The sequence below is a fragment of the Chenopodium album genome, chromosome 13 (assembly GCF_948465745.1).
Source record: "Chenopodium album chromosome 13, dcCheAlbu1.1, whole genome shotgun sequence".
NCBI lineage: Eukaryota > Viridiplantae > Streptophyta > Magnoliopsida > Caryophyllales > Amaranthaceae > Chenopodium > Chenopodium album.
This window is the reverse complement of record NC_137846.1, coordinates 44,213,503-44,273,094: the sequence shown is the minus strand read 5'-3', so window position 1 is coordinate 44,273,094 and position 59,592 is coordinate 44,213,503. Positions and strand designations below refer to the sequence as shown.

Sequence of the window (59,592 nt, the reverse complement as noted above, 5' to 3'; positions counted from 1 at the left end):
CATTGCACCAATTAAATTTGTCAAAATAAAATGTTCATTGCACCAATTAATCCCTTTTCATGTATTTTCTATCCAACGATGACTACTAAGCTTTTAGCTAGTCATTGGAGCAAAAAGTAGCTAAAATAATAATTAACTCAAAAGCTTACGTGACATGACAAGCTAATTGAAATTGCTCTAAGGGCGTCCACCAGTAATACGAGTACTTCTTCCGGCTGCCACCTGAAGAAAGCTAGGAAGTCTAAAAAGAGGAGAGAGAGTCGTACTCTCTTTAACAATTCCAGCCATACCCAAAAAAACAAAAGAAAGAAAAAAAAAAAAAAAAAAACTAAAAACTTTCTGTTTCCAAAATTGAACTTACGACTTCAATACTTCAGATAGTACAAAAAATGGCGGTATCTTACTGGTTCACGTCATCACCTCTCCAAAAATTTCCGCCATTTTCATCATCATTCCAAACTCAAACTCCATCTCTTCAACTTCATCATCATCATCATCGTAGTCGTAGCAATTCTACAAGTTTCGTCGCCGAATCAATTCATCGTAGAAATCATATTTGTTGCAAGCAACAGTTTCTCCGCCATAACCGTGACCTTCGTGTTCGCTGCAATCCTGAAACTCCTAATAATCTTAGTGGAATCACTGATTCTACTTCTATCCAAGTTTACCGCGATTTTGAGAGGTATACTATTCTTTTTACTTTATAATTGCTATAACTGTTATTTATTATTATCATTGTTTTCAATTTAATTTGATTGAGGTTGCACTTTGGTTCAATTTTATATTCTGAATTTGGAAGTTAAATTTTTATTGTAAGAGTTTGTGTTAATTTGCTGATTTTGATTTCATTGTTTGTCTGTCTTTGTGCATGTTTTGTTTGGATGGTCAATTTCAGAATTAGTTGAGGTTTTGGTTGACATAAAAAAAAAAAAAAAAAAAAAGAAAAAGGAAGTTGAATTCCTAGGAATTGTAATTGTTTGTGATGTTTGGTCGACAAATTCATAAGAAGTAGAAATTCCTAGAAAATTTCAAGTCTTACAAAATGGACCCAACTTAATTCCTAGGTAAGTAGAACTAACCATGGAATTTTCACATCCAATGTTAAACAAACAATATTAAGCATTTCCTAAGAAACACAATAACACATGAAGATAGATTTCTTAACAATTTGCACCTCCTATATTCATCCAAACAAGCACTAAATTAAGTAGTAATCCCTATGATGATTTATCAAAGGAATAACAATATAATTTCCTTTCTGTTCTGCCTGAGAAATATGGTAGGAGGGGGTGGGCAATTCCACTCAACTATCTAGATGCAAGACGAACAAAGTTAACTTAAATAGAACGCCCAAATTTCCCTTTTGGTTGTCCCTTTGAGTTTGTCTCATAACATTTTTGGTATGTTGTCTCTGTGTGTCTCTCCACTATTTTCTAATAATAGTAGAAAAAGACAACCCACTTGCATCTATTTTTCCCTACTCTTAAAGTGGTTAATAAAAAATAAAGCATTCTGGGCAATCTAAAAGGGACAGAGGGAGTATCAATAAGCTCTTTGGGAATAAAGAAGATATCAAGATATGTCTTAATACTTCACTTATGGAATAGTACATGAACCACGGGTTACTCGCTTGGTAAGGTTTTGTTTCTTTGAGAGAAGGTTGGTGCTTATGTTACATGTTGCTTCACGTTTAGATGGTGGAGATTATAACTTTGGGGAGTGATGAACTATATTTGTGCAGTAGGCTGTTTGCTTGAGACGTAATGCGTTCAGTCTTGATGTATATTTTTGACTCGCTTGTACATATGATATATATTTTCTTCCTATTATAATGAAAGGAAGTTATTGTGGATTTTTTTCTTTAACCTAGTGAAACTTTGTTTGGCTCTTTTTAGTCACGTTAGTTTTGTGCTAATTTCGCTTATTTTATCACAAGATTGGTATAGTACTCTAGAAGGATCCTAGAGCCTTGTAATTCCTTATGAAGCAAAATGGAGAGGAGCACACCTTGACAGAGTAACTGTTTATTTGTTTTCACTTTTTAGTCAAAAGGTCAACTACAATTACATATATCCCTCATTATTTTGCACTCTTAGACTTCTACATGGAGATTAAGAATAATGGATTGAGAGAGATTATGTTATTTATCGAGACAACCAATAAACTAACGTGTACCTAATGGTATGGATTCTATGGAATGGAGTATAAAATATACTGTAGTTTCTTGAGAATTTATAATACGCATTGAAATGTCACATATTATAAAAATTTGACATCCATATGCTATTTTTTTGAACTTTTACAAAAACGAGAGGAGGAGATTTACCTTTTGTGCTAAATCACCTTCACCTCAAGGGAACCTACAAGTGATTTCTCTTGCACCCTATTGCCCCCACCAGACACCCACAGTTCTTAATGTCCTCGAGTTTTTAAGATGGCTAATTTACTTTCACATGGCTTTATTTGTTCATTGAAAGAGACGTGAGGCATCAAAATCTGTAGTTTCTTTTATAAGATTGTTGATTTTTATAAGAAAAAAACTTCTGTTGTCGGATTCGATTATAAGGGTAGTGATTTCATGTGTCTACATGCTACTTTTCCTATGATTGCTCATTATCTTATTAGAAACTTAGCATGTAACATAATATGTCAATGCCACTCATCAAAGTGAAATCTTGAATTAAATAGACCAACAGATCTTTTTCCCCCTTGCAGATTAATTACAGAAACAGTAAAACAATCACAAGATGCCTGGGGTGGAGCTAGCAACTGGAGTGAAGTTGAGGTGCCGTCACATTATTTTGTGCAATTTGAAATAGTAAATGGTCATAGGTTTTATGTTTGACAATTGAGATTTGAGATGCATCCTTTATGAGATTTTCATAAGTTCTAGAATCTTAGTTATTCCAAAAATTAGCGGTTATTTATCTTTTTCAATTAGTGGTTGGTGAAGTAACAACGAGGCTCGTTGTGAATGTCAAGATGGAATTCACATGTAATTCATACACTTTAATAGACCAAGAACTCCCCCTGTCCCTTTTATTTGCCCTTAAACCTTGTGTTAAAGTTATAATGCAAGTACCAAAAAAAAAAAAAAAGGGTATGTGAATGTGGGATCGAACTCAGAACTCAAAGTAGAGAGGAGTAGAAAAAATTTGCTGATGCAGTCATGAGTGCTGTAACAATAATCCGATTGAGGCAGAAAGGACTTTATAAATAACTCTATTAATTGATAAAAATATTTTGGTCAACCTAAAATAAGAACGAATGTAACGGGTGAAAAAATTTGTTCTAGCACAAAGTACTATGAGTCACAGCTTTGTAACAGACAATGCGGGGAGAAAGACGTGCTTTCTGTTGCTGTGCTAAATTAATGGGATTTTGCAGAACTGAAAATCCAAAATATGTAACAGGCGGAACGACTGGGTTTTGCAAAGCAGCAATACCAAATTCCTATACAAGATGGCCATTCTGGAATGGCCGAGTTTTACTTTTGTGATTGGGACATCAAATTAAGGAAATATTGGGCGGGGGGGGGGGGGGAGTAATTAAGGATGAAGGAAGCAATATTAACATGACATGGGTTGATTAAAGTAGGAATATGTGATTTGTATTAATTCTTACAACGTTATTACTTCAAAGCTCATATAATGATATAATTAAATATTTAAATTCTTAATACTATAAGCTTTTTTAAATTTTCAAAATAATCTTTCTTATAGCTTTATCATCTAGATGTCTCATTGAAATTTTTTGGTCGGAACTTCAATAAGCTAACTTAATTATATAAATACCTAACAGTATTCTATTTTTATAAAATCGATAAATTCTTAGGGTATGGCTCACATGTCTTCCTTTCCCTTTTTATCCTTAACCCCTTTATGGCTTTTTTTTTCCTCCTTGCTTGACTTATAGTTAATAAGATGCAACCTTCTTTATCATTGCTTTGTTCTCTTGGTTCACTTGGCTTGATATTCCAGCTAGTAATTCTATTCATTTATAGGGGTATAATGTATGGTAATTTGTCGGCTGTTAGTTTTTTTTTTTTTAAAAAAGTGATCAAGATTTCCATGTTTTGGCTGGAAAAGCACCTCTCTTCTTTTATGCTCAAGTCAATATTCAGTTGATTTGAATTTAATTTACCAATCATTTTATTTGTTTTTTTGACACGCTCAGCACATTAACAAGCTAAATGGAAAATTGCCAAACCAATAAGGCCGAGATTCTTTGATTAATGGTTGAAGTAAAAATGTAAGGAGGTTTCCTTGTGTTATTGGAAATCTAAGTCTATACGTGATCTTAAATTGTTGTCAAGTATTTGGACTTTTGGAGTGTTATAAGGTGAAGAGTGAATCTATGCTGTGATCTGGCTTGATATCAATGTAAAAATATCAACTTCTGCAGTCCAATTTCCTAAACCTTCTAAAACACCATTCTGTTAAAGGTGCTCAGTCCTGAAGTGTAGTGTTTCATTCAGAATGAAAATCAATGGGATTTTACCTTTCCATAGAACTCTAATGAGTAAGAAATCGATTTGATTCATGTATTTCTTCGTTTATTTTTGTAAGTACTTATGGAACTAATTTTAAATTGGGGTTGATCTAATGGTGATGACTGATTGTTTCAGTTGTATTGCGAGAAATCTCTGAGCTTGTGCTGTTGTTCTTTTATGGAAGAGGAACCATTGTCTCTTTTAATGCTATTTAAGACTTTTAGACACCTTGCTGAACTCATTGATACTTACATTGGCTTGCTGAAGCTCTTGCTAAGAAGTTGTATCTTTAATGGCAGAAAGTCTTTGAATTATGTGGTTGATTAGCAGTTCATCTTGTAATTGTGTATAGAACATTTCGAGTTTGGATTGCTGTGTGCTCATTGAATTGGATGCAGATAATTTTTTGTTTATCATTATTAAAATATATTTAAGGTGTTTTCTTCTGTAATATATATGCATTTATGACTTGCTGCTGGATGTACATATGTTTTATTTATCTGATTACAAATACTCTTGCAAGTTTGGTTAATCTTTAGTTTTTCAGGGTGCTTGGGTGCTGGGACCAAAACACTCAAAACCATGGTCAGTTGTACATTTTATTGGTGGTATATTTGTTGGAGCTGCTCCACAGCTTGCCTATCATTATTTTCTTGAACGCCTCTGTGAAAAGTAAGGTTACTTTTATTGTAAGACTGATAGAATTTATCATCTTGTAAAAATATTAATTCTGTTTATATATGCATGTATAATTTAGGGCATGACAGAACATTTTCAATGTCACAGGGGTATATTGGTGATTGCAACACCATATGCTAGTGGATTTGATCATTTTTCCATTGCAGATGAAGTGCAATTTAAGTTCGACCATTGTCGTCGATCTCTACAGGAAACAGTGAGTTTTCAATGTTATTGTGTTTCTCTTGTTGGCTTGTTGCTATGTAATTTTGCTAGTACATTTATATATTTTTTTTGTGTAGGCTGATGAACTTCCTACTTTTGGCATTGGGCATTCACTGGGCTCTGTCCTCCACCTATTAATTGGTATTTCACTATGTATATCTAACCACTATCTCTAATTATTTTCCATCTTTTAACTGTTTTATGAGATTGATGTGGTTCTCAGGGTCAAGGTATGCTGTGCAGCGAAATGGGAATGTATTGATGGCATTCAACAACAAGGTACCTTTCTCCTTTTGGCCATGAGAATCTGTGACTTAATGTCTATATATTACATCGGACACAGATGAAATGCTTGTATGCATCTAGAGATCTAGTGTTGACAGTCGGTTTTCAAGTAGCTCAAATTCTTTAAGGTTTTCACTCTTTTTCTGTAAAACCTCCCCCCCCCCCCCCCCCCCCCCCCCCCCCCCCCCGGGGTGGGGGTTTTGAAGGCTTTGAAAGTCCGAGGGACTGCAAATTTGCTTTTGGCTACATGCTATATTAACTTGTTGATGGGTGATTGTCAATAATGTATTAATATGTGCTTTGGGTTTCAGGAAGGAGTATATCAGTGCATGGCCTTCCCCCTAACCATCAACCAGTTTAAATTCGCTTAGTAACTGGTTTCAAAATTGACTACTTTTTTGAACTAGTAATAGAAAAGCAGATGCAACTACTTTGAAATTGGAAAAACTCTACAAGTCTGATAGGATTGATAAGACACCAATAGCATCAATAAGTTTCTTGGATGATTATACATAACCTATGTATGCAGCAGCTAATATCTTACTTATCTTGTTTGATTCCTTATGTATTAGTATTAGTAATTTAGTAGTATGTGGGGGTTCTATTTTTATAGAAATTAATTAATAATATAGTAAGTTTTCACAATTTTGTAATATGTAATAATTCCATTAGCATTAATTGAAAATTCTCGCATAACTTGTTTTAATTTGATATGAAGCCAAAAGTCTAACAAGGCCTCAGGAGGCATCACTAAGCTCTTAGTTGACAAAAGGTTCCAATTATTGACATAATTACTAGGGGTTCCTTATGTATTAATTTGTGGGAATTCAATCAGAAAATCTAACCATATAATATCTTTTGAGTTTTAAGTATCATATACTCATTTTATGGTTTCATTTTGTTGGTATATGTTAATGGGACTAAGTATGTAGGTTAAATATGCCAAAAGAATTTTGCTACAACGATTTTTTGGATCAAGCTGGAGATAGATTTTTCCATTGTCACCATGTGCTTATGTGGGAATAGGAACTGCTAGTTTGCTTGTTAAATATTTTTGCCAAAATGTTGATAGTAATATGTTACATAGCTAAAAAAGAGTTCTTTTAGTTACCTAGTTGGCCAAATCTTGGATTATTCAATCATGATGTGCGTTGTTGAATGACTTTGCTTTGTCTTATCATTGTGTTGTACCTCAGTAGTTGATCCTCTGTTTTCTTTTAAATGTAACACTTTGACTTTTACTGTTCATATACTCCATTTTGACTTGCTTTTATGATTTATAGTTAAGGAAAAATTATAGTTGTGTGGGATCACTTACATTCGTATCGGCTTATACTTTATTGATGTCAAATTTATATAATTTTTACATGCTAGTAATAATAGATATTAATGATTGAAATGACAGCATGTAATGTGTTGCATTCAAAAGAAAACAAAGGCAATATATATTTTTTTTTATGAGCCTTCAATTTATTTAGCTTTGAATTAAACAAAGATAGGATACCTTGCACATGAATGCCCTATCAAACTCACTAACTTCTTGCATGATGTCGACAGAGCTTCCCAACTTCATAAAGATCTGATATGGCCTTGTTGGTACAATATTGATGCCAAGTAGACCTCTCTGTTGCACAAAACTCCCCACCTCCTCTTTAGGGCTTATGTTCTTAGAATTGATGGTTTTTCTCTCTAACCAAAGATGCCAAATCATACCCAAACCAGAGCCATCCACCCCCTGTGTCTCCCTAGTCCAAAGTCCCAAGTATGACATAATTTACCTGCAAAATGTAAAAGCACTGAAGGCTTAAATTCTAAAATAATCTAGCATCACTCCTTGCTTGGAAGTACATTTATGGGGACCCTACTTCTTAATGCTTGTCTCCAGGAAAGGACATGAATCGTTCTACTTGAAAGTTTCAATTTTATACCACATCAGTCATTTGGTTGGTAAGCCTAATTAAATGTATCATTTTTAAAGATGCTGATTTTGATATGCCATAGAAATTTTAGCTTACAGAAAAAGTGTGTTTTAGACTACTTATTGAAACTGAATTCTATTCTTAGCTTGAGGTCCATTCCAGAGTCTTGTTCATTGTAGGTCTCTTCCTTCCCTCCCCCCTTGGTTGATTTTTTTTATTTTTTTTATTTTTTTTCCACTTCATTTTTATACTGGCAAGTTTTTGTTTTTTTTTTTTTTTGTGTTTTTTTTTAATGTACTCATGTATCTTTTGTTGTCTGCTTTTTACACTGGCTACATCTATGTATTATTTATTAGTTTTCAGGGTTAAATATACATTATGCCAGTCCTTCATTTTATTATTACGTTGGTTGTGTCTGACCAAACCAACATTACACTATAGATAAAATATAAAAGATGTGCTATTTCTATCCTCCCTCTGCTTCTTATCACTGAGAAATATTGTTGCTTGTTGCTGAGCTGACAGGACCCAAGCCAAGCTATTCCACTGTTTTCACCTGTTTTCCTCCCAATGACTCAAAGTATGGGGCCACTTCTATCACAAATAGCATCATCAGAGACAATGCGGCTTGGAGTAAGTAGTACTTCAGAGTTTTTGTAGCAATTGCATGCTTAAATGTATAAATAATTTTCTGTATGCTTGAGGTCTGTTATTCTCTTCTACATCGATCAATTAAATATTTATGTTTATGGAGCATCACTATAGCATATTAGCAGGGTAGCTTGGTTAAAACCCATCTTCAATAAAGAAGATTAGATTTCAAAACTTTTTATACTCCTTTTAGAAACAGAATTATGGTAACAAATTGAAGATGCAGCTAATCTTATCCTAAGAACATAATTTGCTACACATCTATTGCAAGACTGTTAGTGTTACCTATAGCTGTCGATTCAAGGCAGGTCATGTCAGTCTCGGTCATATATGGGTTGGGTCATGTTGGGTCTGGTTAAATTCAGTCAGGTTATATCATTTCAGGCTATTTACTCTTTTGAATGCAAATCGAGTTTAATTCGAGTCAGATTCTGGTCAGGTTCATTTTCAGGATACAGTTGTGTCGAGTTGGGTTTAAGGCTGGTTTTTTGGAAGGTAAATTTAAGGCCGGGTTAGGTTTGGGTTGGATAACTATCGAATTAGATCAATTTCTTAAGCTCTTAAGCTCAGTTTAAGTTTGGGTTGGATCAATATTGGGTATGCTAAAGTTTGGAGGTGGTAGAGATGGAAACATAGCTTTTTGAATGTTTGAATAAAAGCATGAACTTGTTAGATTTTTTTTATTGTACTTCTAATAAGTTCATTTCTAAGAATGATTGTCCAGTGTCAACAATAATTTGACTAGTGATGAACTCAGGCTCTCAGATGGGATAACTAAGCCACCATCACTTGAGAAAGTCTGATTAGTGTGGATTTTATTCCTTGTAGTAGTGTAACACAAGTGACTACGGTTAGAAAATCAACTGTATTCACTTAGCCAATTTTAGCAATACACTAACATTTGCCAGCTCAATTTCTTTTCTCATCCTTTTTTTATTTTTTTTATTTGAGAAAGGGGCAGGTGGTTTATGTGTGTGCTTTTCTTCTATGGAAAGTTTACTCTTCTTGCTATAATTGAATATTTCCAAGATTGACTGCCGAATAACAGGTGTTTTTATATAGGCAGAGACAACTTTGAAGCAGTTGGAGAACCTTAGCCCTCCTATCATGAAGCAGGTTCTTCCCTTGATTGAGCAACTTCCACCCTTGTACATGGACTTGGCTAAAGGAAGAGAAAACTTCAGTCCAAAACCTGAAGAAACTCGACGCCTTGTATGTGGAACCTCCTCTTTTAATTAGTCCATTTCTGCTTTCATCTGATTTGTGTTTCTAAATTACTCTTTCTGTTTGCCCTCCTCCCTCCCCTTCAGCTTGGAGATAATTATGATCCTAAGTAATTTCAAATCTCTGAGCAGTTCTTGAACAGATAACCTCCACTCTGACATTAGTTATCTAGTATTGGGTGTAACTAATAACCTTTTGGAGATATAATGGAATTAATTAAGGTTTTGTTTTACTTCTAAGTGATATAATTAACCTAAAGTATGCCCTTTTTAAATTGCTGAAAATGCTGAAAATGATAACTTGCTGAAAATGCTTGACAGTTCACCTGTCTACTAAATTTTTGTGTGTACTATATTCATACAAATTTACCTGATTTATTCTTCTATTGAGTGTTTCAGATTAAAACGTACTATGGCATAAGAAGGAATCTTTTAATAAAGTTTAAAGATGATATTATAGACGAGACGTCAACACTGGCACAAGTATTGAGTGTTGATTCTGCTATTAGTTCTGAGCTGGATATGTCCATTCGTGCAGTGCCGGGCGACCATGGTACACCTTTGCAGCAGGTGAATTTGTCTAAGCATTAGGCCTAAATTTTCTCATGTACTATGAATTCTATGATTGCTTAAGACTGGTCTTCCTATTGTATCAGTGTACTTTTCAGCGACAAAATATGACTGACTGATTAACCTTTTGTTTGGCAGGCTCTCCCTGATGTTCCTCCTGCAATGGCTGATGCAGTTAATCGTGGAAGTGAGCTTTTGTCAAATTTGATTGCAGGGACTCCATGGGAGACGGTGGCTAAGGATATCAGCACTTCACTGGGAATGGACTCTCAGATTCTTCGTGCAGAAACCTCCAAGGACATGGAGCACCTTATTGATGTGCTCAGTTCTTGGATGGCTTCCAATATTGGCCCAAAGCTTTTGAGGTGACGCCATGTATAGGATGCTAGCGAGTGATGGGCATTAGATGTTATACGAAGGGCCGCAGTTAAGATGTAATTGTTGTAAAGATAAATCTTTTAGTGCATAACATAAGATTGGTACAAGGTTTGAGTACCTTTATATCTGGCTGATTAGTATGTTAATATCTATGTAATTATTTCAAATACTACTTTTAAAAGTTTACAGTGTAGGTGTAAAGTGGGCTCCACTAACGGCAATATGTAACGGAGGATTTATGGCAAGGTTACAGTGTAGTCAATAAATGGACCTTGAGGTTACAGGGTAGAGCTTTTAAAAGGAAGGGGTACAGCGTGGAAAAGTGAATAGTTGAGGGTTTTGTGTAGAATTTTCCAAAAAATTATACTATTTTGCCCCTTCATCTTGTGCTGAATCTAATTTTCCGTGGAAATTAAGGAATTTGGTGATTCCTTAATCCCAATGATTAGAAGTACAAAAGTGCAATTGTGTGTACTTTATTGCATTTTAAAAATAAAAAAAATCAAAAAGTAGATCTTTTAAAAGAATATGACATCTTTTGTTCGATGTGGGAGAAGCAAGCCAAGTTATCAAAATGATTATTGAGGGGTTCATTCTTCAACAAAAAAGAAGGGTATATAATTGTCTAAAAGAATAATCCAATAGTTGAATGAATCTCTAACGGCACAAATTTTTGGGTCACCAAATAAGGAGTTACAGGCATGAGATAAGGGGTTGGGGAGTCGTATATACAAAAAGGGAGGACCTTTTATGTGACCCATATTGTAAGAGAGTAACCATTATACTAAAGTATAGATTTACTTGTAACTAAGACACTGATGTTTAGGCTGAAGCAAATAAGGGACTGAAATAGTCATTAGAGGTAACTTTTCCGATAGTTACTTGTTTGACCGGTTAAATGGATTTTTATAATAAAAAAAAAGTAATTGATGAGGTGTGCCTCGAACCAGGTCGGGGAAAAAAATTGAAGGCATTTTTTTTTTTTTTGAAAAATTAGAAAATACTCAACACAACAAATTTAACAAAAATTGGATTATAACAGCAGAAAATCTCAAACTTTTCACCACAAAAAAAAATCAGAAAAATTTGATTTCACCACCATCTAACGAATTCTTGGATGGAATCCGTTAGTGGGCTCACTGTGGACACGTGTCCTCAGCGATTTGTTTAAAAAAAGATAAATAAAAATAAAAACAAAATTTTTTTAAAAAGGAAAAAAACCGTAAACCCTAACCCAACCCAACCTCACCGCTGGAATCACATGCCCTTGTCGCCGAAAGCCCAAAGTCGGTCGCCGAAAGCCCAAAGTCGGTCGCCGAAAGCCCAAAGCCAGCCACAGGAACCCCCCTGACCCCACCAAAACTGCCAACTCTACCACTTCCTCCCTTCCCCCTCTCCGAAAACCACCCCAGCCCAGCCCCCGCAACCACCTCACACACCGTACCAACGATGAAGAAGACGCCAGATCGCGAATTAAACCTCGTCCATCGGAAATGGAGAGGGGGTTTTGATTTCTAGCGGTGGATTTCGATATCTAGGAGGCGGATTTCGATTTCTAGGCGAAGGTTGGGGTGGTTTTTGCAGTGGTTGAATGGATTGGGTGGTTTCGGGGAGGGGGAAGGGATGGAGTCGCAAGGTTTTGAGGGTGGTGGTTGGGCTGGTTTTGGGTGGGGCAAGCGATGCTGGTGTCTAGGGTTATGCTGCCGTCGGTGGGGGTTAGGGTGGCCAATGGTGGGCTAGTGGCTGGGTTAGGTTTTGATAAGGTTTTTTTTTTTTTTTTTTTTTTTTTTTTATTTTTTTTATAACCAATACCTAATTTACATGTGTCCATAGTGGGTCCTACTAACAGATTCCATCTAAAAATCCTTTAGGAGGTGGTAAAATCTAATTTATGTGTTTTTTTTTGTGTTGTTATAATAAAAGTTTGAAATTTTGTGGTGTTATAATCAAATTTTTGTAATTTTTATGGTATAATTCTCTAATTTTTCCTTTTTATTTTTTATTTTTATTATCTCCTCCTCCTTCCTTACTTTCTCTCTCCTTCCTTACATGGCAGGTAAAATGGTTCCTTCTATCATGAAAATATACCTAAAATCAACCAAAAACTCATGTAATAGAACACCCAATTACCCAAATATACATGATTTTCTCTTCTCTCTCTTCTACCTACTCATGAATTAATTAAACATTAATTCAACCAAAAACCCATCCAAACTTCACCTCTTCCATAGTTACTTCCAAACTTTGTTGCCTTATTTTTTTTATTTTTTTTTTCAGTAATTGTTTCCAAAGGAGAGTGAAAATTAGGGAGATATTTGCCTACAATTCTCACAAGCTCTTGATGATTTTAAATACTTTTATTTTCTTCTTTTCCCCCTTAATTTCTTTTTTGGAAATTCGGTAGCCATCAACTTTTGCTTATTTCCATTGGTAGCCACTTTGTATATGAATTATCTATGGTAGCCTTCAACTTTTAAAATGTTACTTCCGTAACCTTATATGGTTAAAAACGTTAAAATAAAAGTTAACTTTGATTAGAGTCATTTTAATTGTTAATTAATCTTTAAAATTAATAATTAACAAAAAAATCTTTTCTTCTTTCCCCTTGCTCCACCCCCGTACTGTTCCTCTTTCTCTCCTCCCTTTGCTAATTAATTATTTCTCTCTCTTAGAATTCTCCCCCAAATTGTTTGATGAAAGATAAATCTAAGCCTCCTTATAGCTTACTTTTGACTCTCTGAGTTCTCCATCGAAACGGCTTTTGAGCTTTCTGTCTTCCATTGAAATAATTTGTGAGGTAAGATGGTTTTTGTAATCATCAAATAACAATTTCCCTTTGCAGCGTAATCCATGTTCTCCATGGTGGTTCGATTATGGTGAGGGCATGGTGGTGATATTTGATTCGGTTGCTGGGTGGGATTGGTTGGCCTAAAATTGGAGCTTGCGGCGCTGCTCGGTAGTACGGCGGTTTGGCGCTGCTGGCTGCGGGTTGGTGTGACGGTGGTTGGTTGTTCGGCAGCTACTATGTGACGGTTGTGGGGAGTTGCCCGGTCGCTGGCTGGTGTTGCGGGTTTGGTGCGTGAGGGAGCAGGGGAGGCAGCATGAGTAGTAGTGTGGAGGGACGGCTGGGGCTGGGGTGGCAACATGAGTAGTAGTGTGGGGGACGGCTGGGGCTGGGGTGACGGGAATTGGGCGCCGGCGAGAAAGGGTGGGCCGGTGCCGGCAGCGGAGGGGGAAAGGAGAGGGGGTGGCTGGAATGGTAAGGGGAGGGTGTTTTTTTTTTTTTAATTAATCAAAGTATAATATAATTAACCTTAGTTAATTTTTTTTTAATTTTTATAAAACTAACCTCGGTTAAACTTAACAACCAATTAACGGTTTTTAACCATATAAGGTTACGGAAGTAACATTTTAAAAGTTAAAGGCTACTAAAGATAATTAATATACAAAGTGGCTACCAATGAAAATAAGAAAAAGTTGATGGCTACCAATGAGAATTTCCCTTTCTTTTTCTATAATTTATGTTCTTTAATCATCAATTAAATTTTTTTGTACAATTCATACGTTATTTTACCTAATATAAATATAAATATAAATATATATATATATATATATATATATATATATATATATATATATATATATATATATATATATATATATATATATATATATATATTATTTTTTATTTTTAGGTGTGAAGTTTAATTCGGGAAATTTTTTATTTTAGAATTCTAATTGTTTCATTTTCGGCCATTAATTTTTTTAAATTTTTAATTGCTTTTTAATTGTCTTCTTTGATGCTTATTGACAGAAGTGTGATGTCGGACTTCTCATTCGTTAGCAATTTTTTTTTTTAGGGAATTAGCGAAGAGTATATATACATGCACAATTAGGTTTACCTGGGTTTAGGAAAGCAATTTACAAAATAAACAAAATACAAAGAATAATTTACAAACATATATATATATATACATATATATATATATATATATATATATATATATATATATATATATATATATATATATATATATATATATATATATATATATATATATATATATATATATATATATATATATATATATATATATATATTTTAATTTTTTTTTTATTTTTTATGAAGAAGTTGCTTCAATGGAGAGAAAGCTCTCAAACTGCTTTAATGGAAGATAAGTGTACTTGCAATTAAGAAATTTGTGGAAATTATCCAAACTTTAGTACTTTAACAGGGCGTTTGGTATGTGGGATAGAGATAAGAAGGATGAGAGGGTAGGATAAGGATGAAGAATTTTGGGTGGGATAAGGATTAAATAAAGTGTTATCCTTTGTTTGGTATTAGTTAGGGATAAAAGTAGAATAAGTAACAAAGTTACAAAAATACCCTTACTAATCCTATCTTTCTCCTTTATTTTTTTTTCTTCACTAAGGGTATAAATGTCATTTAGTTTTAATCCCTATCCATCATTCTTATTCCAACCCCCTAGGTATAGAAATTGAGGATAAGAGGCGATTTTATCCTTGTTCCATCCCTCTCACTAATCCCAATCCATAGAAACAAACATAGGATTTTAATAGGAAATTTTGTCAGAAAAAACCATTTATAACACCTTTTTTGTTGGGAAAAACCTTATAAAATTTTTTTGGCAAGGAAAAACCAGATTGCAAAATATTTTTGTTGAAGACAACCAAGGGTCATAATCCGGTGTTGACTGGTCCTTTTCCGGCATTGACTCTACATGTGCCGGTCACATGACCTATTTTTTTACTAATCCTACCTAATTTCTTCTAATTCCCCCCTAATTTTCCTCTTAACCTTTCGTTTTAATTTCCCCCTTCTTATAATTGCCCTCCTTCTCTCTCCTCTCTCTTCTTTCTCCTCCTCTATCCTCTCTGCTTGAATTGTCATGGTTTTTTGAATTAATTGCAACAATAGTGTTTGGATAATAAATTCGACCAAGGATACAGTAACAGAGGTGTTTAATTGTTGCCTAGTTCATCATATTTGTAGGTATGTGAAAAATTAGGGGTTTTTTTGCCCCCTTTTTTTTTTTTTTTTTTTAATTTTGCACTAATTGCTCTTATCAATCTCAATAATGCAGCATTCATGGCTCCATTCAAACACAACGCAACTCCAACACTTGCCTCCTTCCTTACTTTGGTCTTCACCAATGTAGAGCAAATAAAAAAAAAATTCAGAAAAAAATTACCCAAAATACGAAACCCACCTCAATTAAATTCAAAGCATTATATTAACTAAACTTGTTGTTTTGTGTGGGTGGAAATTAAACCCATTGATTAATTTCCAGCTTCAAGAGTGACGACACGATATGGTAGAACGTAGCAGCATAGAGGATTAATTACCTCTTTAGATGAGAGAGGAGAGGAGAGGAAAAGGAGGGAAATTAATCAATTATAAGAAAAAGGGGAAAAATTAAAACAAAAGATTAAGAGGCAAATTAGGGGGGGAATTAGAAGAAATTAAGTGGGATTAGTAAAAAAAATAGGTAATGTGACCGGCACATGTAGAGTCAATGCCGGAAAAGGACCAGTCAACGCCGGATTGTGACCCTTGGTTGTCTTCAACAAAAATATTTTATAATCTGGTTTCTCCTTGCCAAAAAATTTTTATAAGGTTTTTTTCAACAAAAAAGTTGTTATAAATGGTTTTTTCTGACAAAATTTCCATTTTAATATCCCTTTTCCCAAATCCTTATCCCTCTTCATTTATCCCCCTAAACAACATGTTGTAAGTTATTTGTGATAGAATTTTAATTTCCTTTATTTATTTATTTATTTATTTATTTATGCTTAGTTTACCGGTTGTACAAGGTCATTTGGGGAGGTAACCACTTTGAGTACCTTGTTTGCTTCACCCCAAACGTTAGTACCTCATCCGCAACTATTTGTAAAGTTCGGTACCTTGTATTTATGTTTACTCTATTGTAAGAATATAACGTTTTTTAAAAAAAAAACTTGGCTAAAGTGGACATTTTATGCATTTTTGATTGTGAAGTGAGACTTTATATTGTATTTCGAGAGTTGACTTCAACCTTTAGGCATTGACCCATATTTAAATAAACACTATCTCTTCCAATTTTTCTCATGTTTTCCTCTAATTCTAACTTCCCTATTTAATTAGTGCCCTTCCCTTCTCTTTCTCTCTCCTCTTTTGACAAACCTTAGAATTTATTTATCCCAAAATTGACATAGTTAGTGGATTCAAAAATCAAATATGGCCCCATTTCAATTAAGGGGGCGTTTGGTAGCTAATTAGTAAATGTAAGGGAATGGAAACAAATTAGGAGGGGAAAGGGTAATATATAGTGTTACTCTTATTAGTTGTTTGACATTACTAAGGAAACGTAAACAATTATAACCAATCCCTTTCCTCTTGTTTGGCATAGATAACTTGGAAACAAATAGCTTTCCTTTTATTTTTTGTTGTCTTGGCTAACTTTTGCTATGCATTATACAATGTAGAGCAACACTAATTACCATAATATACATACATACACACACACACACACACACACACACACACACACACACACATATATATATATATATATTTTTGAACCGATTACCATAATATATCATATGCACATATAGGCAAAGTCACATAAATTATTAATTACAAAAGCATTGAAATTCTAGTATTCTCAAATAAAAAAAAAGCATTCAAAAACCATTGAAACATCAACTCCAATAACAACTTAGGACAAAACTTCTACTTCTTCTTAAGAAGATCAATTGCATATTGTTTCTTCATATTAGTTGGCGCTTGATAGAAGATGCGAAGCTTATGTTCTTCCGCCATGAGAATTCACATCTTCTTCATCACTCTTGACATTCAATGGTTGCTTATCAATCTCTTGATCCATATCTTCTATAGCATCAACAAACGACTCACTTGCATCTCCGGTAGCTTTGTCTTTTGCGTATATCTCCGCAAGAGTTTCATAGTGAATGAATGGAACTCCAAACAACCCCTTAGCTTTCTTATGAGTCTGCCATATAAGAGAATACAACAAGTCAAAACATGTAAAAGTATAACTGCTAGCATAAATATCAAAGAGATAGAACCAACATTCCAAGAATGGTTTTCATACTTCAAAAAGAGTTCAAATCAGCAAGTGAAATTAAAGAGCAACAAACCAGATATGTTCCAAGATGCACCAGCAAAATCAAGTTCTAATTCAAGTCTAAAACATGAAACATTTGTATCTTATAGTTATAGTTCATATATGACTGAAAAATGCATCAAAACAGAATATAAGAACATGATAGGCTTTAGCCTTTTGTGGCCTTAATAACTTTGCTTTAGGGTGAAGGTTTTGACAGTGTAGTAGTGTCATTGTGTAGCACAAGTGCCAAAAGGTACTATATAGTCATACTGATAGCCCTACAAATATATCTATTGTACATTTGTACCACTGTCCTCAAAAAATCACCTTTCTTACAAGCTATCTCCAACCTCCCAATTGCATCTTCATGTATGAACTATGAAGTTTGTGGCACTAATATATTATGTTGCCCTTTAGCCCCTATAGCTCCAATTCAACCATTTATGTTAACTTGTTAATCGTATATTTTTGCATCACTTTTTCATTGTCCTATCATCACAAGGTATTAATATACAGCCATACAGTGATCAAACCATTTTTGGAAGTCAAGGACAAGTATACAAATGATGATATAAAGGTTTTAATATATAAAGTTTTCATTTGCTGCAGTAAAGTATATCTGGTTCAAGCATTTTCATTACTTTGATTTCTGAGTTTCGGTATAAGTACAGCAAATTATCACAATAAATCTTCTATTCTGTTTTCATTTTTAGGTCTCTTGTCAGTCTAATAATTTGATCTTACCAACTCAAGGTATATCTAAATTAATAATGAAACATAAAATAAAACCACAGTTATATGTCCTTTTCCTATATATCTAAATTAACTTACTTCACAGCATCAAAGAGTATGACCATTGCCAACTATATAAATAATTAACAGCATTCCATTAATAGAATGATCATCCCATGCAAATTTGGTTCAAGTATTTCTGTTTACTCTTCTGAGAATCTGTTGAACTACAGCAAATTAACAAAGATTTGCTTGAGTGACACTGGTTTTAAAATAAAGGTTGCAGCATTTCAAGTATTTCTGTTTACTCTTCTGAGAATCTGTTGAACTACAGCAAATTAACAAAGATTTGCTTGAGTGACACTGGTTTTAAAATAAAGGTTGCAGAACATCTCAAGTTCTATCAGATTTTACTATCAAAGAGACCCAAAATAATCTGTTAAGAGCAGTTCATACCTTCACCCAATTGTCAAACACCGCCTTCCCTATGGATCGCAACTCAACTCATGCAAATATCTTATTAGAACTGCATCTTCTTCATACGTCTAATACCTTTTATTTTTACCTCTTCCTCGACTGCTTGCCTCTCCCTTAGCTTGACTAACCTCCATCTGAAAAAATTGCAGATTTAAAGGCATATTAGAACTGAACAGAACAAAATACTTATAATAAAACTAACAGAACATATCATACATTAGACATATATCAACACAAGACATAGCATTAATAAAAGTGCTACTTTGCTACATGACTTTCTGGTCAGATTGTTAGCAATTCTAGCAAAACAAAGCTATCAGAATTGATATCAACCATCTAAGTAATCTGATATCAACCATATAATTTAGATGAAAATCGAAATTTGGGGGAAAACACAAAATAAACAACAAATTACATGCAATAATAGCAATATATACCATCTAATTTAAGCATAAAATCGAAATTGATATCATGTTAGCAATAATGTCATGAAGCAAAAAGCAGGATCGGAGATTCAATTGAGAAAAATAAAACTCAATCAAAACAGAAAAATTAGGACAGAAAACCCTAGAAATTAACACCAAAAATAGCAATCAACAAATAGATAAAAACACAAACAAAAAATATAGATCGCAAATCAAATTAAATAGAAATATTTCGAGATAGAAAAATCAAAACACAATCAGTCAAACAAAATAATTTATAAATTCAACACAAACTCAAAATCTAGGGTTCTTCAACAAAAAAGTGAGAGATAACAAACCTTAAGATTGTGGATTTCTGGAAATTTGAAGTACAAAAATTTAACAACTTCAGCAAAATTTGTGGTTTCGATCGATCAAAGTTGAGGATTTTTTGGAGGAGATCTGTCTTATGAGAGGAGAGAGAAGAGATAGAGGAAAGAAACGGGATTTGTTTCCCCAAGTTTTACACTGGAAACAAAGTGGTGGAATGGGTTAGAGGAAGGAAACGGTTTCTATTACTTAACTCATTAACCAAACATGTTCTAACGGAAACGGTAACCCGATTCCGTTTCCAGCCTTATAAAAGCCCATACCAAACACCCCCTAAGTTGAAGTTGCACTAGGTTACATAACCTAATAACTCTATCTTTTTCCTAATTGTTCGATTTTGCAAGAAGTTTTTAGCAATTTTTTCCTTGATTTCATTATGAATTCTTATTTGTCCAGGATGTATTCCCCTCAGAAGACGAAGTGCGATTGTGGGAATCTTGTGATGCAACCATACAAAAGAAGATTTATTTGTGATTTTTTTGAAAGGATTAACAAGACACTTTGAAATGGCAAAAGGGTGTGACATATGTTTTGGTGTATGAGAAACATAGGTAAGCTACTAATATGAATCTTTTGAGGTCTAGGGTTGCTTGCATTAAACATAAGAAGAAGAGGTTGAATTAGGAGTATAATAGGACGAGGAAAAAAAATTTCAATTGTGGTGGTCAACATAATGATATTGAAATTGACTAGTTGGTGATTGTACTCGTCTTTTGTGCAACTCAGTGCCAAAGTGGTGAAAGTTTGTGGTTGATTTGATTGTAGATGAGTAATTGTATATCTCTTATTTTTAGGAAAATTAATTGTGAATAAGCTTATGTAATATAATAACATTGTAGTTGGTTTATAGAATAAAGAACAGTTTGCAACAAATTCATTTGTGATATATTGTTAAATTCTTAATTTAATATTATATTCATAATTTGTGTGCAAAATTACAATTCTTGGCTTTAGGGAAAACAAAATTGGCATTCACAAGTCAATTCCAAAAGAAGGAAAATGAAACATTGACTTGTTTATGTTACAAACATTGTTCAACAAAACAAGTAAAAGGAATTTAGTTACATCTTTTTTTAGTATCTTGATGCATTAATAGATAAACAAATTTGTTAAGAAGGTTGCGATCCTTAGAGAGCATTAACGGATATTGTCTTTTTCTTTAAAGTTAAAGTAGGTTAATTTGTAGAGTTTGATTTACATGCTATAGTTGGTGCATAGCAACTTGGGTATGGGATGGTGTAACCTATGTTGTAGCATGTGGCATAGGTTGTTGTGAATTGCTAGCTCCCTCTAAGTTTGCTTCTCTTGTTATTAAAAATATGTGGTGGTTTAATTAGTTGGTGTAAAACATTCCTTAGCATTATGTCTTAATCCACCACACCTTTTGTATGTATGCTTCTTCTTTTCCCTTTTTCCACCTCTACTTCTTTCTTAAGGTCTACTAAGCATAACTCTGTAAGGAGGTAGGAGAGGGGTTTTTGCAATTTTGACTTCGTAACACCCCAATAATTCTCTCCTTAAACCTGTGAGTACCCTGAACAATATTCAAGAGAATTACTGGCGTGCTACCGCCACGTGTTCAAACGTTAAGGCTATATCAGAAATTAGCAGTGGAATCAGTTATAAATAAGTTTCATAACCAACAAACAAAACCAAATTAAGTCTTACAACTTGGAACCATTAAGGCCCTTATTCTAAACTCAACCAGTAGAAGTAGTATAAAAAGGAAATCGAGTTTAAATAACTTCAAAAGTAAATAGCAAATAAATTGAGAAAAGCAACCAACACTCCACTCAAGATCCCACCGCCTAGATATGAATGCTGCATGTGTAAGAACCCGTGGTTAATCTGCTCCCCAATATTACAAGTGTAAAAATTGGATCGTCACAGGGTCATTGAAAGGCGAAGGCCATGACCAAAGAAAGACACATAAAGCACGCAATCAGCAAAGCTGAGTACATACAAATTGCGAAACATAACAAGACATCCCTAGCATGCTACTAATAATCAATCATCACACATTATCAAATTATAGACTCAACAAATGACTCAACTATCAGTTTACAAAGACTTCACTATTTAAAAGTAGTTAACTCATCATTTTTATTCATTGGATTAAGCAATAGACAAGGTTTTCCAACCCATGCTCCATTTGGAACATCAATAAAAGAAAAACCCCATGCCTCCTTTTGGAAACATCAATAAAACATCCAACGACCACGGGCGTGACTCCGTGATGGTAGCTAGTATGAGATCTCATCTAACTCCTAGTTTTTGAAAAGTATTTGAAATAAGAGACTCGTAGGTCAGATGGCCTCAAGAAAAGTGCACGGCTAATACCCCGTGTACCCCAACCCTTGATTGTCATTACTCCAGATGTGCACAAATCCAGAGTTTTATTGCTCATCCATCTTGCACTTTACTTGATTTACAAGTTTAGACTTGGTGATGACTCATTTGCAAAACAATACAATCAATCCAATATCAATTCAATCAAGTAAAGCAAACTTCCAATTTCAATTCTTGATTTATTAGTGACAAGAAACATTTATTATTTATTCCTTTAACTACCTCGGTGTATAAACTTCTTGAATGCATAAAGCACCCCACAATCTTAACCTCGTCATATAAGACTTAAATTTCCTCCTTACTCATTCTATCTCCATGATCATGAACGAGTAATAAATGAATCATTTCACCAAATCACATACCTTTGCCTCTAAGCGCATCTTGCATAATTAGAGCATAAACAATACTTGCAATATAGAATAGTGCACAACATACGGAAATCACAATGTATAACCAAACAATTTAACCCAATCTTCTCTATACATGATACTAAGTCCTCGATCCGTCCCTAAACATGCATCTAAAAGCAAGGTTTCGTAACTCGTACGTACCTTGTGTAAACGATTCGGTTGGCCACTTTAGGAACTAGAAGTCGCCTTCTACAAAGTCCTCTCCTAAACCAAACAACAAGAATTAAATCAACACCCAAGCAAATGAATTTACAGCAATACCAAACTACTTTAAAACCTCTTAAACCTTCAAAATATTGCTTTTAAATTACTCCCAATAGTCAAGGTTAATAATTCATTAGTCCACTATAAGTTTATGTGCTAAAATTATAAAAATATAGCTTATAACATAAAATTCCAGCAACTTTAAAGTAAGTGAATAAATCTGAAAATTTGGTTTAAGTGTATAAAATAACCCCATAAACATAATTACTTAAAATAATCATTATATAGTAGGTTAGTGTCTTAAAGACCCAAAAATATACCACTTCAATGCAATTAGAGGCTTCAAAATAAAAAGTATAAAATCTGAAAATTTATTCTTGAGGTTATAATTTAAAGTTCAAAGCTTTTTAATCATGAAATACCCACAATAATTATTTTATAGGATTAGAAGCATAAAAATATGAAATTAACGCAACTTGTTCATAAAAATTGAAACTTTAATAATCTGAAATTTTATACATAATCAAAATAATTATACTTTAATGTAATTTAAACATAATATGATTAGATAACTTGGTTAACACGTTTTCAAGCCCTAAAAACATGAAATATCAATACTTAAACCCTTATTTTCTCAAATAAACAAATCTGAAATTTTATATTGTAAATAAAACATATTAAACTTCATAAATTTATAGTCTTTTATAACCCATGTATAATATCAACCCATAATAATAATAATTAGAATCAAAATTAAACAAGATTGAAACTTTATATCAATTCAATAAAATACAAAAAAAAAAAAAAGTAAAGGAAAGGAGGAAGAAAGGGGGCGACTACTGCAGTTCGGTGGCTGGCTGGAGGTCGACTGGGCGGCGCGACGGTGGTGGTCGGCTGGGCAGCGGCGGAGGAGCTTGGAATTTTTTTTCTGCTGTGTTCGTGAAACAAAAAGAGAGAGTGAGAGTTTTCTTTCCTTTTTTTTTATTTTTTATTTTTTAACGTGAGAGAGAGGAAGAATAATGTGAGGGTTTTATTTGGGTTTTAGTTCTCTAATTTTATTAGGAGTAGGATTTGTGTAATTTGGGCTTGAGTAATCAAACTTTGGGCCACTAAGTTAAGAGAGGCTTATAAACTAAATTAAAACTTAGTAGTTTTAGCTTACTAATAATGAAAATATTATTACTCTTTCATCAAAATAATTCATACTATAAAATTAAAATAAAAAAAATATTTGTATAAATAATAAATAAATATAATTTAATTAGGTTGAAAATATGGGAGATTACAGATTTCTCCCTTAACTTTTGCCTCTTAAAATGTATAGTATGACATTGAAGAAGGGGGGGGGGGGTATGCGGTTTTTTCTTATTATTCATGCCATCTATTAGGGTACGAGATGTCATACTTTCATTTATAATGCGTTTTAACACTTTTCAAGTAGCACATGTTAATTTAATTTACTAGTTTGATTAACACCCAAATTAGGTCCGTCCCTTTATGAACATAGAAGGAATGGAGACCTGTCAAATAGTAAGTTAAGCGAGTTAAGTATTTTGTGAGCAAGTATTGTTGGTTAATGCATATACTTCATATTATTTGTGTATTCTACAGAGTATGTATAATTTTTTTTTAGTGTGTTCATTTTCTATTAGTATGCATGTACTTAGGTTTGCTGATTACGTGCTTTGTTTGTTATGTGGAGCCTCGTCTTTAACTTGGCTCAGCGACAATCATGATGTTATTAGTCCACAATCTTACATGAGTTACATGCTGCAATGCTTAAGTTGATACATTAATTTATTCACATTTAATCAACCAAAATTCATATCTACTTTATATGGTGCAATATCTACAACATCATAATTAATTTTGTATTTCCTAATTCTTCCATTTCCAAATAAAATCATGTTTTACATAAAAAAACATTATCCCTAAGTAAAAGCCATTTTTCACCTTCATCACTTTATGTATTCACTTTTTATCAACAAAATCATATTAGCTTAATATTTTTTTTATTCCCCGTCAAAAAAAAAAAAAAATGTTTTTTTAGTTCACCTAAAGATGGGCATCGTGCCGTGCCGTGCCGTCGCGGGCCGTGCCAAAATTAGGCACACCCCAGCCCACGGCACGACACGGCCCACGTGCCTGCCGGGCCGGACCGTGTCGGGCCGCGGGCCAACCCGTGTTTTTTTTTATTTTTTATTTATAAATATATATGTATAAAATTTAAATAAAAAAAACGATATATATATATATATTTAGTATAACTTAATTTTATATAAATAATGTTATTAATTTATGTTTATGTTAATGTTAATATATATATTTTTTGAACAACTTTATTTTAATTAAGTTTATATAAATAATTTTATTAATTTAGCAAAAAACAACAATGCATATAATAAAAAAAATTACGAGTGCGATAAGCCGAAAACACAAAAAATTGATGAATAACTTATTTTATTATATGCCGGTAGTCGGTACGATAAATCGATTATACAAAAAATTAATGATAATTAAAAACGTACAATAATTGGTGAATAACGTCATTTATTATACGGAATATATACGAGGTTCGATAATACAAAAATTGTACAATAGTGTGTAATGTAAATATGTAATTATTATTCTTCGTCTTCGTCTTCGTGTTCTTGTGGTTCAAGTTTATTGGCCAATTGAGTTGATTGAGAAGTATGAGAACTAAAAGAACCCGACGTTCCTTCATCGTCGTAGTTTTGTGCATAAGTACGATCTTGGGAACGAGTTTCGGCATCCAACCAATCCTTGAAGCAAACACACATTTCAAGTGTTTCGGGTTTCAGTCTTGTTCTTCTATCGTCTAAAACCCGTCCCGACGCACTAAAACCTCTTTCGGAGGCAACGGAGGAGACTTGGATAGCAAAAATATCACGAGCCATTGCCGAAAAAATTGGATGTTTCGTGGTTTGTGATTTCCATCAATCAAGGATGTCGAGGCCGAACTTCTCTTCATCGTCCATGCCTTTCATGAAGTCGTAACTTAAGTACATTTGCTACTCCGAAACATCGCTTTGTGTTCTCCTAGTTGATGATGATTCCGTACCTGAAAACTTAGACATCATGTTAGCAGCTTGTGCAAATAAACCTTTGGCCCTTTTACTTACGTTTTTTGGATGTTTGAGAAGGGGAAAATCGAGACACGGTTCCATATTTACTTTCATAAACTCTATATAAAGAGAAAAAATCATTAGTCACCTTATTTTTAAAAGTTTCAACATCATCTTCAAAATCCATGTTATTATAATAAATATCAATTAACAAAAAAGTGCCATCATACTTTTGCCTTGGATCTAAAATAGAAGCAAAAATATAAATCATAGGAATATTAGTGTAATATTTACGCCATTTTTCCTCCATAGATGGAAGATATCCATGATAATCTTGTTGTGATCGGTGTTCGGCAAAAAGTTGTGCAAGTAAACATGCATTGCTAATAAAAGAATGGGAACAAGGATTATATAAAGAAGAAAAACAATGTGTCATACTATATAGTAATTGTAAAAACTACATATATTTTTCACAATTACCCCAATCATCTTCTAGTAAAGCAAATTGTGGAAATTTTTGATTATAAAAATGTGTTAAATGAACCTTGTACTCGATTGCCCTACTCAACATTTCATAGGTGGAGTTCCACCTAGTTGGACAATCCGGTGTTATTTTTATAGCCTTTACCCTTTGTTGCCTGCAAAACCTTTCCATTCTTGATATCTCAAGTTAGAGCTATTAATAGCCATAATAGCATTCCTAATTTTGTGATAAAATGGACCAATTGCTTGTGTTCCATCCTTCACACACAAGTTAAGAACATGACAAATGCATCTAATATGAAGTGCATCTCCATCTAATACTAAATCGGTCAATTGGGGTTTAACCAAATTCGCACTAAATATCATAGAAGTTGCATTATCAAAAGTCATAGACGTGATTTTATCCCTAAGACTATATGCATCAATAGCTTGCATTAAATGATGAGAAATGTTAAGACCGGTATAAGGGTACTCAAGAATTTTAAAATGAATGATGCGTTTTTGTAATAACCAATCATTATCCAACCAATGACAAGTAACACATAAATAGTGAAGTTCGTAACCACTATCCCATGCATCGGCAGTTAAAGAAACTCTACTAGGAAGATTACCCAATTCATTTTCTAATTTCAATTTATACTCTTGATAATTCTTCATGGCAGCAGATCGAACGGTTTTTCAGGAGATTTTTTTGTGTTTGGGTTGTAGTGCTCGTTTAATGTAATTGTTAAAGGCATCATTTTCAGCGAAAAGAAAAGGTTGTTCAGCATGTACTATCATTCTCCCAAGTTCATCCCTATTTCTCTCATAACTGTAAGTGAAGCCTTGTGGATGGAATTGAGAAATTTTGGGTTGGGTTGGATCACTAGAAGGTTTACTACATTTTTTTGCATGTCTACTAAGGTGTCCCGTCCCTCCCTTGGTTTCGGCCGAGAAAATTTTCCTACAACTCCAACACCAGGCTTTCCGTCCATCTTTACTTAATTGATAATGTGCCCAAACTTCACTCTTTCGGTTGGTTTGGACAAATTCCTCTTCGGTACACCACTCTAATAGGTTTGGAATTTAGGTGTTTGGCATTTGGGTGGATTGTTCACTCGACCCGGAGGCTTGTGTTTGACTACCTTGGTTACTAGGAATAGAAAATTCATGTTGTGATCCGTATAAATGAAGTGAGAATTGGGGTTGTTGAAATCCCGAACTAGGCATAGTCCAAGGATCCATATCATCCATTTGTTCGTGCCCTCTCGTGGTTTGGGGATGAAAGAAAGGGGTGGAAGTGTTTGGAAAGGGCATGTTAAGGGAGGGAAAAGGCATGTTGGGGGGGGGGGGGAGGCATTGAAGTGTTTGGGTTTGGTGATTCCGTATGTTTTGACTTGGCTTTCCTAGAGGAGGAGGAAGCATTCGGGTTTGATGCCATGATTAATATTTAATTATAATAACAATAAGTCAATAACAATAATAACAACAACAACAATAATAATACAAATAACAATTACAAATTAACAGTAACAATAATAATAACAATTAACAACAATAATAATAACAATAAGAATTAGTAAGTAGTTTTTATATAAATTAAGTTTATAAAAATAATTATAATAATAATAACAATAGTAAATTACTTGGGTCAATGAAATCCCATGTAGGAGAGGTTAGGAATGACGTTGTCCAGAGCCCAAATCCCGCTTTAGACAGATTTCACTAACAATCTAAATTATCCACAATAAAAATAGAAACTAGTTTTTATATAATTAATTAGTTCCAAGAAAACAATAATAACAATAACAACAACAAGAACAACAACAACAATAATAATAATGATAACAATAACAATAACAATAATAATAATAATAATAATAACAAATTAAAATAAAGTTGAGTTAGATCTTACAATGACGTTTCAATTGCTTTCCCAAATTTATAATTTCCCGAATTTAAATATAAGATTTTATTTTTATTTTTATTTTTATTTTTAATTTTATTTCATTTTTATTATTATTTTTTGTAGTAGACTAGTAGAATTTATAAGAGAGTGGGAAATTTTTTTTTTTTTTTTCTTTGCACAAAAGAGAGTAGGATTGTAGGAATTAGAGAATAAAAGAATTAGATAATAAGAGAGGAAAGATGAGTTGATGAATTGTGAAAAATTTGGGAGGTAAAAATGGGATATTAATAGGATTTTTGGGTGGAAAATTAAGCCAAAAACTAGCCGTTTATGGCCGTTTTTAGCTGTTGGAAAAACGGCTAGTTTAACGACTCTTTTGGTGCGGGCCGTGCCGACCCACAGGCCGACGACTGTCCTGCCCGCCGTGCTCGTGCCAAAATTCCAGCTTGTGTTCACAGCACGACCCATAAGTGGGCCGCCGTGCCGGAGTCGTGTCGGGCCTGTGTCGTCTGCATGCCGGCACGGCCCGTGCCCATCTTTAAGTTCACCTTTTATTCAATCATCAAACGAAACCTCACCAACTTACCTCAAACGTGTACGTAAAGTATAATAAATAAATGAGACTTTTATTTAAAGAGGGGTGGAGTAACATGATTCGGATCGATGTCAATGAAATGAGATAAGGCCATTAAAAGAGAAACTTGTTGTCTATATAAGAACATGAAGTGGTAGCCCTAGAACTGAAAAACATCATAAAAACAACTCTCAACTATCTTTATCTCTATCATCTTCAGAAGAACACCCTTTTCAAAGCTCGAGAATCAATGGCAGGAGTTGGACCCATGTCGCAGGATTGGGAGCCTGTTGTCATCCGCAAGAAGACCCCCAACGCCGCCGCCAAGAAGGACGAGAAGGCCGTCAACGCCGCCCGTCGTTCCGGCGCCGAAATCGAAACTGTTCGCAAAGGTTCCTTTTTTCTACTACCCTTTTCATTTTTTTGATTCTAAAGTATGATTACTTTTATCTAATTTTTGGGTTGAATTAGATCAATTGAGTTTTATGCTGTTTTGGTGATTTCCCTATTTTTTGATGGATTTTTGTAATCAGGGTTTTTGGGGGATTTGTTAATTTGATTTTTAGAATTAGTGAATTTGATTTTAGGGTTTTGTTCGGATGCGTGTATTTAACGCTAGGGATACTTTTCTTTGTTGGATGTTTATTCTGCTAATTGACTAGTTTTTCATTCCCTTTCGTTTTAATTTTTAGGAATTAAGATGAACTTTTGGAATTTGATATGTATTGTGCTAATTATGGTTAGTACTCACACTGTTATATGTTGATTGTTGTGGATGTTTGATGATTGTTGATTGGTGTATATGGTTAGGGTTTGTTGAAGTTTGGTATTAGTAAGGGAGGTTTCAGTTTGGCTGGTTGTACTGTCATGTGAGGTTAATCGGGTTTGATTCGTGTTTGGATTATTTTCGAAGTTTCGTTTAGGAGTTGTTGGATTGTATTGTAATACGAAGCAGACTTGGGTATAGTATGGGTTAATTTTTGCACCTGAACTTCAGAAAGCAAATTGATTGCATTTCATATGTATCTGTTGATTTTCCTAACTTTTCCGGGGTTTCTATTGCAGCGGCCGCTGGGACTAACAAAGCTGCATCCAGTGGCACATCTCTGAACACTCGAAAGCTGGATGATGAAACTGAGAATCTCGCTCGTGAGTGACTTCTTTTATACTTTTGATTGGTCTCAAATACATTTGATTTTGTGGGTGTTATGTTTTCTAAACAATGAATTAAGTCCTATTTTTACTATACCTCTATCATCCGTGAATACTTTGCCACATCACATTTGTTTGGTGTCACTATTAAGTTGTAGAGTTCAAGAAAAAACTTAACTATTCTTTTCTATGTATGCTTTACTAGAGTTATAATTACAGGTACAAAGATTTAAGAGTTAATTAGGACAGCTAACAAAGTTTAGCTTAATAAAATTTGTCTCCGATTTGCTGGCCAACAAAATCTCAGAGATTGAGTTGCCTGATGGGTTGGTAACGTTGGTTTGTTGCCTGTGTTTTTGAGATGACCTAAAGTTAAAAGTGAGTTTTTTTAAGGGGCAGAGGAGTATCTATTTTACATTGTTGACTGTTATCTATCAAACAAATTATGGTGTTTCTTAAGGTTTTGCAACTGATTCATTGTTAGACTACCTGTGTTTTAGTAGATGAACAAATCTTCTTCTGCTTTGACTAATTTGATGATCATTCTGTCATGTCCGACTTATCATTTGGTGAATTCTCTTCTGAGATCAATGTGTTTATCGTCCAGTGTATGAATATGCTCATTGAAATCTAATATGGGTCAATTGTTTTGAAATACTTCTGTGAGCTTTAAAGAATACTAATAGTTAGTGAAAGACAATCTGTAATGTGATTAGATTTTTAAGTTTCAGGAAAGGCCCTGTCCAAAAGCATAGTATTTCTGTCTACTCTAACCTAGTTATGCAATCTGTTTATAGCAGTGCATTTCAGTGACTTGTGTTTATAATTTGTTTCTAAAATTTGGTGAAAGGAATTTCCTTTTTGTTTTCCACTAATTTTTATGGTCTGTGCAATGTGTTGAAGGAATTTTCCTTTTGTTTTCCACTAATTTTTGTGGTATGTGCAATGCACATGTTGTTTCCTGATTAATTTATGTGTAAATTATATTATTCTTAAATTTTTCTTGAAATGGTAATTCAGATTTAAGATATGTGTTATGAAGTGTTTAGAACTTTTCATGCTTTGCATAGTATACCTTTTTCATTTAAAAATCAAATATGCAAACGATATAAAAACAATACTGAGTTGGAAGGTTAATGCCACCTTTTAAAAAAAATTAATTCCAAAAAGAACAAATACTTTAAAAACTGAATATATTGCACATTGGCACAAAAAGTTCTAATTAATTATTTGTTCAAATAAAGATTTTGTGGTCTGTGTACTTTTCATCTGACTTTTCATTTGACTGAACTTTGTATTAGATGATCGAGTTCCAACCGAACTTAAGAAGGCCATCATGCAGGCTCGAACTGATAAAAAGCTCACCCAATCTCAACTTGCTCAGGTTTGTCTCCCATAATTCTTTATTTCTTTGTGCAATGTATATGGGCTATCTTACTAAACCGTCGAAGCTGGAAAGATGGTGGTCAAATGAAGGCTAGAATTACAGGATCTTACAGTAAAGAAGTTTGGTTTCAGGCTCAGCTCCACACTTCCAGTAAGTTCTTCATATTGTTGTACTCACGAAACTTACGAGATATTTGGTTGCAGGTGATCAATGAGAAGCCACAGATTATTCAGGAATATGAGTCAGGAAAGGCCATTCCAAATCAGCAGATCATTGGAAAACTGGAGCGTGCTCTTGGGGTGAAACTGCGCGGAAAGAAGTAGACTGAATAACTTACCCAGATATTTGAAAGCTGTTCACTAAAACTGTTCTTCTAATGTGTCAGGGAGTTTGAAACTGATGTAAATCACTTTCCAACTGTTGTTATTGTATAAATGTGTGGCTTGGACTAAATCTATGGATATGAATAACACTGCAGATGCTTGATCTTTTGCTCCTTGCCACAATATGTTTGGTTGGATGCTGTCTATGAAATCCTTGCATTGTGATCGTGCCTTGTGGTGTGGCTTTAACATTTCATTGTTACAACATACATGGTTTTACTTTCTCAGCCATTCCCCTCAGTAGCTGATTCTTGGGTTGAATCTGGTGAACTTTTTCGATTGCTCAAAATGAGCAAATATGGTAATTGTTTGTATATTGTAAAGCTAATTCGCTTAAAAAAATAATAAATAAATAAATAAAACTTGATATACTACCTCCGTTTCATAAAATGTGTAACAATTTCTAAAAAAGGAAGCTACACATTATGTGCAACAAAGTAGAAACTCTTCAAATTTAGTAATTTTTTGTGTGTGAAATTACGCTTATACCCTTACTTTTTTTTCTTAATCTACATTTACAATTCCTAATCTATTCTGATTAAATTCCTAAGCTAATTTTTTTCACTTAATCTCTCCCGCCAAAATTAAAACAATTCCCAACTACTTTCATTTATTTCTTCCACCCATTCTTCATTTAACATCCACATTCAACATCATTCAACCAATTTAAGAACCCTAACCCTTGTTCATCCACAATTCATGCCTCTCTATCTCTATCTTCACTCCATCTCCTTCATCAACTCCTCCTCTTCTCAATTTCTTTCTTTTCTCCTTCAGATCTACCATTATTTCCTTCATTTTTCCCAGATCTACAAGTTTTGACCGTGGAGAATTGAAAAATCGCTGATTTGAGTCCCTTAGAGAAGGTTTTCTATGCAACCACCGACGACGCGGAGGCTGGTGTACTGTCTGATCATTTCCCTTGACATGGATCCTGACTGGCCTCGCCGTTTTTCCAAATCTGGTGAAGCTGCTTTGGTTCTGTCTGACGCAGGGTTGGTAGCTCTGGGTAAGGTGTTGAACTCAATTCAGGAAGCGAAGGGGGGTGTAAACTTGCTCGCTGTGTCAGATGTAGACCCTACCACTCTCTTACGGAAACGCCCTACTTACAGACCACGAAAAATTGGTAGATGTGAAGTTATGAGGAAGATTGGTAGGAGGGGGGTTAAGATAACTGACCAAATTGAGGAAGGGGAAAAGAAGGAGGTTGAAGGTGAAAAAAACGACGAGGGGAAAGGGAAGGACAAGGTGGAAGCCGGAGCTGAAGAGGAAGAGGAATGGTGGGGTTGTACCATGTCTAATCCTCCACCCAAGATGTATTTCGCCTCTGACGATGCAAAGGTTGGGAACAAAAGGGTGAGATATGGGATTGAGGTTGATGAGGAGCATATTGATCCAACGTTTCTCGAGTTCCTCAAGTTGGTGGATCGAAAATTCCACCCTTCTGGGTGATTTAGACGCGTAAAATTCTCTTACCCTTAACTTTATTATCATTTCTGATTTTTATGTGTCCCTATTGTTGCATTATCCCCTGAAATTGGCTCGATTTTCATGGTTTATGCCAATTTTTCGAGTCCCTTTGGTTGCCTATTATGCTCTTGCTCTGTTGGCTTTGTTGTTGGATATTGTTATGTTGGATATAATGGTGTTGGATATTGTTTGGATGTAATGGTGTTGGATATTGTTTTGTTAGATATAATGGTGTTGGATATTGTTTTGTTGATGGATATTGTTCTGTTTTGTTGTTGGATATTGTTCTGTTTTGTTATTCTGTTGTTGGATATTGTTCTGCTTTGTTGTTCTGTTGTTGGATATTGATCTGCTTTGGATATTGTTGTTGGCTTTCCTGTTGTTTTGTTGTTGGCCATTTTGTTAGTTGATGGGGATGTTGGTTAATGGATGATGATAGGTCTATAAACTAATTTTAGGTTGTTTGAATACCTAAATTGAGTCCCCCTTGATCTCAATGACCAATTTGGATATGTTGGTGTAATTGGATATGGATATGTTTCTGTGTTGGATATGGATTTGTTGGTGTAGTTGGATATGGATATGTTACTGTAGTTGGATATGGCTACAATTTTCTGGTTTATGGCTATGGTGTGAGTCCCATTTGTTGCCTATTATGATCTTGCTCTGTTGGCTATGTTGTTGTTCATCAGTTTGATTTGTTCTTGCTCATGTTTGTATTCAGCTCTTGCCTTTGTTCATATGTTGCCTTAGTTGGATATCTTGGCTTTGTTCATATGTTGGTTTAGTATCATATGTTGGCTGAGTAGGATATGTTGGCTTAGTTCACGTGTTTATTTAGTGGGATATGGATATGTTGGTGTAGTTGGATATGTTGCATATATTGTTGGATATTCTGAAGCTAGTATGGTGTTGGATATTGTTCTTCTTCTGTTGGATTTTCTGTTGGATACACTGTTCTATTGGATATTGTTGTTCTTATGCTGGATTTTTATTGTTATCCTGTTGGGTATGTTGTTGGTTGATGGGGATGCTGATTGATGGATGATGACAAGTGTTTCAACTTTATTTTTTGTTGTTTGAATGCCTAAATGGAGTCCCCCTTGATCTCAATGACCAATGTGGAGAGATCTTTTGCTGTTGTTGGTTGTAGTCCTTAATTAAGTCCCAAATAGATCTCAATGACCTATGGAGAGAGATCATCTTACACCCTAAATTCCATATGATGAAGGGACTCTTTTGAGTAACAAAATCTTGTTTGATTTTCTCCTCTATTTGATTTATCCATTTTAGAATCAAGTAGTGTTGAGGTAACAACCAAGAGTATTTTGTTATGATGAGAAAAAAAAAAACCTTCTGATGGAATTCCTTTTAACTTTTGAGAACCTAAAAGAAGTTATGCATATTTTTTTTGTTCAAAGTACTTAATAAAAATACAACTACAATAATCATACTTCCATTTGGTGATTAACAAAAGCATGCCATTACATGCATACATACTACAGATAGAGTCCCACAAAAGCATGCCATTACATGCATACATACTACAGATACAGTCCCACAAAAGTTAACATAACCACAATTTTTGAGTCCCACACATCACAAAATGGTTATGAGTGGCAGTCCACCCTTATATGTAGGTCATAAGGACTGCCCAAAAACTATCTTACACCCACAAAGCCCAAAAAAAACCACAGAACACAAATTTGAGTCCCTACCTTGCACATAATAATTATGCTTTGTTCTTCTCAATCAGCATCTACTTCCATTTCAGCATCTTCTTCTGCTTGTGCCTAGTTAACTGGTCTGAACCTGTCATTAAGGTGGTTTACAACTTCTTCCACCAACCCGGGGCTAACAGTCAGCCTCTCCAGCAGAATCCCTAGCTGTTCCAATCTTCTCTTTTTCATATGGGGTGGAGTAAAGTTGTTGCCTCCCTTCCTTTTTAGAATTTCAGTCATACAAGACTGCAATGTGATCCATGTGAATTTGTTTGATAATGGATCAAATATGTTGTATGCCTCTTCCACAACTTTAACTAACTCCTCAACATTTTTGGGGAATGACTGATATTGAATTGATTGCATAATTGTGAAAACCCTAAGTCTAGCACATTTAGGTCTGGAGATTGTGGGGGTTGATACACCATTTGGATGTTGAATCCATTTTGTGTACAAGCTGCCACAAATTCTGGATCAGTAGGAATTTTATGGGGTCTTGCATTATCCCATTGAAGGAAAACTTCCTTAGACAAGTGTGCTGGCCAATTGTGTATAATGGCTGGAATGACCTTGTTGATCAACATGTCTCTGATCACATCTTTAGTTACTGATTGCAATGCTTTCAATTCCAATGTTCCTGCTGGCCTGTTTTTGCTTGATTTTTTGGCCCTTTGCTTATAAACAAACCCAAATATTCCATACTTGCCATCATGGATCATTTCCCCATTTGTGTTGTGATGTGGCTTTCCTATCATGGCCATGAACATGGCTTTAACCTTAAACCTTCTAGACTGCTCACATCTATAAGGATTTTCCTCATTGGGTAGCAGATAGAACTTTCTTGTCTCTAGGTTCAAGTAGAACCACTTTTCATCAATGTGAATGACATGGTCCATGTCATTGTACATTGGGTCTTGTGTTTGTGTGGCAAGGTTGAGGTGTGCCAACACCCATCTTAGTCTCTCTATCTTGTGGTTGTCTGTCAGCTTGGGATGGTTACAGCTTGTATGAGTTCTGAGCAGCCCCCTTCCCTTAGCCTATGTATTGTTACATGAGAATCTTTTAAGTATCCTGCATAACTTCTTTCTGTGGTTCTCAACCTAAGTGGGCATGACAGAAGAAATTATTGTAAATATTGCTTGAATTTGGGACCAACTTTGCCTAGTTTTTTATTCCTGACATCAATCATCTCCCCCCTTTGTTTTTGCTTCATTACATCACTGAATAATCGATTATCTGTTGATCTGTGGACCCCAAATTTGGCTACAATTTTTGTTTGCATTCCCCGTTGTAATGTGTCATCCTCCCTAAGCTGTGTTAAGATTTCATCAACAATACCTCGTTTTCAGCAAGAGTAAGTTGGGTTCTATCACTTTGTTATTGACCGTTGCCTTCATTTGCATTTTCATTTTGTTGGAGAAGATCTTCCTCCATTAAAATCTGCTCCATGTTGAAGTATTCATCAACATTTGATGTATCCATTTTTTTTTTTTTTTTTTTTTTTTTGCTTTGTTTCTCTTGCTATTGTTTCAGATGCTGCTGTAACAGAGGACCTTCCCCCCACTCCTAACAGATGGTAGAAGATGATGCTTGAAGCCTTGATTTTTTGGAAGCTTGAAGTGCTGACTTCATTCAATTAGGAATTTAGATTTTGACTGTTGTATTTAATGCAACTGTTTCATTGTGAAGGCTGACTTTGATGTTGCTCTGTAATTTTTTGAACTAGAATGGTGGGGGTATTAAGTGCTGTATTTATAAGGTTGGTAGAAACAAAAAACTTGGAGCCAAATTTGAAATTTGGGGAAAGTTGAAAAATTTAAATTTGGAGCCCAAATTTAAAGATTCCAACGAAATAACTCCCTCTAATTTCTGTAAAATTTTTGGTAGAGAGCATGTGGGTTTTGTTTTTGGTTCCCAACTTTCTCTCTCATCAAATTATTAATCACCTACCCTAACTTTTGCTAATCCACTTTTACCAAATTTTGCCTTAGGAAATGTGATTGCCTCTTTGTTGCAGATTTTATGAAACGGAGGTAGTAATATCTATGGAAAGTTCAATAAAGCCGTAGCAAAATATCAAAAAAAATAATGTTAATATGATCTTTTACAAAGGTTTATCTTTATCAAAACAACACTGACTTTTGCAATTTGTAGTGAGTGCATCTTTATAATCGGTAGGACAATACTGAGTATACTTAGAGGCCGTTTGGTTTGCATAAGGGAATTGGAATAGAATGAACAAAAGAAATGTAAGAGAATGGAATAAAACCCTTTACATGTAGTAAGTTGTTTGTTTTCAAAAAACAAAGGGAATCACCACCACTACCACACAACCCCCTCTTTCTTCACAATTCCACTTTTCCAGCCACCACGCAGCCACCCCACTGCCCAATTACCACCTCAACAGAACTCATCGGCCCTTGACGCACCTCCCCCACCCCTCATCGCCCCAGAAAACCTTCAGCCACCCACGCAAAACCCTAGAAGCCACTCTCCTTCCAATTAAAATCTTCGGCCGACCATCCACGATTTTAAGTGGAGGGAGAGTGATTTCTAGGGTTTTGTGTGGATGGTAGGAGGTTTTTGGGGGAGAGGAGATATTTTCGAGGGGAGAGGTAGGGGAGGTGCGACAAGCTTCGCCAAGAGGTGGGGGGGGGGGGTGGTGCGACAGTTCCGACGAGAAGTTGGGGAGGTGTGGTGAGTCCGGCGAGGTGGCTGAGCGAGTTTTGGCGAGTAGGATGGTGGTGGGTATGGTGGCTAAAGAAAGGGAATGGAAAAGTCTAGAGGGGATGGGGAATCAAAGTAGACAAATTTTGGGTAAACTCAAAAATAAAAATGGGTAAATGGAATGAAAAAAGTGATAAACAAATAACAATAAAGGGAATGATATCAATTCATTCTCATTCCCTTTGATTATTGACCCCTACCAAACGGCCCGATGTCAATGTCATTTACTCATTTATGACCCTCGTAAGCTATAGTTGGTGTTAACAACCAATTTTACATTTAATTTTTTCAATCTACAAAAGAGGAAACCCCAACGTTTATTTAGTGTCAATTTTGTAAATAAATCAATATAAAATCCTAGTCAGCGTGATATTTCTGTAAATAACTCTAAATTAATGGGTCCACATTAATACGGAGTAAAAGAATTTGATTTATTTATAAAAATACAAGTAGATAAATAAATTAGTAAAAAGAATTGTATTGAAAAAAAAAATTAGTAAAAAGAAATTTGGGTAGAAAGGAAACAACATTTGAGTTTTTTTTTTGTTGAGTTATGGTAACATTATTTTTGAAAGATTTTTTCAAATTGAATTATTTAAAATTTTTTATATTTCCTTAGTGAGAAACTTTTTTGGTAATTCTCTTTACATAAAGTTTCTTTAAATAAAAACTTTGATAATGTGATTATAAAGAATCTAGCTTATTTTCTCAAAAAAAAAAATAAAAATCTAGCTTACATGGCATAAAATTGCCTAATGACTCCCACGTTTGCCTTGAACACGACTGGACTAGTAGACTGGTCTTCTGAAGATAAATTCTCGTGCGGCGGTTTACAATTGTCATAGATTTCAAAAACTAAATTAGTAGTATAACTAATCGTGACAGTTTATTTTATTTTATTTTATTTATTTACTAGATGAAAGTCCATTTTTATACATAAAATAGTATATTTACACAAAATAATTTTGAAGTTAGATTTTACTAATAATATTAGGTTGGAACCCGTGCCATGTACATTGATTTATAGTTATAAACTAAATTAGCCATGTGCGATGCACGACATAAAAAATTTCTTTAAAATAAATATATTTTATATATGTACCTCATACGAGAAAAAAAAATATAGAAACATAACCATTAATTGCAATGGTATTTAGATCTAAATAATTTTGAAGATATTAAAAATTTAACCAAATTATGCAATACGGAGTACTCTTAAACCAAGAGTAATTATATTTGGAAGCTAGATAGTTTTTTATAAATCCATAATAATGTCAAAAAATAAATAGAAGATAGCATAATATAATAATTATCTTCAAAAAAAAAAAAATACTCTGTATCTATAATTTAATAATTTAAGATAAAAATAAGAAGGTTTCAAAAAAATAAATAAAAATAAGAATAAGAATATGATGTCAGCAATTGATTGAGGCGGGTTATTTTTTTACCACAATTTGACATCTGTACGATTTAAATAAGGGATGATGTCAGCGGTTGTTACTTTAGTTATATTTATAGATTTTGATTTATTTGTTAAGAATAATTTTTTTATTTTTTTTTGAAGGAAATAATTTTTTTTATGTAATTTATTTTCCATAATGAATTTTTTGATAAGAATATTAAATATTAGATACACATAAATATACTAATATAGGTAAGAAATATTATTTAAAAAATATTAAAAACAGGTATTCTATTTATCGAAAAGCAAAAAAAAAAAGAAAAAAAAATAAAAATAAAAAAATCAATGATATATACAAAAATATTAGATAAAAATCCGACGAGTAGTATTGATGTAATTTAGTAAAGTTTCCTAAATCAGATTAATTTAGTAAAGTTTCCTATTCCTATATAAGCTGCGTACAAGTGGTGGAGAATCATTATATGAACCCTCCTCGACTGTTTACAAAATACAATTGGACAAAAGGTGATTGATGCGGTTCATCGGAAGCTAGGGTTTTCGAATTCTCGAGGTAAACACACACTAATGTCTCGAATCATTCATGTTTGGGCCAAGTTCATTGTCCTAGGCCCATTGACCTGAAATTACGAATATACCCTTTCATGATCTAGCACATAATTAAACATTGCAAAGTACAGATTTACCCTTAATCTGTCCAATTAAGTACAGCTTCTGCCACCTGAAAGTACAACTATAAATAGCACTCCAATCATTAATTATGATAACTTTTTCCTAATTCTCTCTCCTTCTCTCTCTATTTTCTCTCTCTAAGTACTTTCTCTCTTTAAAAAGTACATTTGCTGACTTAAACATCGAATGGGCTTTCCCGGGTCACACCCTCGGGGTAACTAAACATCGAATGGGCTTTCCCGGGTCACACCCTCGGGGTAACTAACCTTCCTTGTTTTGTAAGCCGAGCCTTCGGACGTGCAAGCGGAGCCCTCAGACTTACTCTAGCCAAGCGGAGCTAAAAGGATACCTAGGAATTCGGACAATAGCATTAGGACATCTTGATATACCTTGTAATAACTTAACATGCTTAGGAGGATTCTATTTCTAGAAACAGGTAGTGCCTTATGTGGGGATAACAAGCAAAAAGCTATGGTGAACACTAGGCGTCCCCGCAGCACATGTTAAGATGCTACTAGACAAGCTCCGATTCTCTCGTCTAGGCATGGCCATGCAGTTGAAGAGATAGTACCCCAAGCTCAAAGCGAGCCCGAGGGAGAGGTGACGAGCCCCAATGTAGTCACTCGTCGGGATTTGGAGTAGCTGGCAGCCCAAATTAACAGAAACCTTGAAGAGAGCCTAAGGGCACTTGTCAACTAGGGCGGGGGGACTAAGTAGGTTGGGGGACGCTCTACAGCCTAATCTTTAGCCTCACTTGTCCCAACTCCATCAAGCCTCTTCTCGACCTCAACGGCAAGAGTCCCGTCGCTCGTAACCACATCAATCTCCCAACTCCGGGCGAGAGTCAAGGCAGCCAAGCTGATCAAGAGATGCTAGAGAGATAATCAATGACCGAAGGCTGAGGGAAGGAACTTTAGATGCCCGTCAGATAATCAACTCAAGGTGGGAGAACTCTAAGGAAGAAGATGATCCACCCCAGAGAGGTCGACTTAGAGTTCACTCTCAGCATGGTTCAACCAGATATCGAGATAGCTTGGCTAACTCAGCTACTTCAAGGCAAAGAAGAAAGACCTCTCCTCGGCTTGCCCGCTCAGCAAGTGGAAGCCCTAAGCATCCTCCTTCCCCCAGCCGAGGAGGCTTGGGATTATCAAGAATATCACCCCCTTCAACCAAGAGATAATGAATACACCTATCTCCCCAAAGGTCAAAATCCCTACATTGGAGTCGCATGATGGAAAGACAAACCCAACGGACCATTTGAACGATTACAAGGCACAAATGAGAGTCCAAACAGGGTGTGAAGCATCTTAGTGTAGATTCTTCCCCACCACTCTCAAGGGCATAGCCCAGACATGGTTCAACAACCTTACCCCAGGGAGCATCAAAACATTTTACAAGCTAGCTAGCCATTCAAAAAGCATTTCATCGCACGGAGTAGGCAAACAAAGACTAGCGTTCACTTGATCACTGTGAATCAAGGAGAGAATGAAAGTCTTAAAGACTACATCAAGAGGTTCAACACCGAGTCTCAGCTCATTCCTGAACTCCAAGACAACGTTGCTTTTACAGCCCTTCTCTAATAAGCTAAAATTCGAACTTGTGCATGATAAAGTTACTACCTTCTCCGAAGCTATGGAAAGAGCTAAAAGGATCATCGAGGCCAGCGAGGTGTGCAAGGCTCCCTTGGATAAGGATAAAGGAAAAGGAAAGCACGAAGACAACTATCATGAGAACAGAAACAGAAAGCCGAGAAAGGCTGAGAGTGATGATGAAGGACTTAGATACAATGCTGATAGGAGTGAGATTTATATGGACATAAAGAACAAGGCTATCCTTCCCAAGCCGAATCCAATAAACAGGCCGATAGAGCAAAGGAATTGTCGGGAACTCAAGAGAGCACTTGGTAAGCTAGCAGATGAAGGCAAGCTTAACCGATACCTCAAAGACCCCCCGAAAGACAAACAAAGAAGCACGACTTCTAGAGTTGTGCAAGAAGCTTATAGCTCAACTGACACCAACATGAGCATCAATGTCATAGCCGGGAATATGCCTCAGAGGACTTGTCTAACAGAGCACGCAAAAGTCATTTGCCGTCGCTTGAGGAGCCTATCTACGATATTGGTACCCCCTCATCCACCCCGAAAGACCCTCTCATGGTCTTCGGGGATGACGCTGCAAAGAAAATCCAAAGGCCCCATGATGACCCTCTAGTGATCCATATGAAGGTGGCCAATGCCTATGTAAAGAAGATCTTGGTGGATAGTGGGAGTTCAGCTAACATAATTAATTGGAAATGCCTTGAACAGATGCCTTTTAGAAAAGGAGACCTCACACCCCCAAACAAGCCATTGGTCGGCTTTAGAGGGCAACATATTTACACCTTGGGAACAATCCAGCTACCAATCCGCCTAAAGGAGAAAACGAAGAGGAGAAGCCTGGTATTCACATTCTTAGTTGTAGACACCCCTCTACCATACAACATAATCATTGGTCGACCCTTACTCAACAAGGTCAAAGCCGCAATCTCAACTTATCATCTACTTTTTCAATTCGAGAGTGATGATGGCTCCATGGGGAAGTTATATGGAGATCAATTCGAGGGGAGGAAATGCTATGTAGATAGCTTGAAATAACCCGAATAATCGGTCAATTAAGAGGATATGGGGTCCAAGTGGAAGGCAATGTACGTAGATGAACCACAACTTCCCTTAATGAACATCTACATGGCTGAGAATCCCAAGCAATATAGTAGGCCTAAGCCTACTGAGGAAGATGAAAGCATACCCCTAGGGGATGACCTCGCTCGGACAGTTAGAGTAAGAAAGAACTTAGATTCTCAACTCAAGGAGAAGATCATCCAAGTTATTAGAGAATTCCAAGATATCTTCGCTTTTACAGCAGATGAAATGCCGGGTATCGACTATGATGTCATGACGCACGAACTGAATATCCGGAAGGGCTACAAGCCTGTCAAGCAGAAGCTAAGGCATGACGGGCCGGAAAGAAGTCAAGCAGCAGCAGCAGCTGAAGTCAAAAAGCTTCTCGAAGCAGGTTTCATTTAAGAATGCCAATATACTAAATGGTTATCTAATGTTGTGCTTGTCAAAAAGCCTAATGGCTCTTGGTGTATATGTGTGGACTTTACGGACTTGAACAAAGCTTGCCCAAAGAGTGATCACCCCTTGCTGAAGATTTATACGTTGGTGGATTCGACCGCTGGTCACGCCCTCCTAGGCTTCATGGATGTCAATGCCGGGTACCATCAAATTCCCATGTTAGAAAAAGATCAAGCCCACACAGCTTTCATCACAAGCCAAGGGGTATACTGCTACAATGTTATGCCATTCGGCTTAAAAACGCCAGGGAAACATATGCTTGATGAACAAAATCTTTGAAGGGCAGCTGGGCCGAAATATTAAAGCTTATGTTGATGACATGATCGTTAAAAGCAAATAGAGCTCAGATCACATTGCAGACCTAAGGGAAACATGCACCTCCTTAGAAAATATAAAATGAAGCTCGATCCAAGCAAATGTGTCTTCAAGGTACAAGGGGGAAAATACCTCGGTTTTATGGTGGATTAACGTGGCATTAATGCCAACCCGAACAAAATTCAAGCAATCCTTGACATAGAGTCCCCCCGGAATGTGAAATAAGTGCAATGTCTCATAGGTTGCTTGGTTGCGCTTGAACGGTTTCTATCTCGGTCAGTCGATAAAAGCATTTTTTTCAAGGCCCTCAAGCGGCCTAAGTTCATGTGGGATGAGGAAGCTGAAAAAGCCTTCTATCAATTGAAAGAGCATTTGATGAATACCCCAAAGCTCGTTAGCCCCCTGCCCAGGAAAACATTGTTTGTTTACTTGGCCATATCTGACTATGCCCTCAGTGCAGTTCTTGTTGCTGAAAGAGAAGAAGGCCAAATACCCGTCTATTTTGTCAGCCATGCCCTAATGGGGGTTGAGACACGATACACTTTCATCGAGAAAGTGGTGTACGCTTTAGTAATGGCTAGCAGGAAGTTGAGGCCATACTTTCAAGCAACCAGCCAGCCAATTAAGAAAGTGCTAGAAAGCAAAAATCACTCCTCTCGGATGACAGATTGGTCAAATCAGTTGGCTGATTTTGGAATTGAATTCGAGCCCCGAAAAGCCATAAAAGCACAAGCCTTAGCTGACTTCATAGCTAAGTGCACCCACAGACCTACTCCAATGGAAACCTTCGCCCCCTGGGCTATTTATGTGCACGGGTCGTCTAGTAAGGCAGGAAGTGGGCTGGGCTAGTCATCACCTCCCCGGAAGGAGAGAAGTTCGAATATGCTGTCAAGTTCGCTTTCCATGAATCAAACAACGAAACTGAGTACGATGCTCTTATCTTGAGGCTAAACTTGTGTTAATTCATGAAGATCAAGTCAGTTCAAGTATGCTTAGACTCCCAGCTTATTATGGGGAAAACGACAAAAGAATTTGAGGTTAAGGAAGAAAACATGAAGGCCTACTTTGAGAAAGCTGAGAGGTTGGCAAAAATGTTTGAACACTTTGAAATCAAGCACATCCCCCGCTTGGAAAATTAGCAAACCGATGCCCTTGATCGATTAGTAAGCTCAGCCGAGGGAACAACTCCTCGAAACACTATGTAGAAGGTCCTAGAAAAGCCAAGTACTCATGAACCAATAGAGGGAATACTTGGATGGACCAAATCATTCTTTGCTAGAAAGGAGAATTGCCAACTAACACCCCCGGCTATCAAACAATCAAGAAGCGTGTTGAGTGGTTCATACTACATGATGGGATCCTTTACAAGATATCCTTCACTCACCCATTGCTCAAATGTGTCACCTCGGAGGAAGGAAATTATGTCCTTAGAGAAATTTATGAAAGGGCATGTGGTAGCCATCAGGGCAGAATAACTGTAGCAGGAAAAGCCATATTAGCCAACCCTGAGGCATGATGCCATGAAACTTGTAAGGAAATGTGAAAGATGCCATATGTTCGCTACCATCCCTCATCTCCCAGCCAATCCCTCACAAGCATTCAATCAGTCTTACCCTTTGATCGTTGGGGCATGGATATCCTAGGGCCTTTCCCTGGGTCCTCAAGACAAAGGAAGTTTCTGATAGTGGCTGTTGATTATTTTACCAAGTGGGTTGAGGCTAAGCCAGTGGCAACAATCACTGATAAACAAATTCAAAAGTTCATATGGAGAAACATCATCACTCGCTTTGGGGTGCATCGCATCTTGATCTTAGACAATGGCCGTTAGTTCAACAGCAGGCCAACAAAAGAATATTGTGGGCGGTTTGGAATTCAAACAAGGTTCTCGGCTGTATGCCGACCCCAAACAAATAGGCAAGCCGAAGAAGCAAACAAAACAATCTTGAAAGGGCTAAAAACAATGCTTAAGGTTACGAAAGGCTCTTGGGTGGATGAGTTACCCGGGATTTTGTGGTCCATTCGTACCACTAACAAAGAGGCTATAGGGCAAACTCCTTTTCCCTTGGTGTATGGAAGAGATGTTATGCTCCCAGTAGAGGTCGGAATCCTATCTCCCCAAGTCACCTTCTATGACTATGTCCAAAATGATGAATTGAAGCCCTTGGCCTTAGACCTACTCCCAGAGATAAGAGGAGATGCCTTGCTTCACTCCATAGCATACAAGCAGGGGGTCACTCGTTAATACAACAATAAAGACAAAGCTAAACCCCTAGCTGAGGGAGATTGGGTGCTCAGAAAATGTAAAGCCGCTGACAAGCCCTCTACATTAGGAAAGCTGATCCCAATTGGGAAGGGCCTTACAAGATTAAAGAAGTCATTCACCCGGGGACCTTTCGCTTGCAAACCCCTAATGGCAAGGACCTCCTCCGGCCATGGAATGTGGACAACCTATGAAGGTTTTATGTCTAAGCATGTCATTCCCTTACAATGATGCCCTAAGGGCAATAAGAATCGATACGAGGAGATCAATTTTTTATAGTGCATCATTGTAAAATTTTTGCTTTTAGTTAATATAATGAAAAACCCCCCTCAACTAGGATGTTGGTCCCCTCTATGTTTTGCATTCTGTGTTATTTTGTTACTTGTAATTTATTTTTGATCTTTTATATCGCTTATAAGCATAACCGACAAGTGTAACACCCCCAAATCTCCCTCTACGGAAATACTAGTATAATACATATAATTATACCGTAGAGATAGACTTAGGCGTATTACCGCCGCGTGATTACGCAAGGCTACTTACAATACTTAACTCAAATAACAAAACTTGCAACGGAAACTCAACTTTCTTTTATTAATACTTAAAAATAGTAACATTGTTATGAGTACTCAAATAAAGACGAGACCAACATTCCTAAACTAAGTGAAGCAAATCCCTGGACTCCCATATGCTCATTCATGACTTCACCTGAAAATAGTCAACACTGCTTACTATTACAGTAAACAGGGCGAACCAAAACAAATAAGAAATACGGATTAGCAAAATATGCTAAGTACGATAAGTGCAAGATAATGTAAACTTAATTTATTTGCAAACATGCTTTAAAAATCAATTCCAATAATTAATCCAATAAATTCCAAATTCATTATTCCAAAACCGATTCCAATGATTCAATATTCAAAATAATAGTTAATAAAACCAATTCCTTTATTAAGAACCATTTTATTTTAATCCAATTCCTCACCCAAGTGTGCACACCGCCCAAGCTAGTCTCCTTATATTACAAGGCTATTCTTGAGGAAAGACCTGGTCATACAAAGTCCAAGGCCTTATCAATAAACAAACTCCGCATAGTGGGATTACCAACATGCTTATAAAGCATTAATAATAATAATTCAATGATTCAATAAATCCTTTTAATATCCAATAGTTCCAATATAATTCAAAATCCTTTTTATTAATTTCACATACTTTCAAAATCAAAACCTTTTAAATAGATACTTGAGAATAAAATCTCATATTAATAACTTTTCAAATCAATAACTCTTCCTTGAAAAAAAACCTTTTATTTAATTCAACAAACCTTTTAAAATCAATTCCTTTATTTAAACACCATAAGTAATTCAAACCATTCAAAACATGATTTAAAATCAATCATTCAAAATACTTTTATTAATACCTTCAAACATAATTTATTTCAAAATCATAATTCAAATCAATTTAATTCAATCACCAATAAAATCATATAAAACATGTTATTCAAACCAATCACTTTCAAAGGTATCTAGCCACATAAACATACCTTGATCCTTGCTAGAAAAACCACACAAAATAACCTCAAGAACCTTGATTCCGAATATCAACCAATACTTCGCACTTTCAAAGTTCAATCCCGAATACACCTTGCAAATAACATAACCATAAGGTTATCACAACATAAACTCAAATCTAATGTGCATGGACTATAAAACTCTTTAAAAATAATACTTTAACATAAAATTATAGCTTTGAAATAGGTATTTGTATTTTAGAAAACTAACCATGAAGAAGATGAAGGAATAAGATTAAAGAGAATTGAAATTTCGTAGGAAAGAATAGGAAGAACTTGCAGAGGTCATAACTCCGAATTGGGTGATTCTTGAGCCTAACCTGAAGGATTTTTTGAGAGGAACAATCTTCTGTGAAACGTCAATACCCCAAAAACTGACCTGAAGTGCCCGAAAACTGGCTTTAAAGATAAATGGGATGATATTTGTATGAAAAGAGGAGAAGAAAAGTATGAAAAGGTTTAGGGAAAAGAAGTAGAATAAGAGAGACGAAGAGAATTGAGTTTTGGTGTGAAGAATATGAGAGGTATGAAGGGGTATTTATAGGCTCATGAATGAGGGAATTAGGGTAGGAGAATGTAGGAAGAATTATGGTAAAAAGTATTAAGGAAATTACTTGGAGAAGTGAATAAAGAAATATAGAAAGTTTTGATATTAAGGTGACTGTGTATAACAAAAATATGGAAGGTATGTTGTCATGAAAAATAATATGGAAAGGAAGATTACTTGGGGAATAATCAAGAGAAATTAAAGGTAGGAAAATAAGATGATCAAATCTTTGTGACATGGAAAATACAAATTAAGGAAATAAGGAATTTGAGGAGGAAAATTAAAATACAAAACTAACAAAATAATTAACCCAAATTTAGCATATGGTGGCCGAAAATATTGAGCATATCTATGCTCATATTTTCGGACCTCCACTTATAGTTTTAGGGAAATATTTGCTCACTACAAGAAAAAGGTCTAATTCCGACGGAACGGTTCCAACGCACATGAAAATCCGTCAGAAAACACTTAATTTCCGACGGATTTATTTTCCGTAGGAAATTTGCGACGAATTTGGAATTTCCGTCGAAAATTTACGACGGAAATAAAATTCCGTCGTAAATTAAGTGTTTTCCGACAGATTTTATTCCGTAGGAAATTTCTGACGGAATATTCGGTCGGAAATTAAAGTTTTCGACGGAATTAAATTCCGTCGAAAATTTTCCGACGGAATATTATAAGTTTCTGACGAAATTATAAGGTCTAATAAACCCGCCCCTTACCCTTACTCCTTCATTTCTCTTTCCTCCCTCATTCTTCCTGTTCTCCTTCTCACTCCTCCCTCCTCTTTGCTCCTTCGCTTTCCAGTTCCCTCTTCTTCGTCCCCTCTTCTCTGCTCCTTCTCTTTCCTTTTCCCTCTTCTTCATCCCCTGTTCTCCTTCTCACTCTTCTTCTACTTCTCGTTCACCTTCTCACTCCTCTTTCTCTTTCCCCTTCTCTTTCCAACGCCGACAGTACCACCCGCCGCCACAAGATCGAACGCCGACGTGAACACCAACGATGAACGCCGACTTTAACATCAACGGTGCAAACGAAGGTTTGTTAGGTCGAATTCGACCATGAAAACTCTAGATCTAGAGTTTTGATGTTCGAATTTGGCCTTTTAAACCCAATTTCATGGTTTTTTGTGGTTAAATTAAGGTATGTATCTCTTTTTTTTTTTTTTTTTTTTTTATTTTGATTATATTTATTTTTTTCGGATTTTTTAACAAATTTGTGTTGATGGTTGATAAATCCGGGTTTTAGTTGGATTTTTTTTTATTTTTTTTTGTTGGTCGAAATTTTTGATGTTTGGGTTTGGGTGGGTGGATCCGGGTTAGGGTTTAGGTGGGTGGATCCGGGTTAGGGTTTGGATTATGGGTGGATCTGGGTTGGTTGTGGGTTGTGGTGGTGGGTCGTTGAAGTAAAGGTTGTGGGAAAGTTCGGTGGTGGTGGGGTGAATTTGCGGCAGTGGTTTAAGTTAGGAATTTCTTGGGAAGGGGATACGGTGGGTCTGGGTTTGGGTTCGGTGGTGGTAGTCGATCGTGGTGGTGGTACGATAGGGGACAATGGTGGTGGTTAGGGTGGTGATACGCCGCACCGGTGGTGGTGCGACGTGTTTTTTTTTTATTTTTTTAAACAGAATTTTCGACGGAAATTCCGTCGGAAAGTTTCGACGGACTTTGTTTCCGTCGGAGATTTACGACGGATTTTTCTGGTACCGGATAATTTGGCAACGACGGATTTTCCGTCAGAAATTTCGTCGGAAAAGTGCTTCTGACGGAAATTCCGTCGGAAAAGTTCGATTTTCCTACAACCCTTTTTCCGACAACCGTTTCCGACGGAATTCCGTCATAAACGGGTTTTCCGACGGAATTCAGGGTGTTTCCGACGGAATTTTTCCATCGAAAACGACATTTTTTCTAGTAGTGGCTAGATTTTAAGGATTAAAAATGATTACGTAAATAATATATTTTGTATAAAATAATTAATTTGGAAAATACCAATTATTCACTAATTAATTTAACTAAGAAAAATCAAAATTTCTACTTAGAAAATCTGAATATCTTAGCTAATTAATTGGGGAAATTGGGTCCTTTTAAATTAATAAGAAAATATAATTTTGTTTAATTAAAATATCCGAAATATATATAAATAATCCGGTTTTTAAAATAAAATAAATGGATAATAAATCTTATCAAAATCCAAAAATAATAATTAAGTTTTAAAATACTTTAGGCGCCGAAATTCAAATATCATTTTGGCTCTAAAATTCAAATAGTAAAATAAATTACTAAAATACCCTTTTTAAGAGAATACTAATTAATTAATTAATTAATTAATTAAAAATATGGGGTATTACAACAAGCATTTAACAGCACGGCATGCCCGACATATGGCATTCTGATTCGCTGAGTTATTGATGAGTCTATTTTATATATATATTTATATTTATTCCCCGTCCCACAGTTATATTTATGCTTATTTGAGCTCTGTGGAACTATTTTTATTACTAATATACGTATTCTAGTGTTTTTGTAGAGTTGGTTTTATTATGTAGGAATCTGCATATTTATGACGATTCCTGAGTTTATTGAGCCACTACGAAGATATTAGAGTTCGAATCATATTTTATGACCGTATATTTAAAGTCAACACCGAGTTAGTGAAATTTAGTTCGGTGATTAAGAGCTCGATTAAGTGAAGAGGCCTAAAGTTTTAATGCTTAATTATTATCATAGACCAAGCAAAAGAGTAGAAGATTGGGCCAAAGCATTAAACGGCCCAAACCTTACCAATGATCCTGCTGGGCGTGATTTTTGGCCGGGCCTGATCGAGTGGAGTGCGGCCCGACCGTGCGAGCTTGTTGCCACTGCTATCTTTACTTCATCAGCGGGCTTTAATGTAAAAAAACCCAATTGTGATTTGATTAGGTCGGTGGACTTTCCTATAAAATAGGATAGGTAGTACGTAGGAGAGGGAGGTTAGATTATTTTCTATTTTCATTATTTTAGTTAGTTTTGTTATTTTCCGTAAGATTTGTTGTTCTTTTGGGAGTTAATTGTCAGCTTTATTAGGATTAGCATAGAACTTTAGTGGAGGTGGACTTTATTTTCTTCTGCTTTTACGTTACTCTTCTTCTTTAGTTAGTTTTTATGGTTGCAATTTATTCTAATTTTATTTAATAATTAATTCGCATTGTCTTACATTAATTTTGTTATTTTTATCTTTAATACTTGTCTTATTGTTATTGCTTTAATCATGTTTAATTTAATTTCTTTATTTAGTTTAGTTTTAATTATGTTTGAGTAGTTTAATTCTAGGGTTCTTGGGGATCCATGATTAATATGAAGGGATGATTTATTATTGTTGATTGTTAATGTGTTGGGTTAATTTCCTATTGATTGGTATAATGCTATGCAATTAGATTTGCGAAGGTTTAATTGTATGAGTTATGCAATTTTGATTCGAGAGATGAGAATTGATATTTAGGCTTAGTTTCAATAGGCAGGTTAATTTACAAATGGTTAAATCAAGATCCGAGATATGTGATTTAATACCGGTAGGTTGATACTGTGATTATAATACGTAGTGAAAGCCCTTTATAATCTAGTTAATTTATGCATTGATAATTGATTGTTATGTTTTATCTCAGAGTATTAATTATTGGTGAACCTATGACCATAGATCTTCTTATTATTGCTTATTCCCTTAGTTTAATTATTGTTGTAGTATAATTCTCACAATTCTTACTTATTTCTTAATAATTTAGATTATAATAATTTATTAGGAATAAAAGAACATTGTTTCCATGTGGATTCGACCTTACTTCCCTATCTATTTTAGTTAGTGGTTTTAGGAATTACTTTTGATTAGGTGATACGACTTTAGCCTGTCAGTTATCAATAACAAGTTTGTTCCAATGTTTGGGGCAAGATGCTACTTGTAGAGAAAATTTCAAGCATCCCACACTTGAGCCCCACTGTGATCATACACTTAAGTATGGTGGCGTCCAAAAGGAAGGAAGCTAGAGCAAAAGAGTCGCCAACAAGTTTAAGGAACTTGTAAACCGTTCACAGGGTGAAGGTTATACCCCTTCACGATCCATGAGATCGCTAACTCCATATGGTCCTGAACCATGACTGGATATTCGGGGATGAAGGTACAAATCCAACCTAAAAGAGATTGAACATGTCCTAAAAATAGGCCTCTACTTTATTCTTCTCATATTCATGTGCGCTTTCTGACTAACATACAACCAATATATTAATCCTAAACATGTTTAATCTATGTTGGTTGAATATTAATGCACAAACAAAATTATTATTGTAGACATCTACTTTTGGCCTCCCGTCCTGATAGGAAGTGCAATGATGATAAATAAAACCATCTTCGTGTTGGATCGAAGTGAAGAATGCTTATGGATGACTGGCACAAAGACACAAAAAGACTAGCCTAACCCAAAACAAATACAAAACAAGGTCCAATTAACTAAACCCGATCATAATTAGGCTTAGGCCCGTTCTTAAGACCCAATAATGACAGATTTAGAGGCGCCTAGGTTAAAATTAAAGCTGCCGTAGAAAAATCCGCACGCATCTCAATGAGTCGCGCTGGTCTGGCGCGCGCAACTGAATTAGTTGCGCGCAACACCCAACGCAACTTCTAGAGATGCGCTCACGGAAGATTCAGAATTTTATAAAATATAGAATCCAATCTTACCATAAAACCGCGCGCAAGACATTCAGTTGCGCTGCCCATAGCAGCGCAACTAAATCACTTGCGCTGGGATGCCGCGCTCAACTCATCCAGATGCGCGCGACACCTGCTGTGACCGAATGCTTAAAACCCTAATTGCACCCATTCCCTATAAATAGGGGCTTAATACGAGGCTTAAAGACACAGAAATTAATCTAAAATCCTAGCAGAAACTCTTGTGAACTTGTGCTTCCAAACCCTCTTGTCCTAAACACTCACCCCTCTTAATCTTCGTTACTACGGTGGAGGTCCCGAACAAGAAGGAGTCCACAAGTGTTCTAAACGGAAATCTAGCAAAGAGAAGTGGTAAATTCCCAAGCACTTAGATAAATCACAATTATTTTTCTTGTTTAAAAGAACTTTAATCAATAAAATAGTGTTGTTTGACCACTTTAAAAAGACATTTAATTAATCGATTCCACGTAGTACCTTGTGTTAGATAAGATTAGAATTGAATAATTAATTGATTGATTGATCACCTAAGCCAAGGCAAATCTTGTTCATTTTTTGCTCCTTTCACGAATTTGAATTAAATAAAGAATAACGACTTTGCAATGTAATTCCTACGTGATTAATGCTTGTAAATAAAATCAACTAACTTAGTTTTAGGTATCGCGTTGCATATATTTTTTGGTGATGAAATTGTAAAAAAGGAAGAGCTAGTTGAGGCCGCACTAGGGCTAGAATAGCGATTCTCCTTTAAAGGGAACATTATTTTGGTACCCTCGCTCCCGAACTCATTTCTGGTTTATGTAGACCAATTTGGGCATGGGTAAACTTATCATTTGTGCTAAATATCCCATGAACTCCACATGGGAGAAAGGCATGAACGAGGTTTATGGGTTTTCCCAAAACTCATTGGCGACTCCTACTTGTTTCTTACAAAAAAGGGTGATGATAGAATCAATTCTAATTTAAGGTCCCCCAAACAGTCAAGAATTCAAATCCTAATACACCCTAACAAGTGTAAAGTCCTAGGCTTTTAAATGGCCATGGGAAATTAAGGAAGGACCCCCTACGATAAGATCACCCTCCTTACAGAGGCGACTCCACTGGGGACTTAGAGGTTACATGATTAGTTCTTAGTTATGGTCCAAGATTTCCAACACCAGGTTGCTTGTGGGTTGTAACGGGAATTAACTTAGATAATCTCTAGTTAGAGAGCGAGACTTGAACGCATAATATCTTCCTTTTGCACAAAAGTAAAAACCAAACAAGCAACATTGCATCATGCATAATCATAGCACACTTTAACCTTTGGGGATTGGCTCATTGACTAGGGGCTGCCAACACCAGGCTTCTATCCCGAAATCAATAACAATCATCCCACCATTGTCGTCAACAAAATGTTGAGAGAGCAATGTCATGAGTCAACACGTTGAGTGATTGATTTGTGCATCGTTTAAAGATATGTACCCTTAGACACCCAAGCCTTTGACCTTAGAATGGCATTATGTGTATCTTGGCTTATGGTATGCTTATGTGATTACGTGACTATATGTGACGTGTTAGGATAGTTTTCTTTTTTTTTTCTTTTTGGTTTAGGTTCCCAATTACGAAGTTATCTCTCCGTAATTTGAGTCATATTCGAAGGGTAACATAAAAAAAAATCGAAAAAATGATGGCAAATATATAAAAAAAAGCGCTCGAATTAAAAAAAAAACTTTACGAGCAGGTGGTGCGCGCAACTCATTGAGTTGCGCGACCCCAGCCAACGCAAGTGATTCAGATGCGCACGCCAGCCGCGCGCAGCTTAGTCACTTGCACGCGCCTACTGTTACGAGCCCTTTTGTTTTTTGCGAAAACAAATTGGCTCGTTCAAACAATATCTTCATTGAAGAATTGTTTAAAGGTGATGTTATCCATTATAATATATTTTGCGTTCTTTCTCCTTCTTTTTCTAAAACAAGCGTATCGATTTACTTATCCGTTCGTACTTCTTTTAGGGCCGGTTTTCAAGCTTGGGAACGAAGACTCCCAGGCGCTCGCATTCTACGTTTACCATCAAACAATCCACCTCTTTCAAACCACCTTCCCTCGACAACTAGTCTTAGTCCAACAACAATGTCAACCATTGAGAAACTACAAGAAGAGATTGCTCGCTTGAGAGAAGAAAAGGCTCAAGAGGCCGAAGAGAGAAGAATTAAGAAACTTGAAAAGGCTGAAAAGAAAAATGCCGAGACTCTAGCCTTGCAACAAAAGATGGAACAATTATCCGTCAAAGAAAAGTCGTTGGAGAAGCTTGTTCTTCGTTCCACCATGGGGAACAAGTACTTCGACGCAGAAAAGTTTGCTCCTCCCCCAAGACTTGCTTTACCGGAAAAGTTCGTAGCTACGGACTTGCCAATATTTAAGGTGACCAATAATCCACAAAACCACTTAATGTGTTTTACTGGCACCATGGAATTAAAGGGAGTTGATCCTAAGCTTTATGCTTTGACTTTCCCTTTATCTCTAGACCCAACCGCGAGATAGTGGTACTATGGGCTAGATCCAAAATTCAAAACAACATGGGAAGATGTAGTTTCGGATTTCATTACCCAATATGAGAGTAACGTGGAGTTCAAATCGACTCTACGTGAACTTGAAATGCTTAAGCAAGGCGACGATGAAGGTTTTCTTGCTTTCTATGGTGGATGGCGAGAAAAGGCGGCTCACCTTGCCCAAAGGCCACCTGAACTCGAGTTAGTACAAAAGTTCATTGACAATTTTCATGAAAAGTACAACAAGCATCTACGTTACCTTGGTTTGGACACTTTTCAAAAGGTCTATTCTGTGGCTACTAGGATTGAAGATGATCTTGCTAAAGAAAAAGCAAACAAATCTTATCATCATCAACCTAGGAATAACTACAAAAAGGGGAATGATAATACTTCATCCTCTATTGATGTATTTACGACTTCCACGCAATATAATAACAGTAATGATCCACGAAGAAGATGGACAAAAGAAAGAAAATTTACACCATTTCCTGTGAGCTATAAAGAATTATTAGAAAAATTGAGCGAAAAAAGGTCTACTTACACCAACAGGGCCAACACCACTCACTCCACCAGAAAAAAAGGTACGCTTAATGGGATGGTAGTGCTTATTGTGCTTATTATAGGGGCGTTGGGCATGAGACCGAACGTTGCTATGTCTTAAAACACAAAGTACAAGATCTAGTAGACGATGGGATAATTCCCACGTCTAAACCTAACAACAATATATCCCCACTAGGGGTATTTCACATTGATGAGGACCATATGGGAAATGATACGTTCAATCCTTTGGACTATATCACACCTATAGGGAAACCTCTAACCACAACACTCATAGGGGCAACTAATGAAGTGTGTGGGTTATGGGACGACGACTTTCAAGACTTATATGTCCCTAAGTATGCCGACGTCCCACCTCCATCTTGTCTCCAAAGTAAGACAAATGGAGCGCTTGATTGGGATCATTTTTTGGGGAAGTCACCACTCATGGAACATCTTGAAATTGAGGCACATTCAAAGCCTCTAGAAGAAAGTTGGTTCACGAGTCCTACAACTAACCCAAACAAAATAAATCATCTAACTCGTTCTGGGCGAGTTTACCAAGCACCACTGATATGTCCATTTTATATAGTGTTTTGCCCCCGTCCCTTGGTCATAATTGGTAGTGTTTTTGGCTCTTTAGAGCCACTTTTATTACTAATTGGTGTTCTCTAGTGTTTTCGTAGTTTTGGTTGACTTTTGTAAGGATTTGCACTTTTGGAGCATTTCCCTGGGATATTATGGAGTGACTACGAGCATTGGAGGAGCACGACCAGTTTTTATAGCCCAGGACCGGTTAAAGTCATCGAACCGGTGATTAAGGGCTTAGCATTTGAGATTCCGAGGCATTTGGACCGAGTATTCAAGACCCGAAGAGGAAATCCGGATTGGGCCAAAGAATCGGAGCCCAATCGAGAAGTCCAAGCTTGCCCAAGTGTCCAGGCCTGGCCAAAATAAGACCGCCCGAAGGCGCGCCCGGCCGGGCGAGGAAGTTTAGTTCGCGCCCGGTCGGGCGCGAGAGATGCTCATATTGGAAAAAGGCGGGCCCGATCGGATGCATGAGTTTGACAATATTGATTCGAGATTCGAGAGATGAGAATTGATGTTTAGGTTTAGTTTCAATAGGCAAGTTAATTTATAAATGGTTAAGTCGAGATTTGAGAGATGAGATTTAATACCGGTAGATTAATTCTGTGATTGTAATACGTAGCGAAAGCCCTTTATGATCTGATTAATTGATGCATTGATGATTGATTTTCATGTTTTACCCTGGAATATTATTTATTGGTGAACCTATGCCCAAGGTCCTTTATTCATTGATTTCTCTTTACCCTTAATCTTCGTAGTTTATTTTCCCTTCGATAATAATAATTTGTTACTTAATAATTTAGATTACTTTAATTAATTAGGAATAGAAAGACCAGTTTCCCTGCGGATTCGACCCTACTTCCCTATCTATATTTAGTTAGTGGTTTTAGGTAATACTTTTGATTGGGTGATACGACTTTAGCCTATCAACCACCAAATGGATCTTCGACTACACAGAATCAAACTCAAGGTCAAGTACAAAGCCCAATACAACCTCCACTTGAGGTGGAAGATCCATTGGTCAAACAACTTCGCCAATCCAAGGCGAATGTTAGCATTTGGGAACTCCTAAGTACTTCTAAAAAACATAGGAATTCTCTTATGAACGCTCTAACGGCTTTGTCTGTAAGTACAGACACAACCCCCCAGGATCTCGTTAGCTTGCCTACTTACAAGAAATCCGACAAATCAATCATTTTCAGTAATGATGATTTGCATTCAAAAGACACTACCCACAACAATGCATTATACTTAACTGTGGGGTGCAAAGGGTACAATATTCCTCTCACTTTAGTAGACAATGGGTCAGCTGTAAATGTGTGCCCACTACAAACAACAAAATATCTAGGCCTTAATCCAGCAAAAGATTTTCAAAGCATTAAGGCCTATGACAACTCGTGGAGATCGGTGTGTTAAGCTACTAGTCACTACAGGCCCAATTCAAAAGATGGTTGAATTCCATGTCATGGATATTAAACCCACATTCAACCTTCTACTTGGACGTCCTTGGATACATGAGCTTGGTGCAATACCATCCTCAATTCATCAAATGATTAGGTTGAACTATCAAGGGCTTCTTATGACTATACATGCTTCTCCTCTCAAAATAGCTATAAATGACCAATCACTTCTAGAAATAAACCATGATAATGATGAAGAGGACATGTGGGGATTTGCTGCTGAGCCAATCTACACAATCGAAATGGAAGAGAGCCTTGAAGGATCATTCAAGCTTGATCCATATTCCACCCGGATAATAAAAAACATCTTGTTTAAGAGTAGTTACTTTCCCGGGATGCCTTTGGGGATAGGAATGAAGAATTCTCTTTTAATTCCTATCCCAAAGAAAATTCTCTCTTTTAGATTGGGATACAAACCAACCAAGAAAGAACTAGAGTCTCATGATGCTAAAAACAAAGCACGTAGAGGCAACAATAAAAAGGGGATAATCACTTTGCTCCCATCTTACCAACAAACCCTTAATGGACAATTCATTAGGGAGGGAGAAGATTACCCTTGTTATGACTTTCCAGAACCAATAATTCTAGGAGGAATCAAGAAGCCTGGATTTGAGATATTTCATGATTGCTATTTCTTGAATAACGATCTCGAAATCGTTGAATCAAAATACCCAACCCCAGGGTGCTATGATAGGTAAGCATTCAACTTGCTATTTGGACTAGAGCAAAACCATGTTGCTACCATGACTAATAAAAATTCCATCCAAGATGAAGCTTTTAACCCAACCTCGTTGATTACCCCTTCTAATGAAACCTTCGAGCATGGATGGAGGAAATCTTTCAAGTGGACTAATCATAAAGGTGATAAGCTGGAGATCATCACAGGAGAAGGGAAGATGTTCGAAGGATCGGATGATGAGTTTAGCTTAGACTTTAAGGAAGCTGAAAATTTGAGCCTTGTGGCTATTATTGAGTCTTTATTTTCTAGTTCTAAAGGATTCTTCTCTTAATGTACTCTCTTTTGAATTGAATAATATGAGCTCTATTTCCGAGTATATGCCTTTTCTCGAATCTTTTGAATGCTATAACAATCAATCGAATGAAGATGATAATATTAATAAATTGGTTGAACTAATGAATGAACGAGAACAAAAGAACCCTATAATTGAAGAAATTGAAACAGTCAATATAGGGACTAATGAAAACAAAAGAGAAGTCAAGATTGGCTTAACTTTAAATCCGGAAGAGCGATCGATTCTTATATTGACGCTCAAAGAATTCGAATACGTGTTCGCTTGGTCATACAAGGACATGCCTGGAATAGATAGGGAAATTGCGGAACATACCATTCCCTTGAACCCTACCTCTAAACCAGTAAAACAAAAACTTCGACGAATGAAACCTGATGTCGCTTTAAAAATAAAAGAAGAAGTACAAAAGCAATTAGACGCAGGTGTTATTCGCGTATGTAATTACCCAGAATGGGTAGAGAACATCGTCTCAGTCCCTAAAAAGGATGGACGAGTTCGCATGTGTGTCGACTTTAGGGACCTTAACAAGGCTAGCCCTAAAGACGATTTTCCTCTACCTCATATTGATATATTGGTAGATAACGCGGCTGAACATGCGATGTTATCCTTTATGGATGGATACGCAGGTTACAACCAAATCCTAATGACAAAAGAAGATGAAGAAAAGACATGCTTTATCACCCCTTGGGGTACATATTGCTACACAATCATGCCATTTGGTCTAAAAAATGCAGGAGCTACATACCAAAGAACGGCTACGACTCTTTTGCATGATATGATGCATAAAGAAATGGAAGTGTATGTGAATGATATGATTGTAAAGTCCAAATATAGAATGGGACACATAAAAGCTTTACGCAAATTTTTCACTCTCATAAAAGAATATAAAATGCGATTGAATCCACAAAAATGCGCCTTCAGAGTAACTTCTGGTAAGTTACTCGGATACGTAGTAAGCACACGTGGTATTGAGATCGATCCCTCTAAAATAAAGGCAATCGTTGATATGCCTCCCCCTTTAAACAGAAAAAGAAATTAGGGGGTTTCTTGGCAAACTACAATACATTAGTCGGTTTATAACCAAATTGACTATGACTTGTGAGCTAATATTCAAAAAATTGAAAAAAGAAGAAAAACATGAATGGGACGATCAATGCCAAAGGGCCTTTGAGAAAATCAAAGATTATCTCAAAAGTCCACCAATTTTAGCACCACCAGTACCCAAACTACCTATTAAGCTTTACATCACGGTTACAGACACGGCCACAGGTGCCATGCTAGCACAAGAGGTAGAGAAAGTCGAGCGTGCAATATACTACATAAGTAAAAATTTCATTCAATATGAAACAAAATATAGTTCTTTGAAAAAAACAAGTTTAGCATTAGTGTGGGCAACTAAAAAACTACGACATTATATGTTACCACACACTACTCATGTGATTTCTCAACAAAATCCGATAAAGTATTT

At 35.8% G+C, this 59,592-nt stretch overlaps 2 protein-coding genes across 3 annotated transcripts; both read left to right on the top strand.

Annotated features, from left to right (window-relative positions):
• Positions 1-275: 275 nt before the first annotated feature.
• Positions 276-10,751, top strand: LOC145576692 (uncharacterized). Of its 2 annotated transcripts, XM_081634416.1 has the most exons (10): positions 277-682; positions 2,716-2,785; positions 5,040-5,164; positions 5,279-5,387; positions 5,473-5,536; positions 5,619-5,674; positions 8,125-8,232; positions 9,313-9,462; positions 9,873-10,043; positions 10,182-10,749. In XM_081634416.1, the coding sequence occupies exons 1-10, from the start codon at positions 390-392 to the stop codon at positions 10,410-10,412; spliced, it is 1,377 nt and encodes a 458-aa protein (XP_081490542.1). In that variant the 5' UTR covers positions 277-389; the 3' UTR covers positions 10,413-10,749. The 2 variants fall into 2 exon arrangements, with proteins under 2 accessions (XP_081490543.1, XP_081490542.1); XM_081634417.1 differs by lacking the exon at positions 2,716-2,785 and having other exon boundaries at positions 276-682; positions 5,338-5,387; positions 10,182-10,751.
• A 17,958-nt stretch (positions 10,752-28,709) lies between these two features.
• On the top strand, positions 28,710-31,579 carry LOC145574793 (multiprotein-bridging factor 1a). Its single transcript, XM_081632653.1, has 4 exons — positions 28,710-28,940; positions 29,614-29,697; positions 31,002-31,084; positions 31,291-31,579. The coding sequence occupies exons 1-4, from the start codon at positions 28,799-28,801 to the stop codon at positions 31,408-31,410; spliced, it is 429 nt and encodes a 142-aa protein (XP_081488779.1). The 5' UTR covers positions 28,710-28,798; the 3' UTR covers positions 31,411-31,579.
• Positions 31,580-59,592: the final 28,013 nt, after the last annotated feature.

What these genes read in the sequence shown, in the direction of transcription:
- LOC145574793 (XM_081632653.1), top strand. Translation starts at nt 28,799, where the DNA reads ATGGCAGGAGTTGGACCCATGTCGCAGGATTGGGAGCCTGTTGTCATC. An exon ending in TGAAACTGAGAATCTCGCTC is followed by an intron (nt 29,698 to 31,001) that starts GTGAGTGACTTC and finishes ACTTTGTATTAG; the next exon opens with ATGATCGAGTTCCAACCGAA. An exon ending in CCCAATCTCAACTTGCTCAG is followed by an intron (nt 31,085 to 31,290) that starts GTTTGTCTCCCA and finishes ATTTGGTTGCAG; the next exon opens with GTGATCAATGAGAAGCCACA.
- LOC145576692 (XM_081634416.1), top strand. Translation starts at nt 390, where the DNA reads ATGGCGGTATCTTACTGGTTCACGTCATCACCTCTCCAAAAATTTCCG. An exon ending in GTTTACCGCGATTTTGAGAG is followed by an intron (nt 683 to 2,715) that starts GTATACTATTCT and finishes TCCCCCTTGCAG; the next exon opens with ATTAATTACAGAAACAGTAA. An exon ending in ATGGTACACCTTTGCAGCAG is followed by an intron (nt 10,044 to 10,181) that starts GTGAATTTGTCT and finishes TTTGTTTGGCAG; the next exon opens with GCTCTCCCTGATGTTCCTCC.